This window comes from Podarcis erhardii (assembly GCF_964252035.2).
Source record: "Podarcis erhardii genome assembly, chromosome: 2".
Taxonomy (NCBI): domain Eukaryota; kingdom Metazoa; phylum Chordata; class Lepidosauria; order Squamata; family Lacertidae; genus Podarcis; species Podarcis erhardii.
Window position 1 is genome coordinate 15,797,555 of NC_138498.1, and position 71,925 is coordinate 15,869,479.

A 71,925-nucleotide genomic window follows, 5' to 3' on the forward strand; every position below is an offset into this window, starting at 1 on the left:
ACAGGAGGTGGGCAGGTGTGGAGGACTCCCTGGTCCTGAATGGGGTAACTGTGCCCCTGAAGGACCAGGTGCACAGCCTGGGAATCATTTTGGACTCACAGCTGTCCATGGAGGCACAGGTCAAATCTGTTTCCAGGGCAGCTGTCTACCAGCTCCATCTGGTACGCAGGCTGAAATCATATCTGCCTGCGGACTGTCTCGCCAGAGTGGTGCATGCTCTGGTTATCTCTCGCTTGGACTACTGCAATGTGCTCTATGTGGGGCTACCTTTGAAGATGACTTGGAAACTACAACTAATCCAGAATGCGGCAGCTAGACTGGTGACTGGGGGAAGCCGCTGAGACCACATAACACTGGTCTTGAAAGACCTACATTGGCTTCCAGTACATTTCCGAGCACAATTCAAAGTGTTGGTGCTGACCTTTAAAGCCTTAAATGGTTTTGGTCCAGTATACCTGAAGGAGTGTCTCCACCCCCATTATCCAGCCTGGACACTGAGGTCCAGCGCCGAGGGCCTTCTGGCGGTTCCCTCACTACGATAAGCCAAGTTAAGGGAACCAGGCAGAGAGTCTTCTCGGTAGTGGCACCCGCCCTGTGGAACACCCTCCCACCAGATGTCAAAGAGAACAACAACTACCAGATTTTTAGAAGACATCTGAAGGCAGCCCTGTTTAGGGAAGCTTTTACTGTTTGATGGATTAATGCATTTTAGTATTTTGTTGGAAGCTGCTCAGAGTGGCTGGGGAAGCTCAGCCAGATGGGCGGGGCATATTTATTTATTTATTTAGGAGCTACTTAATTGATTCCATGTTTATTTGTGCAGCCATTGACATAGAAACTGGCTGTTGTTGTTTCTTCTTCTTCTTCTTCTTCTTCTTCTTCTTCTTCTTCTTCTTCTTCTTCTTTAATGAAAGCTGAGATTCTCAGAAATCTGCTCCAGGATAATTTGGCCACTAGGGTCCATGCATTGGTAACCTCAAATCTGGATTGCTGCAATGCACTCTGCGTGGGGCTTCCCTTGGGCTTGGTTTGGAAATTGCAGCTAGCACAGAACACAGTGGCTAGACTGTTTATGGGAACCAATGGCCGACAACATGCGATCTCTCTGTTCAAACATCTACACTGCCTGCCTGTATGCTACTGAGCCAGCTTCAAGACTCTTGCACTAATATACAAATTCTTGAACAACTTGGGTCCAGGAGTCATTAGTACTGTATTTACAGAAGCCATCCCAGTTTCTTGACTTGATCCCTTAGGGTTTCCCTATTTTCTTCATAGAAATATTAGAGGGTATGAAGTTACATGACCCCTGAGCCAAGGAGATAAATAATTATACAACTTTTAGAAGACATCTAAAGGCAGCACTATATAGGGAAGTTTTAAAAAAACTGTTTAATGTTTTATTATGTTTTTAATATACGTATGTTGGAAGCCACCCAGAGCAGCTGGGGCAATTCTTCATGACCCCCTGGACCAGAACACGCCAGGCACTCCTGTCTTCCACTGCCTCCCGCAGTTTGGTCAAACTCATGCTGGTAGCTTCGAGAACACTGTCCAACCATCTCGTCCTCTGTTGTTCCCTTCTCCTTGTGCCCTACATCTTTCCCAACATCAGGGTCTTTTCCAGGGAGTCTTCTCTTCTCATGAGGTGGCCAAAGTATTGGAGCCTCAGCTTCAGTATCTGTCCTTCCAGTGAGCACTCAGGGCTGATTTCCTTCAGAATGGATGCGTTTGATCTTCTTGCAGTCCATGGGACTCTCAAGAGTCTCCTCCAGCACCAGAATTCAAAAGCATCAATTCTTTGGCGATCAGCCTTCTTTATGGTCCAGCTCTCAATTCCATACATGACTACTGGGAAAACCATAGCTTGAACTAGATGGACCTTTGTCGGCAAGGTGATGTCTCTGCTTTTGAAGATGCTGTCTAGGTTTGTCATTGCTTTTCTCCCAAGAAGCAGGCGTCTTTTAAGCTAGCAACTAGAATGGGATAAACGCTTGGGAGGAGAAGGAACACCATGACATAACATCCAAATGTCCTTAGGTTTATCAGTCTGCTATCTTGTGGCTCAGCTTAACCTCCACTTTTGGAGCTGGAGCTGGAGCCCTTAATGTGCAAATATTTGTTCACCCACCACTTGATAAAAGCAGCCAGTCAGAACCACAGGGAATTCAGAACTTCCTAGGCAAATAAACTGTGGAGCCAGCCATAATATTTTGCACATACAGCCTGGATAGCTAACTGATTGCTGATTGCAAACTATTGTAGCTCTTTGAGCTCTTAGGAACATAGGAAGCTGTTTTATACGGAGTCAGGCCAATGCTCTGCATGGGAGACTGGAGTTTAGTATTACACCCTACAGGGGTAGCAGTGTGTTGCCCTCTAAAAGTTGCTGGACTACAACTCCCATCATCTCTGACCATGCTGCCTGGGGCTGATGGGAGTTGGCAGCAGCTCTCCAGAGTGGTAGGCAGGAGTCTTTCTGATCCCCACCTGGAGACGCTGTGGATTGAATGTAGCACCTTCGTCATGCAAGGCCCTCTTCCAGTGGTGTAGCATGGGTTGCCAGTGCCCGGGATGGGGTAAGTGTTGGACCTCCCGGTGGACTGGGCAGCTGGGGTATTCAGAAGCATTACTGACTCTGACCATGAAGGCAGAGCATAGCCATCATAGCTAGTAGCCCTTAATTTAGCAAGACTATTCCCACCCTCTAAATATTTGGTTACGCTTGGAGGCTGAAATTTTCCCCAATCTTGAGCCCCACTTGTGTTCCAGGCTGCACTTGCAGTTTACATGCTCACAGGTTGTCCCATTCATTTCTATGGAGAAAGCAAACCCGCTTTTCTTTGTGAACCGGATGCAGAAATCTCGGTGAGCACTGGAGCCCTCACTCACACCGGGATTGAAGCACAAATCAGCAGATTCCAAATCTAAGGATTTAGGGGTCGATGCCATTTTACACGGGTCACACTCACTCAACAATCGGGAAACGCTTGCCTGCGAGCGTTCCAATTGGAGAACAGCCTTTACCAAAGATGTAATGGGTTTTGGAGACACTCGAACTCAGGACGCAAGGGAGAAACATGCTAAGAGGAAGGCACGCTTGGCAAATCCACACCGTGATCAACTCCCGCCCGGAAACCAATGTCTCCACTGTGGAAGGACGTGTGGATCCAGATTTGGCCTCCACAGTCATTTACGGACTCATTGTTAAAACCGTGTTTATGGAAGACAATCTTACTCGGCTAGGAGTGATCACCAAAGAAGAAGATGAAGAAGAAGAAGAAGCAGCAGCAGCAGAAGACACACAGGGCACAGTAAAAAGGTAAAGGGTAAAGGGACCCCTGACCATTAGGTCCAATCCTGACCGACTCTGGGGTTGCGGCGCTCATCTCGTTTTATTGGCTGAGGGAGCTGGTGTACAGCTTCCGGGTCATGTGGCCAGCATGACTAAGCCGCTTCTGGCGAACCAGAGCAGTGCATGGAAACGCCGTTTACCTTCCAGCCGGAGCGGTACCTATTTATCTACTTGCACTTTGATGTGCTTTCGAACTGCTAGGTTGGCAGGAGCTGGGACCGAGCAACAGGAGCTCACCCCGTTGCGGGGATTCAAACTGCTGACCTTCTGATCGGCAAGCCCTAGGCTCTGTGGTTTAACCCACAGCGCTGAGTCCTTGGTGGTTATATCTGCACAATATACATAATTGTCAAAACTTGTTTGCACATTTCACATTTTTAGGTGTATACTTTGATTACACACACACACGCACATGGGTGCCAGCCTGAATAAAATAGGGGAGGTGGGACAGGTAAGCCATACCCCACGTAATCAATCACAAGACACAGTGCACGCACACTATTTGAATGGCAGTGCTCATCAACTTGTGGGGGGCCTGTCCCCTTCCATGTACACACATGCACACATCCGTGTATAAATATACTGCATGAAAAGTGGCACATAATTTCCAAGAGAAGTGAAACTAACTTTGATGCGTCACAGTACGCGCTGGTTAATCCCAAATATAGAAACATTTCAAAAGTATGTGTCTGACAGAGGGAATCCCAACTTCAAATTCCAGCTCAGCTAAAGGCTTGCTTTCATGTCTCTGTCCCTTGGCAAATATATCTGCAAAGTGTACAAGCCCACCTTTTTATTTTAATTAGTCCACCTGTCTAAACATCCCTGTTGGCTATTTGCAACTTTAAAGAAATAGGGAACTGTTGTAGAGCTTCACTGGGGAATCATTACTTGCCATAGGTGAGTGGAGAAGGATATATTTACAAACCAGCAATTAGAGTTCTTAACTCCCACTAGCCTTAATGGGATTTAAACAGCCCTACGTTGAGATCCAGCTCTATTTTTGTCTTCTCCATGTTATTAAGAAATTTTCTTTTTTGAACCCTTTCTGCCATTTTCCGTTCTTTTGTGCTCCTTCCCATGACAGAACATTTGATTACCTTCAGTTGCTTTCTTTCTTCCCAAACAAAAGCCTGTAATTTCAACTGTCAATTACCGCCCCCCCCATAGAAAATTCCCCCTGCAATTTTTCCTCTTTTGGCAAAAATAATGCAGCTTGTACAAAATGACAAACTTTGTGGGTGCTTTTTTCCGGTACAAATTTAATAAATATAAAATGCATTTCCGTGCAAAATAATTACATTTCTGAAGCAACTTGAGGTTTTTTCTGTGTGAAATTAGTTTACATGTCTTTCACATAGGTTTACCTCAGCTGCCCTGTCGTGGATATATTTTGAGCGGGAATAAATGTTTCTGAAGGATGAATGGCAAGGGAGATTAATTCTTTTGGGGTGACAATACAGCTTGGAGTTGGATTAAAATGGGACAAGTCCTCCAACCCCAATTCCATCCCCCCAAAATTGGCAGTGTTACATGTACCAGGGCATCCTGTCTGCAAGCTGCTCATGTGCACTGGCCTCATCCTGCACAGGAAAACTAATGCACACAGTGTATGCAATGTGCAAACAGCCCTGCCAGGCCTCTAAGCTTGGCTTACCAGGTTGTTTGGGGGCAAACCTATATTTCCTGGACCCGACATCCCATATGACAGTTGGAAGCTTCAAGTTGTGGCTGAAAGGAAGAATCAGGAGTGCCCTTAAAATGAGCCCCTGATTCTTCCTTAACAGTCATGGCTTGAATTCAAACTAGGGGTACAAGGAAGCATTTCCCCTTTGCAACCCAGCTTGGAAGTACAGTGGTACCTCGGGGTAAGAACTTAATTCCTTCCGGAGGTCCGTTCTTAACCTGAAACTGTTCTTAACCTGAAGCACCACCTTAGCTAATGGGGCCTCCCACTGTTGCTGCACCGCCGGAGCACGATTTCTGTTCTCATCCTGAAGCAAAGTTCTTAACCAGAGGTAATATTTCTGGGTTAGCGGAGTCTGTAACCTGAAGCATCTGTAACCTGAAGAGTCTGTAACCCGAGGTACCACTGTACAGGCAGGGAGAGCCCTTCTTGTCCAAGGCAACACATTTTATCTGGGAAGCCTCTGGGGGTGAAGGATGAGGCCAGGGAGTTGCTAGTGCCCATTATACTGGAATGTAGACCTTATCCCAATTGATGGAGCTCTAACCATCCAGAGTTCCTAGCCATCCAGAGGGGACACAGGTGGCACTGTGGGTTAAACCACAGAGCTTAGGACTTGCCGATCAAAAGGTCGGCGGTTCGAATCCCCGCGACGGCGTGAGCTCCCGTTGCTCGGTCCCTGCTCCTGCCAACCTAGCAGTTCAAAAGCATATCAAAGTGCAAGTAGATAAATAGGTACCGCTCTGGCGGGAAGGTAAACGGCATTTCTGTGCACTGCTCTGGTTCGCCAGAAGCGGCTTAGTCATGCTGGCCCCATGACCCGGAAGCTGTACGCCAGCTTCCTCGGCCAATAAAGTGAGATGAGCGCCACAACCCCAGAGTTGGCCACAACTGGACCTAATGGTCAGGGGTCCCTTTACCTTTAACCATCCAGACAGCCTTCCATGCTCGTATACGTCTATATATCCCAGGCTTAAATTCCGGTGACATAGAACAATTGTCTACATGTGCGTGTGAATCTACAGTGGTACCTTGGGTTACATACGCTTCAGGTTACATACACTTCAGGTTACAGACTCCGCTAACCCAGAAATAGTGCTTCAGGTTAAGAACTTTGCTTCAGGATGAGAACAGAAATCGTGCTCCGGTGGCGCGGCAGCAGCAGGAGGCCCCATTAGCTAAAGTGGTGCTTCAGGTTAAGAACAGTTTCAGGTTAAGAACGGACCTCCGGAGCAAATTAAGTACTTAACCCGAGGTACTACTGTACTCCTGTTCTTGCAAGTCTGTGCTTTTTCTTCTGCTCTCTTTTTCCTTTTGTCGGCATATATGCATGATGCAGACAGAACACACACACACAGATCCTATAGGCCTAATCTAAATACCGGCTTATGAATGGTCCTTAAACTGGTGTTTCCAAGGTAGCAGGCCCTTCGGCAGAACAGCTGTGCTCTTTCCAAGCAGGATCCCTCCCCATTTTTCAGGCGTTGGTGGCGAGACGGGCTGGCGTCAGGTTACAGACCCAGGGGGTATTTATATTAATGCATGTTCTTGGAGAAGTGGGTGTTTCTTCTCCCTTCCTCTCCCCCGCTCACCCCGCTTTTCATTGCTAGAGAAAACAAATTAAAGACGCCCGAAGCAAGTCATCTGTTCCATGAAATTCTCCTGCAAAGGATCGATCCCAGCCAGGGGGGCTCTAGACCAAATCCTCTTGGCCGGGTTTCAAACAAAGTTTGCTGCAGCCACAGACAGAGGCCACACTGGAAGTGGAAGAAGTGACCTTGAACTTTCTTGCCGAGCCAAACAGTCAGAAATTTGATCCTTGGTCCCAGAGCTGGTCCCTGCAGTTACGAGTGTTGTTTGGGTTTGTCGAAGGAGTCGCTGAGTTTTTTCAGTGTCTTTTTAATCCTCAAAGCTGTGAGTCGGGCTGGGGGGCTCTGGAACCAGCATTCCTTCATGATCTTGGCCAGGGCGGACAAAGTCTGGGAGGCAGGGGTGAGGGGAGACAGAGAGAGAAAGAAAGGGGAGGAGGAGGAATATTATTTTCACACAGGAACAACTGCAACATTCAACTACTATAGGCTTTCCTCTAGTATAATTTTACGTGATCAGAATCCTGTATATGTAGAACGTTGGTTAGGGATGCGTGGAACCCTCTTCCCCACCACTCCCAAATTTCACTAATCCATACCCTCCATCGTCCAGGTAATCCAAATTGGGACGCTCATTTTATTTTCATGGTGGTGGGGGATGAGTGTTCAGACCCCTGGGCCCTCACTTGTGGGGTGCCTCAGGGTTCCGTCCTCTCCCCCATGCTTTTTAACATCTATATGAAGCTGCTGGGAGAGGTTTGGACTGGGTGTCCATCAATATGCAGATGATACCCAGCTCTACCTCTCTTTCAAATCAGAACCAGTGAAGGCGATGAAGGTCCTGTGTGAGTGCCTGGAGGCGGTTGGAGGATGGATGGCGGCTAACAGATTGAGGTTGAATCCTGACAAGACAGAAGTACTGTTTTTGGGGGACAGGGGGCGGGCTGGTGTGGAGGACTCCCTGGTCCTGAATGGGGTAACTGTGCCCCTGAAGGACCAGGTGCGCAGCCTGGAAGTCATTTTGGACTCACAGCTGTCCATGGAGGCACACGTCAATTCTGTATCCAGGGCAGCTGTCTACCAGCTCCACCTGGTACGCAGGCTGAGACCCTACCTGCCCGCGGACTGTCTCGCCAGAGTGGTGAATGCTCTAGTTATCTCCCGCTCGGACTACTGCACTGCGCTGTACGTGGGGCTACCTTTGAAGGTGACCCGGTAACTACAACTAATCCAGAATGCGGCACTTAGACTGGTGACTGGGGGCGGCCGCCGAGACCACATAACACCGGTCTTGAAAGACCTACATTGGATCCCAGTACGTTTCCAAGCACAATTCAAACGTGTTGGTGTTGACCTTTAAAGCCCAAAACAGCCACGGCCCAATATACCTGAAGGAGCATCTCCACCCCCATCATTCTGCCCGGACGCTGAGGTCCAGCGCCGAGGGCCTTCTGGCGGTTCCTTCATTGCGAGAAGCAAAGCTACAGGGAACCAGGCAGAGGGCCTTCTCGGTAGTGGCGCCCGCCCTGTGAAATGCCCTTCCAGCAGATGTCAAAGTGATAAACAACTACCTGACATTCAGAAGACATCTTAAGGCAGCCCTGTTCAGGGAAGTTTTTAATGTGTGATATCTTAGTGTATTTTTGGTCTTTGCGGAAGCTGCCTAGAGTGGCTGGGGAAACCCAGCCAGATGGGCAGGGTACAAATAATAAAATAATAATAATAATAATAATAATAATAATAATAATAATAATAATAATAATAATTTTGGTCCCGAGCTCTTGCAGGAACCAGATGACTCACGCCAGAGGTCAAGACAAAAAAACGAACATCTTTTGGTCCAGCATTCTGGTGCAAACCAGCTGACTTGCACCAGAGTGCTGGACCAAAAAAAAAAAAAAAAAAAAAAGAGAGACATTCCAGGATCCAATCAGAAGCCAAGAAAGGTTTCTATAATTCCAGGATGCCCCACTTCAATTGGTTTGAGTGGTATGCTAGTCACACCAAACCTTTTTTTTCTTCTCTCAACATGCTTTAGATGTTTCTCCTGAGTGGGAAACTCCCAAATTACCGCAGCATTTCATTTTAGATAAAATTAGGTGGCGACTCCAATCCCAGTTCTGGTCATGTCTCATAGAGCAATAGGCCAGGACATTGTATTTTGGGAAAATTGAGATAGCAGATGGAAACTGTGCTTGGTTGCTGTTTAAGGAGCATGTCCACCCTCACCGTTTAGCTTGGACACTGAGATCCATCTCTGAGGGCCTTCTGGTGGTTCCCTCACTGTGAGAAGTGGAGCTACAGGGAACCAGGCACAGGGCCTTTTCGGTAGTGGCACCCGCCCTGTGGAACACCCTCCCATCAGATGTCAAGAAGATGAGTAACTTTTAAACTGAAGGCAGTCCTGTATAGGGAAGCCTTTTAATGTGTAATGTTTTATTATGTTTTTATATATGTTGGAAGCTGGGTGAGTGAGAAGCTCTTCCAAGGCCCAAGGCCCAACCTGGCCACCTGCTGGCACTGGGCTGAAACTTTAGCAATGATAGGATCCTACAAACCTATGATTAGGCGTTTTGCATTTATTTAAAAGGTCCCAGGTTTAGATTTGGCTGCTCCAGGCAAAGCTGAGATACATTCCTGTCTGAAACGCTGGGAACTGCTTCAAGTTAGAGGCACATGGATTATTAGTGCGACTCAGCATACAAGCAGATTTCTGCGTTCCGAGAAACAGTTTTTGCCTCTCATTTTCAGACAGGAAAAGGGGAGGTCCGGAAAAATTACACCTATAAAAGCAGCCAGGAGACTAATTTACACGAGGCTGTATTCCAAGGGAAGGGGCTGAGGGGTGTGTGTGGGATTTTCAAATAGGGTTCCAGTTGAAGTGGCAGTTAAATGTGGCTCAGTCTGCGTGAGGAAGTTGGATCTCTGAAGACTGAGAGAGACTCTCAATTTAACCGATGCGGACAGAAATATCTTTTTTCTGAGCGAGCCAGAGTAATTGATGCCATCTCTGCAGCACTGGGGCCATCTCTCTACACATCCAATAATTCTCAGGGGGGAACTGCTTGGAAGCTTTCTAAGCATTCAGCCTAGGGTGTTGGAAAGTGAGAACAATGTGCAGATATCCGTACATAGCAGTACACTTCGGGGGGGGGGGGTGAGGGTCCCATATGGACAGCAACAGCAAAAATGCCAGAGAGCTGGAAATAAAATGTCCACCCCACACCTCACTGACTCTCTGCGGGTCACAATGCCCAGAGGGGAGCTGGGAGCTATCATGGCTTTTGTGTTGTTTGTAATCTGCCTTGGAGATCATTAAAATGATCTTAAAGATAAAGATGATGATGATAATAATAATAATAATAATAATAATAATAATAATAATAATAATAATAATTTATTTATATCTCGCCCATCTGGCTGGGTTTCCCCAGCCACTCTGGGCGGCTCCCAACAGAATACTAAAAACACAATAAAAGATCAAACATTAAAAACTTCCCCAAACCAGGGCTGCCTTCAGATGTCTTCTAAAAGTCAGATAGTTGTTTATTTCCACAGGGCGGGCACCACCACCGAGAAGGTCCTCTGCCTGGTTCCCTGTAACCTCACTCCTTGCAGTGAGGGAACCGCCAGAAGGCCCTCGGAGCTGGACCTCAGTGTCTGGGCTGAATGATGCGGGTGGAGATGCTCTTTCAGGTATACTGGGCCAAAGCCATTTAGGGCTTTAAAGGTCAACACCAACACTTTGAATTGTGCTCGGAAACATACTGGGAGCCAATGTATGTCTTTCAGGACCAGTGTTATACAGTCTTGGCGGCCACTCCCAGTCACCAGTCTAGTTGCCGCATTTGGATTAGTTATAGTTTCCGGGTCACCTTCAAAGGTAGCCCCACATAGAACGCATTGCAGTAGTCCAAGTGAGAGATAACTTAGAGCATGCACTCTGGCGAGACAGTCTGCGGGCAGGTAGGGTCTCGGTCTGCGTAACAGACGGAGCTGATAAACAGCTGCCCTGGACACAGAATTAACCTGCGCCTCCATGGTCAGCTGCAAGTCCAAAATGACTCCCAGGCTGCGCACCTGGTCCTTCAGGGGCACAGTTACTCCATTCAGGACCAGGGAGTCCTCCACACCTGCCCACCCCCTGTCCCCGCAAAACAGCATTTCTGTCTTGTCAGGATTCAACCTCAATCTGATAGCCGCCATCCATCCTCCAACCGCCTCCAGACACTCACACATAACATTCACTGCCTTCACTGGTTCTGATTTGAAAGAGAGGTAGAGCTGGGTATCATCCACATACTGATGAACACCCAGACCAAACTATGGTAAATGGAAGATCAACTGAATTTCTCCCCCCTTTTTTCTCTGCTGTTTGGATGCGATCTGCAGTTGCCCAAATCTCACATGAACACTTGGCGATAAACACTGCTACCAACTCAGGCCAAGCCTTGGAACAGAAAGAGTTATGGTTTTCGCCTTCTTCTGTGGATTATGCTGCCTTGGATGGTCATAAGTATGGAAAAGGTCTTTCGTAACCCATTCTGGATCCCACCCCTCTTTCATATATTCATTCAATACCCTATTTGGATGGCTTTTTCTCTCATATTTCTGGATCTGCTATAACGACTCAAGAGTGTACTGATACTTTGATATATGTTGTCCTTATTGTGCAAGAATGAATTGTATGAAAATAACTTCTTGGGAGCTGAGCATAAAAATCCCACAAAGCATGAATTAATCACACGAAAGCCTTATATCATGAATACAGGCAAATTAACACTGGCATAACATTTTAAATATTCATTTTAAACTCTTTTTTTGGTATATGTTTTATGTTCTGTACGTCTATAGACCACTGAAGAAGACTTATAGTCGAATTGCATTTGGTTTAGTTATGCTCAGGCTGAGTTGCATTTTTAAAATGAGAATTTAAAGGTTTTGTTAGTGTTAATTTGTTCATGCTATAAAATTTCCACATACTTAGTTTATATCATATTACTTTGTAGAATTTTATGTTCCGATCCCAATTTTTCTTTTCTTCTTCTTTTGCTGGGAGATATTTTCTCTTTGTCGGGTTTAGTTTGCATGACAATAAGTTCCTTTACAGGCTTGGCATCAGTACTAATATTCCCCAGGCCCCCAGCACCTGGTGCCATTCTGTTTCCCACCCCTCATTTGCCAAAGCAATGCTCAGGAGAACGGTGGGAAATTAAAATGGTGGCTCAGTCCACCCAGTGCTGATGGCAGCCTTGCCAGTCTTCTGTCAGTGGCTTGTCCATAGCTGTCAACTTACAGATTTGAAAATAAGGGACCAGCAGCCTCCAAAATAAGGGATCAGCAGCCAAAATAAGGGATTTTTCCAACACAGGTATGTTCAACTTCTGAGCCCCTCCAAGCCAAAGGCAGAAAACCCAGCCAGCAGCCAAATGAAGCCTCAAGCGGTGGTTCCCACAGCGCAGCAACCCGGCAAAGGGGATGCAGCAAGGAAAACCACCGTCACCTCTCCGCTGGGAAGCGCTGAGCAAAGGCGAGTCCTCAGGCAACGCGGCCGATTTGATCGGCACAAGGCATGCAAGCTCCACCCCCCCAGTCGTTCTTAGACTCCTTATTGGGTGAGCAACGCAGCCAAGCAACACAGTTGGAGCCTCCCTCCTCCCTGGCCAGCAGGGAGGGAGGGAGAGGAGCTGCTTCCTTTGAAACCCGGGAAATTTAAGGGACATCATCAATAAGGGACAGCAGCGGGAAACGGCGCTGGGATAAGGGACTTTCCCGCCAAATAAGGGACGGTTGACAGCTATGGGCTTGTCACTGACAGGAAAGCCGACCTGGGCTTACCAAAAGGCCCTTTGCTGAAGTCCCCCTCAAACCCAGTGCAAACCCTGCTTCTTTCATCTGTCTTCTCTTCAATCTTATATGACCATTCTAAAAAAAAGCAGCCCAATATTATTCATGCTTACTCTAACAGAAGCCCAACAACAATTTGTATTCCTAAGAAGATGCGTTTCTCGGGTTGCACAGATTCAGTTCACACTTCTGGTCTGAAGCGTACAAAGAAAACAGCAACACACTTTTTAAATCCCCATGTTGAACCTGATCCATTAGGTTTGCAGACTTTCTGTCTGTTCACAGTGAAAAAGCAGGAAGAACTGGTGGCAGCACTTGCATTTTTTTCCTCCTGGGTGTGTGGTGGAAGGGTTATACAACTGCTTCACCATGATAACAAATCTAAACAAAGCTCAGGGAAGGGTGGTGGAATGCGGTCCTGCAACGAAAAATCTGGATCTGTCCACATATGGAAGCAGACACACAATTCCTTTACCAGATTCTCATGGGTGAAAAGCCTCAAGCCACACTCACTTAGCCTATCTCCTGCAGGCACCTTAAATGTGGATGTGTGAATCAGTTCACATTGTGATTTTTTTAAAAAAATAATTCCATGCTATAGGAAGCTGAAACGTTTCCCTTATAGGCTAGTGTTATGGGTATCAGGGGGTTGTTCGAGAGCAATAAGACAAATGCCTCCCTGGTCTGTAGTAAAGCCTTGTTAAAAGGTAAAGGGACCCCTGACCATTAGGTCCAGTCGTGACCGACTCTGGGGTTGCGGCGCTCATCTCGTTTTCTTGGCCGAGGGTGCCGGGGTACAGCTTCCAGGTCATGTGGCCAGCATGACTAAGCCGCTTCTGGCGAACCAGAGCAGTGCACGGAAACGCCGTTTACCTTCCCGCTGGAGTGGTACCTATTTATCTATTTGCACTTAGATGTGCTTTCGAATTGCTAGGTTGGCAGGAGCAGGGACCAAGCAACGGGAGCTCATCCCGTCGCGGGGATTCAAACTGCCGACCTTCTGATCAGCAAGTCCTAGGCTCTATGGTTTAACCCACAGCGCCACCCGCGTCCCGTAAAGCCTTGTTATTGGTGCAAAAAAACCCTTCACCATGCAGAGCGCCTGTATTCCGTGTCTTGCTCATTCACTGGCCGAATCTGAGAGTGGGCGGTCCTTAAACCTTCCCCAGCAGAGTAGTTTTTTGACGCCCAGTCTGCGCCTCCCCTCTCTGCGCGGAAGCCTACTGCGCAAGGAAGGCTTGGGTAACGGGGGACCTCTCTCCTCCCCGCTTTGCTCAGGCAAGGTGTCCTGGCTCCGCCTCGCCTCCTCCGAGCCCTGCATCTCCTCTCCACTAGAGGCATGACTATTCTCCTCCGCTGAGGAGGTGCTGCTTCCCACGATCTTTGGGGGCTCTCTGTAATCCATCCGGCTTTTCCCCTCTCGCCCCTGAGCCGATGGCAGTTCCCTGACAGCTAGCTTGCTGAGGATACGGGATTTCAGGACTGTGAATACTCTAGGGCAGGGATTTTGTCCACTAAATGTTGCTGAACTACAACTCCCATCATCCCTGACCATTGGCCATGCAGACTAGGACCCATGGGAGTTGGAGTCCAATACCTGCAAGTTTCCCATTCCCAGGGACAGGCAAGTGATAGGCGTGGGGCTCCCCAACCTAAGGACTTGCCCTCCTTTCATTTTGCATCTCAGGTGTTTTCTCTACTGCAAATAGGCAAATAGCAATTTAATCCCACCTTCCCCATGAGAATGGCCCTAGAGGCTCTTGGACCAGAGAGACCTGGGTTCAAATCCCCATTCAGTGGGCCAGTCACTATCGTCTAGCACTTCCTTAGCTCATACGACGAGGCTTGGGCAGATTAAGATGGAGCTGCTGTGATACACAATACAGAGGAGAAGCTCTTGCCAGTCCCTCTGTTGTGTTTTATACCAGGGGCTGAAAAGAGTCTTTTTGTCTCTGTTGGGCTTTTGGAGGGTCAAAAGGGTCGGCAGAGCCAATATTGCTGGCCCTTCCATCCTTGCACAGTTAAAAATAGGGCCCTGCTTTAAGAAAACCAGTTGCTAATTGGGGACATGCCCTGTCTTCCAGAGGAAAACTGAGATTCAGTGATGCTAGCAGTTGTTGAACTCCAACTCCTGCTGTCCGTGAACATTGGCCATGATAAAGGTAAAGGTAAAGGGACCCCTGACCATTAGGTAAAGTCATGACCGACTCTGGGGTTGTGGTGCCCATCTCGCTTTACTGGCCGAGGGAGCCGGCGTACAGCTACTGGGTCATGTGGCCAGCATGACTAAGCCGCTTCTGGCGAACCAGAGCAGCGCATGGAAATGCCGTTTACCTTCCCGCCGGAGTGGTACCTATTTATCTACTTGCACTTTGACGTGCTTTTGAACTACTAGGCTGGCAGGAGCAGGGACTGAGCAACGGGAGCTCACCCCATCGCCGGGATTTGAACCGCCGACATTCTGACCAGCAAGTCCTAGGCTCTGTGGTTTAACTCACAGCGCTACCCGCGTTCCTAGATTGGCCATGATAGCTGGGGCTAATGCAAGTTGGAGTCCAATAGCATCCTGGAGGTTGCCCATCTCTTACTTGCACAAAGCAACCGAAACCTGGTTTTCATGTATTCACAGTGTGTACACTTTTAATTCTTATGCTGCGGAGTATAGGGTCAGGTTCAAGGTGCTGGTCTTGACCTTTAAAGCCCTTTGTGGTTTAGGGCCCTCATATTAAGGACCGCCTCTCCTGGTATGCCCCACAGAGGACCTTAAGGTCCATGTATAACCATAGTTTAGAGGTCCTGGGCCCTAAGGATGTCAGACTATCCTCCACCAGGGCCAGGGCCTTTTCAGTGATGGCTCCGACCTGGTGGAATGCTCTGTCCCATGAGACCAGGGCCCTGCAGGATTTAACCTCCTTCCATTGGGCCTGTAAGACAGAGCTATTCCGCCTGGCCTTTAATCTGAATTCAGCCTGATCTTTTATTTCCCTTCTCTTCCCTCCCCCTCCCCTTTTATGAAGATCACCCGCTCTGAGACTCCACAGCTAATTCTCCCCTGGCCCCCTCGCTAGCCCAAGTAGGACCAATTCAGCCAGCTAGCCCTGGGGATTATCTAATGCTTATTTCCCCTAAATTGATTTTTGAATAATTTTATTGTTATTCATGTTTTTATACTGTATTTTATGCTGCTTTTACAATTAAGTGTTTTAAATTTGTTGTTAGCTGCCCTGAGCCTGGTTTTTGAACCGGGAAGGGTGGGGTTTAAATAAAAATTTATTATTATTATTATTATTATTATTGTTGTTGTTGCTGCTGCTGCTGCTGTGGAGGGCAGAACCACTCTGAGCTTGAACCTTATCTCCCGACCACCCAAAGTCCTGGTCATCCCCTCTCTGAGCTCCTGAGATTCCACCTGGCAATGCCCACAGAAATTCATATTGTTATCTTTACAGCAAAGCATTTCCTTATTTAATTAACTGGAAAGATAAGTGGAGATCACCAGGGATGCAAATGTTGTATCCTAATGCCACAGGGTGATTGTAAATCTACATATTATAGATTTGGCAGGGGGACTCCTCAAAAAACTCTAGAAATTAATAAATGGTAGGATTTTGACTATCTGGGATGTGAAGGGAGAAATGTGAGCTGCAGAGGAATTCTTGGGCTAGCTCATGCAAAAAAACCAAAAACACTAGGGCCATTAAGAAACAATACAGGGCCATTGAGGACCATTGGCAATGCAAGAGAACTGTCCCCATCCCCTTGCCCCAGGTGTGAACAGAGAAGGGGGGGGGGTTGGAAGGTTGCCAGAGTTAATTGGGTGTGAGGTGACTGGAAAAGAGAGTCTTGAGCAAGCGTTGCTGGGAAGAAGGAAGAAAGACTGGGATCCATCTTGGGCAGGCTGGCTGAAGGCTGCCAGGCAGAGATACCTTGGACTCTAGGGTTGCACTGCTGTGGGGTGCAAGCCCCTCTTGAAATGAGCGTGTTGTAAGAGCTGGACTCCCTCCATGGAGACTTAAGGTGTAAATAGGTGGATAAATCATATTTCTTAAAGCGACAACAGTCTCTGCCGTGTCTCCGTTCTCCCAAGGACCACAGACCCTGCGTGAATGCCTGGAACCCTCTGGAATCTTGCTGCAACTCAGCAGAGAGGAGGGGAGGCACCCAATTTTTGTAACATACACAACACAGAATGCTCTGCCTAAACCAGATCTGCCTTAGGGCAGCAGGTTGGGAGATGCTGTGGCCCTCCAACTGCTATTGGACTCCCATCTGCCCTAGCCAGCATGGCCAATGGTCAGCGATGGTGGGAGCTGCAGTCCAGCAACAGCTGATGAGCCACAGGTTCCCTACCCCAGTGTCACAATTTGAACTCAAGGTTTTGCCAATTTCATGTCAGAGGACTGCTCAGCCCATTAAAAATTGCTGATCCAGAAACTGCAGCTCCTCCTGCTTGCCCCTTCCTTTGCTGGGTCCTTTGTTTCTTGCATACGCTGCACGGTGCCTGGAGAACTCTTGGCTTCATTGTTACAGCAGGCTGGGGAAGGTTACCAGCAAGCAAACTATGTCAACCACAGCAAACTACGGCAAGTTCTTAAAGAAATGGGAGTGCCTGATCACCTCATCTGTCTCTTGAGAAATCTCTATGTGGGACAAGAAGATACAGTTAGAACTGGATATGGAACAACTGATTGGTTCAAAATTGGGAAAGGTGTACGACAAGGCTGTATATTGTCTCCCTGCTTATTTAACTAATATGCAGAATTCATCATGCGAAAGGCTGGGCTGGATGAATCCCAAGCAGGAATTAAGATTGCCGAAAGAAATATCAACAACCTCAGATATGCAGATGACACAACCTTGATGGCAGAAAGTGAGGAGGAATTAAAGAACCTTTTAATGAGGGTGAAAGAGGAGAGCACAAAATATGGTTTGAAGCTCAACATCAAAAAAACGAAGATCATGGCCACTGGTCCCATCACCTGCTGGCAAATAGAAGGGGAAGAAATGGAGGCAGTGAGAGATTTTACTTTCTTGGGCTCCATGATCACTGCAGATGGTGACAGTAGTCATGAAATTAAAAGACGCCTGCTTTTAATGACATTAAGCATTAAGCATGGTTTGTCATTAAGCAATGACAAACCTAGACAGCATCTTAAAAAGCAGAGACATCACCTTGCCAACAAAGGTCTGTATAGTTAAAGCCATGGTTTCCCCAGTAGTGATGTATGGAAGTGAGAGCTGGACCATAAAGAAGGCTGATCGCCGAAGAATTGATGCTTTTGAATTATGGTGCTGGAGGAGACTCTTGAGAGTCCCATGGACTGCAAGAAGATCAAATCTATCCATTCTGAAGGAAATCAGCCCTGAGTGTTCACTGGAAGGACAGATCCTGGAGCTGAGGCTCCAATACTTTGGCTACCTCATGAGAAGAGAAGACTCCCTGGAAAAGACCCTGAGGTTGGGAAAGATGGAGGGCACAAGGAGAAGGGGACAACAGAGGACGAGATGGTTGGACAGTGTTCTCGAAGCTACCAGCACGAGTTTGACCAAACTGCGGGAGGCAGTGGAAGCCAGGAGTGCCTGACGTGCTCTGGTCCAGGGGGTCACGAAGAGTCGGACACGACTAAACGACTAAACAACAACAACAACCAGCAAGCAAGACCAAGGTAAGAACAGGTAGGAGAAGATACCTATGTGTGCCTTCAGGAACGGGTATTTTCAAAGCTACAATGCAACACAGCCTCCCCTTAGATTTAAAGCACATGGCTTCCCCCAAAGAGTTCTGGAAACTGCAGTTTACCCTTGCAGAACTATAATTCCCAGCACCCTTAATGAACTACAGTTTCCAGGATTCTTGCATGGGATTCTTGTGCATTAAACGTATGGTGTAGATGTGACCTGAGGCTGCAGACTGACATCTTAGATGTTATGAACATCCTTTCTCTCTTGGCATAGAAGGTGCCGCTCAGTTTCCCCTGTGGCTGGGTCCCTTGGTTTGACATGAAAGCCCAGTTCACATTCAGCTATGATGTTAAACACTCTCCTTGTTTCCTTATAAAGGTGGAGGACAGGGCAAGAGATAGAGATCTGGCTCGCTGGTCTCCTCCCCTCGGCTGCATAGAGACCCTCCCTACTTAGAACAAAGCGAGTCATCACGCTGTATCACTCACCACGTCTGAGTACAACCGATTTGGGATGGTGGGCGTCTGTTGGTCGATGCAAACCACTTTCTTCATATCGTCAAAGCTAGGGTCAATTGGCACCATGTCAAAGAAAGGAGGCTTGTAATCTTCGACAATCCCTGCGATATGAAAAGATGGAGCAACAGGGAGGGGGAGAGAGAGAAATGTTTAAGGTCAGGGTGTGGAGATCTATAGGGCATTCCATCCATATCGCTGTACACCAAACTGTCTAACTCATCTGCAAATGTGTGCAATATGTACCTTGGTCTGCTGCAGGCCCCAAGCTAAACTTGAGAACGAGAAATGGCACACAGGGTGAGGATTTGCAGGCAGAGGGATAAGGTAAAGGGACCCCTGACCTTAGGTCCAGTCGTGACCGACTCTGGGGTTGCGGCGCTCATCTCGCTTTCTTGGCCGAGGGAGCCAGCGTACAGCTTCCGGGTTGTGTGGCCAGCATGACTAAGCCGCTTCTGGCGAACCAGAGCAGTGCATGGAAACGACGTTTACCTTCCCGCCGGAGCGGTACTTATTTATCTACTTGCACTTTGACGTGCTTTTGAACTGCTAGGTTGGCAGGAGCAGGGACTGAGCAACGGGAGCTCACCCCGTCGTGGGGATTCGAACCGCCAACCTTCTGATCGGCAAGTCCTAGGCTCTGTGGTTTAACCCACAGCGCCACCCGCGTCCCTAGACAGAGGGATATGTTGATGCAAACAGAAGGCTCCGTTTCCCTTTCACTTCTATGGGGAAATGGTCTGTAATCTGGCTGGGGGATACATGCAAAAGGAGTCTATCACACTAGACAATGGTGTCACTAGGAACACAGGACAGGTTTAGCAGTGATGGTGTCTCTAAGTGAATCTCTTTACTTTCTTCCATATGAGGGAATGTTGCAAGGAAGGCACATTTCTGACACTTGGTTGTGCAGTCTCCACTGACAATAATTCAGCAGGGGGTACAGAGATACACAGTACCTCTAGGGGCCCCTTGAAATATACATGACCTCGCTGAAACCCTCCCCCTCTCCCTTCCTGTCATCACCATATCAGCATGGAAAGCCTTAATCCACAGAAATACTCTTTACAGCGATGATGAGTGTTTCATCTGTCAGCATATTAAGGATGCTTTGTGTATTCAATTGTGCAACTTTAAAACAATACGTTTGCTAATGTCGCCTGGGAAAAGTTATACCAAACCTATCTGGCTGCTGTTCCTTTCGGCAGCTGTCAAAAGTGTTTTGAGGAGCAAGTAAAGCGCTTCAAATCATTTCCTGTGTTTTGAAAAGCCCAGCGAAGGTAGGAACTTGTGTCATGTTGATGACCAAAGCCATGCAGACCTTAAGGGGGGGACAAAGCTTTAGCTCAGGGGTCAGCAATCTTTTTCAGCCGTGGGCACCGTCCCTCAGACCATGTGGGGGGCCGGACTATATTTTGGGGGAAAAAATGAACGAATTCCTATGCCCCACAAATAACCCAGAGATGCATTTTAAATAAAAGGACACATTCTACGCATGTAAAAACACACTGATCCCCAGACCGTCTGCCGGCCGGATTGGGAAGGAGATTGGGCTGGATCCGGCTCACGAACCTTAGGTTGCCTACTCCTGGTTTAGCAGCTCTTTATCCCAGCGCTGCCCCATCCTGTGGGAATCCGCAAAGCATGCTATCAGCTCCACACAAATTCTGTTCGAAGCATAAAAAGGGATCTGATAAAGTAGTAAGACCCTGAATGTTCTGATATGCCTGTGTTAAGTTTTTGGTGGCCATTATATTAGGGACAGTGAGAAGCAGGTGACAGCAGCTTGTTTGTATCTTTCACAGTGCAGGCTGTTCCTCTAGGCAAACTAAGGCCCGGGGGCTGGATCCGGTCCAATCGCCTTCTAAATCTGGCCCGTGGACAGTTCAGAAATCAGTGTGTTTTTACATGAGTAGAATGTGTGCTTTTATTTAAAATGCATCTCTGGGTTATTTGTGGGGCATAGGAATTCGTTCATTTTTTTTTAATAGTCCGGCCCCCCACAAGGTCTGAGGGATAGTGGACCGGCTCCCTGCTGAAAAAGTTTGCTGACCCTGTGGCTGACTGGGGAATTGCCCCACCAACCTCAGTCTGGCGGCTCAGACAGGGCCCACCTACCTGCATTTTTCTAACAAGCAGTGGAGAGGGTAGCAATGCTTGTCACATTCCTCCTCCTCCTCCGTCTCAATGTTGCTTCTTGTGGAACTCAGCAGAGAGAAGGAGGGGGGATGGGACTAGAATTAGGATGGCATCACCTGTCACTGGCTTTGGCGCCACCTGCTGTTGGTCTCCATGCCTGCAGCCCTACCAGAAACTAGCTGTGATTTTGTGAGATGATTTTCAAAGCCTGAAACACAGGCAATGATTTGTGGGGAGCAGGGGTTCAAGCAGATATATTTTCTGTTGCTACCTGCGGCGCATGTCCAGTCGTGGCCAACTCTGGGGTTGCGGCGCTCATCTTGCTTTACTGGCCGAGGGAGCCGGCGTACAGCTTCCGGGTCATGTGGCCAGCATGACTAAGCCGCTTCTGGCGAACCAGAGCAGTGCACGGAAACGCCATTTACCTTCCCACTGGAGTGGTACTTATTTATTTTGAGAACTACTAGCAGGGAAAAGGTCATAAAAGACTCGTGCTACAGCAGTTGTAAAGAGCTGCTTTGAACTTTGCTGGGTGTAAGCTTGTCACAGTGATTGCTGATGGCACTGATATCTTAATCTTGTTCCTGTATCACGGGGAAAACATGTCCATGTAATCTACTGCAGGCAGTGACAAATAGTGATATTAAGCCATGGAATAATCAATGGCTGGCGGGTGCAAAATTACAGTCTTTTGCTATTTGCACACACCCTAGCCCAATTTGACAATACGGGTGGTTTGTATGGCAACAGGAAATCCGCCAGCCCCTGCCACTTGCAAGACACAGGTAGGCTCGTGGTGCTCTTGCACCCCGCCCAAATATAGTCCGGCCCCCCACAAGGTCTGAGGGACAGTGGACTGGCCCCCTGCTGAACAGGTTTGCTGACACATTAGTGTGTTGGCCACAGTGTATAGGTGTGTCCTGCAAATGCTCCCTGCCCTCCTCCCAGGGCTGGAAAAGGGTTAGTTTAACGCCTGTTTTGCTAGTAAAACTGAATTACTGTGTTGTGAAATGATGCATGTCTAAAAAAGTGTGTCACCACCAACATGAAAAGTTTGGAAAGCTCTGCTATATAGACTGACATATCCCAGGATATCTTTGGGCGGAAGAAGCCTGGTTATCCTCTCCCAAAACAACTACAGTGGTACCTCGGGTTAAGAACTTAATTCATTCTGGAGGTCCATTCTTAACCTGAAACTGTTCTTAACCTGAAGCACCACTTTAGCTAATGGGGCCTCCCGCTGCTGCCATGTGATTTCTGTTCTCATCCTGAAGCAAAGTTCTTAACCTGAGGTACTATTTCTGGGTTAGCGGAGTCTGTAACCTGAAGCGTACATAACCCGAGGTACCATGGTACTCTATTCTGAATTTAAATATGGAAAGTGTAATGCTGGTGGTCAACAAAAGAGGTTTAAAGACTCTGTTATGTACTGAGTTGAATAGGATCCAAACTGCAGCAGTCTGATTGGTCCTAGAACAATAGGATCCAAATTGCAGCAGTCTGATTGGTCCTAGAACAATAGGATCCAAATTGCAGCAGTCTGATTGGTCCTAGAACAATAGGATCCAAATTTCAGCAGTCTGATTGGTCCTAGAACAATGCAGCAGTATGATTGGTTGGCAGGAACCACCCAATCATGCTCCAGATATAAGTGAATCCACAACCTGATTGGCTTACAGTAGAATTCCAGAATTAGCCAATCATGTGCAGCCCATTGTGTAAATAATGTATATAAAGCAGATACTTTGAGGAGACTTTCATTCATTCCTCCTCACCACTATGAGCTGAATAAAGAGCATGAAATCACTTTGCGACTCTGAGTATATTTCAGACTCTCTCAAGGCAAATCTAAAAAGTGTAGTAGAAACACCGACAACTGGAAAACACTGGCCTGTGAGCGCTCTAGCTGGAGAACAGCCTTTTCCAAAGGTGTCATGGTCTTTGAAGACACTCGAACTCAGGACAAAAGGGAGAAATGTGCTAAGAGGAAGGCATGCTTGGCAAACCCTCACCATGATCAACTCCCGCCCAGAAACCAATGTCCCCACTGTGGAAGGACGTGTAGATCCAGAATTGGCCTCCACAGTCACTGACGGACTCACATTTAAAACCGTGTTCATGGAGGACAATCTTCCTCGGCTACGAGTGTTCGCCAAAGAAAACGACGAATCGCCTTTTTCTCTAAGCTTACAAAACCCCATAACAAAAAGAGATTTGGTTGCAGAACTCAGCAGGAAGTGTCACCTGGGCCAATGGTCCTGCAAAGCTGACCAGGGTGCAGCCACCCCCCCCCCAAAGCTCAAACTAGTCTCCAGCTCTGACAAGTTATTTTCAAGGGGTTGCCAACCAAATGGCAAGAGGCCAGGTTCATTGTTCCCAAAGCCTTGTGCCTTTGGCGCCACCTGGTGGCCAAAATCTCATCTCACCTAGAACCTCTGGCAGCTGGTCTTTTGTTTGTTAATCCATTCCAATGCTAATTGGCTCCATATGTCTTTACCACTGGAGACTTTAACCATTTGGGGCTCGCTGACATGGTGTTTTCTGGGTTTCTTAAATATTGATTGCCCCAATGCCCAGAGAAATGTCACACTGTGCCTTGCTATAACTAAAAAAAAGAACTGTCAAGGCAGTGGATGATCAGGCCCATCAAAGCAGTAATCAAAGCAAGCAAGGATTTCTCTATATTTTTTGTATAGGACTCCACATTTGGTAGAGATTGTGTGTGTTTCTGCTGGCATATGTGTGCAGGCATATAGCCCCATTAGGCACTTAACAGTTAACAGGCATCCAATTAAGGTCGTGCACTGTGAATATAATAGGCTTATTAATGGGCAGTGCCTATTCCAAAAGAGAGATATAGGATTAGCCCGACCAATCTGCGCTTTGACTAGGAGATTCTTTTTGCTTTTTAATTAACAAGTGTTTTCTTTTCAGCCTCTCATTTCTGGGGGCAGGTAGGGCTGAGAATTAGCAAACTGCTGCTTCACCTGTAATAGAAATTCCCCACTGGGAAAGGTCAGGGTGAACCCTGGCTGGCATTATTGTAAACTGAGAAGAATCCAAGCCACAGGAACAAGCTAAACGTCATGATCTCAGGATGCCTGGTTCTGAATCTTGGACCTTAGTATCAGGCAGATTGTGCCTCCAATACCTTCTCTATGGGCAAGAGATCGGGATGGGTTTATTATTACTAATAATAAATAATGTAGCTCCTTTCTCCAAAGAGCTCAGGGCAGTGCGCATGGGACTCCCTCAACCCACAGTTTATTGTCATAACAACCTTGTGAAGTCTGTTAGGCTATGAAAAAATGATTGGCCCAGGCTCATCTAAGATGCTTCCAGATGGGTTTTCTGAGTTGTACAATATCTCGCTGTTATCTAGCAACTTCCAGTGCAATTAAGATACGACAAATGATGGGAAATTGTGTTGTAAAGTGCAGAACAACAACCCCTAGCTGACAATGTTGTGTAACCACCACACAAATCTATCTGGAAGAATGCTCAATAAACAACCAGCCTAGAAGCTGCCCAAAATAACTTCCATGTGGGGGGGGGGAGGGGAGATCAGAACTCAAGTCTCCCCAGTCCTAACCCATCTCTCTCACCAGTAGCACACTGTCTCTCATTTGGCATTCGCTTACTTTTTGACTCTGTTCTTCCCTGCATGAAGACCAAATAGCAGCTGCACCAGATCTCCGTCTACATCATTCCATTATTTACAGGGAACCTGCACGCACTGCAAAATTCAGGAAACCCTCCAAGTGTCCCTGTTTTCCAGGCACAGTACTGGATTTACGGAAGCCATCCAGGTTTCTGATTTGATCCTGGAATGTCCCGCTTTTCCTTAGGACGTTAAAAGCAGAGACATCACCTTGCCAACAAAGGTCTGTATAGTTAAAGCTACAGTTTTCCCAGTAGTGATGTATGGAAGTGAGAGCTGGACCATAAAGAAGGCTGATCGCCGAAGAATTGATGCTTTTGAATTCTGGTGCTGGAGGAGACTCTTGAGAGTCCCATGGACTGCAAGAAGATCAAACGCATCCATTCTGAAGGAAATCAGCCCTGAGTGCTCACTGGAAGGACAGATCCTGAAGCTGAGGCTCCAATACTTTGGCCACCTCATAAGAAGAGAAGACTCCCTGGAAAAGACCCTGATGTTGGGAAGGATTGAGGGCACAAGGAGAAGGGGACAACGGAGGACGAGATGGTTGGACAGTGTTCTCAAAGCTACCAGCATGAGTTTGACCAAACTGCGGGAGGCAGTGGAACACAGGAGTGCCTGGCGTGCTCTGGTCCAGGGGGTCACGAAGAGTCGGACACGACTAAACAACAAAACTTTCGCTGGATAAATGTTGGAGGGTCTGGAACAGGATGTCCCTATTTCCTTCGGAGAAACATTGGAGGGTATGAGAATTGCACAGCACCATTTTTCACACTGCAAAGCTGCCTAGTGAAGATCGGGTTCTGGCCTTTCCTACATGCATGAGAAACAGGACAAGAAGCCGTTTCTCGGAGGCCTCTGCATCCTTACGAAGACAGGAATGGCTTTGCTGCGATTCCCCTGCAGCATTGGCTGGGGGATAGCAGAAGTTCCCTGGACGTGGCCCATTGCCAGGCTGAGCTGCCGATGCTGCTTGTTTCCTAATCAGAGCTGAACAAACAAAGTGCTGATTGAGTCTAATGGTCCCTTTAATCAGTAAGCCTGGCGCTGACACTAGATTACAGTGTTTATAATTTACAGCTAATCATTCGCGTGGAAAAGGAAAATAAAAGAGAAGCCTCCATCCAACTAGACCAGCCAAAAGCCTTCGCATTAACAAGCCTGATTAGTGATTATTTCTGTGCAGGGAGCGAAATGCAAAGGGAGATGGTGGTGTATAGTTGTCCTCCCCTTTGCATTCTCTGGCTGCAGCTGCTATTTTCAATCCTAAATTGACAATTTAGACAGACAGGCTGGCTGTGTGAGATGTTACAGCAGGGGCGGGAAACTGGATCTGGCTAGGAGAGCCAGATCTTGATCTCCCTGACCCACCCACCTTTCAATCACATGCCAGCATGATTTGTGGGGGACGGACCTGTTTTTTGCCCGCATGGTTTGAAACAAAACCCGTGCAGGAAAAGGCACAACTTGCAAAATGCCAACATTCAGCTGATCATTGGAGATTGCAAAGCCGGGCGCACAGCACTCCACGGGACTCTGGCCAGGGACAGATGAAGACCCATAGAGCACACGAACCGGGTGCCCCTATGAGACACCTGCAAGCAGGATTTAAGCACAACAGCATTCTCCACACCTCCGAGTCCCAGCCACTGATGTTCAGAGGCATGCTGCCTCCAGCAGAGGAGAGAGGCATCGTACCAGAAGCCAAGCACTGCATAGAATGGTAAAATGCACATGGTCAATTGCTGTGGGATGGAGACAGAACTTTCCAGAGGTATTTGCTGGCGGGGGGGGGAGAGGCGAGTCCAGATGGGACTTTGGATGTCCTGGGACGAATCTAGACACATACAGTGGTGCCCCGCAAGACGAATGCCTCGCAAGACGAAAAACTCGCTAGACGAAAGAGTTTTCGGTTTTTTGAGGTGCTTCGCAAGACGAATTTCCCTATGGGCTTGCTTCGCAAGACGAAACGTCTTGCGAGTTCTTGCGAGTTTTTTTCCTTCCCCCCTCCTTTTTCTAAGCCGCTAAGCCACTAATAGCCGCTAAGCCGCTAATAGCGCTAATCCGCTAATAGCCGTGCTTCGCAAGACGAAAAAACCGCAAGACGAAGAGACTCACGGAACGAATTAATTTTGTCTTGCGAGGCACCACTGTATAAAAAACCTTGCGAGAAAGCTTTAAAAAAACAAAAACACTTTGAAAAATATATTGAATGTACCATAGCTCACTATTGCCATGTAGTGTCACATTTGTGTAACGCACCTTACAACACACTTAAAAGGTTTGATTTGCAGCTGTATAGCCGAGTCCCTGATCTAATAAGACAGCAGGGACTGTTACTGCTTTTGCTGATCTGATGTAAGTCACTCCGGGAGCCCTTTTGGGTAATGAACTGGTTAAAAATGCTTAACATGTTTTTAGAGAAAAGCTTGGAAAACAAGCCACATGCTATGGCTTAGGACAAGGTTGAGGAGCCAGCAGTCCAACAACATATGGACAGCCACAGGTAACCCATCTCAGGGCTAGGGAGTCAGAAAGAAGTCATTTATGGCCATCGTAAAAAGAGTGGGATTGACGAAACAACTTCATTATATTTGAACCTTGAATTAATGGTCCCCTTACCGTTAACGACAGTTCTCCGGGCTACCTCCCAGAGGACGAGGCCATATGCCCAAATGTCGGTCCGCTTGAAGGATTCAAAGCGGTCCATTTGAATCTGTTCATCTAAAACTTCAGGCGCCATGTAACGTTTTGTGCCCACCCTTGGGTTGTTGCCAATGTCCAAGTAGTCGCTGCTCTGGGAATGCATAACTGCCAGACCTGAGGGAGAAACAGTGCCAATGGTTAGAAGAATGCTGGTCTATGATGGCAACTGATGAACCTGTTACAACATCCGCCCAACTTATGCTAAGACTAAAGCATATACTAGTAACTGAATTACTGTTTTAAGTCTGTCTGAACAAAGCTGCTGTACAGTGATACCTCGGGTTAAGTACTTAATTCGTTCCAGAGGTCCGTTCTTAACCTGAAACGGTTCTTAACCTGAAGCACCACTTTAGCTAATGAGGCCTCCTGCTGCCGCCGCACCGCCAGAGCCCGATTTCTGTTCTTATCCTGAAGCAAAGTTCTTAACCCGAAGCACTATTTCTGAGTTAGCAGAGTGTGTAACCTGAAGCATATGTAACCTGAAGCGTATGTAACCCGAGGTACCACAGTATTTGTTACTCATCAACAAGTATTCTGAGTGAGTAAATGTTATTTTCACATTTTACAAGACTGTTTGTGTGATTATTGTTTTAAGGGAGGGGGAAAGGGGGGGAATAGCAGGAGAATCCAGTCTGCCTTAAAGCACCCTGGATTGCTAAAAGGCTAAAACTAGCCTATTTAAGCTTCCCTTTTAAGCTGCAAAGGGACACACTCTGCTGGACTCACAAACACGAGGAAGGATAATAGCCAATAAATATACCCTCACCTAGCAACTATTCACATCCCTACATGAAAACCACACCTCTCCATTCTGGCTTGGAGTGGCTGGCAGCACTGATGGAGGAAGGCGGGTGGGGGGTCTGTGGTGTGCACTGGGTATCAGCCATGACGGCAGGTGACATCACCATGCCACCCCCCCTGCTTGTGGCATGGGCAGCACCCCGGATGCTCGCTGCATGCCGCTAGGGTTGACACTGGCGCAGGTGGCAAACAGTGCCCCCCCACTCGCCGTGCTGGCAGCTAGCCCCATCCCATGGTGCTGGGGCACGTAGCTCCGCCCCTGGCTAGCAGCCCACCTGCCTGCCTTTCTGTGTGCCCACTTGTGTGTAATCACTTGGAAAGGGGGCGCGGGTGGTGCTGTGGTCTAAACCACTGAGCATCTTGGGCTTGCCGATCAGAAGGTCGGCGGTTAGAAACCCTGTGACGGGTTGAGCTCCCGTTGCTCTGTCCCAGCTCCTGCCCACCTAGCAGTTTGAAAGCACACCAGTGCAAGTAGATAAATAGGTACCAAGGCAGTGGGAAGATAAACAGCGTTTCCATGTGCTTTGGTTTCCTTTGCGCCAGAAGCGGTTTAGTCATGCTGGCCACATGACCCGGAAAGCTGTCTGTGGACAAACGCCGGCTCCCTCGGCCTGAAAGCGAGATGACCGCCACAACCCTATAGTCGCCTTTGACTGGACTTAACCATCCAGGGGTCCTTTACCTTTCTTTTTCATCCCTTGGAAGATGCGAGAGTCAGACTTCCCCATGACTCTCTTCTTCCCCTCCAAAGCTTCCTAATTCCTTAAGCAGAGGTTGGACCAGCATTTCCAGTGTCCCACCTCAGCACCTAAAGTCTACTTACCCAGATCAGCGATGCAGCACTGCTTGTTGTTCTTGACTAAGATGTTCCTACTCTTTAGGTCCCGGTGAGCAATGGCTGGCTTGCCCTGGGTACCAAAGATCTCCACGTGGAGATGGAGGAGGCCGCAGATGATGGAGTTGGCGAAAAGCAGGCAGCTCTCCACATCCAGTGGCGTGTGCTGAAGGTAGTCGTAGAGAGAGCCGTGCTCATGGTAGTGGGTGATCAGCCACAGCTGGGTGCTGGAGTTCCTGGAGGTCATGTCGGAGGCAATGAATCCTGCGGTCGGTTGAAGGAGGGCAGAAATCAGGAGTGGACCCCACACAAGGGCATGAATGATCAAGGGGCTTCAGAAAGAAATGCAAAATGGCTGCCCGTTTTGCCCTAAGGAAATTTTAGGGGGGGGGGGCGAAATAAGAAGGATGGAGGAGAAAGGGAGAGAAGCAGGAAAAGGTGAAGCTAGGACAGGCATAGGCAAATTCGGCCCTCCAGATGTTTTGAGACTACAACTCCCATCATCCCTAGCTAACAGGACCAGTAGTCAGGGATGATGGAAGTTGTAGTCCCAGAACATTTGGCGGGCCGAGTTTGCCTATGCCTGAGCTAGGATAACTAGGAAGGGATTGCGGAGGAGCAGACAAGAGTAAAAACTGAAGGAGGGCATTGGTGAACTGAGAATAGATGCTATGCTGTTAGACGCACAGCCCATTATCCCCAATTCTCTGCTATGACTGGCAGTAGGCCTCAAACTCATTCTTCACGATTCTAAACAGAGGCATCTCCCAGGTTTGCTATCTGTGACTGCACAGAGGCAGAAGGAGGAGAAAATAAAGGAGATGTGCTGTAAGGATGGACAAATACTGCTCAGTTCTTCATTTTTCCAATCTGGAGTTTTCAACCTTTCCGTAATGGATTGTGACTTCTGTTTTCAAAAGCACCTATTAAAATTCACCAGCATTTTAGGGCTTATTTCTCCTAATATACAGATTTTTGTGGCAATTTTGCCCAATATATACATTCTGCAAAGCACATTCATATTTCCCCCCCAATACAATGCACTTCTGTATGTTATCTTCCCAAGCACACGCATTTTTATGCACTTTGCCCTAGTATATTCATTTCTGTACACGTTACTTGGTTAGTGAAATGAATGGAAAAATTCAGAAATTGTAAATTTTGAATACTTTATATACAGTGGTACCTTGGTTCTTGAATGTAATCCATTCCCGAAGTCTGTTTGACTTCTGAAACGTTCGAAAACCAAGGCGCGGCTTCCGAATGGCGCAGGTGCCCCGGAAACAATAGCCGACAGCTGCATCAGACATTTGGCTTCTGAAAAATGTTCAAAAGCCAAAACACTTACTTCCGGGTTTTCAAAGTTCGGGAGCTGAAATGTTCGAGTACCAAGGCATTCAAGAACCAAGGTTCCATTGTATATATATTTAGTGCTTTTTTAAAAATAAAAGGTGTCAGAACTGCACTCTGGCTAAAAAAAAAAAAGCATTGACAATACTGATTTATCTGTGCTGACATTTCTGGAAAAACTGCCCCATTTTTGCTCACCTAAGATGTTGTCATGCCTCAGCAGCACTGTGTTGTAGATCTCTGTCTCACGGAACCACGACTGCTCATCCCGGGACGAGAAGATCTTGACCGCCACATTTTCCCCATGCCACGTAGCACGCCACACCTCCCCATATCGTCCTTTGCCTGTTGGGTGGGGGTGACAGTTTTCACACGAGGTTTTGCTTACCTCCATCTAGGTTCATCATCCTGAGCTGGTGCATAAAAATACACTAAAGAATGCTAGCATACATCTTTCCTTTTACCCATTTTTGCCCATTGTTGTCTTTTTAATTGTATATATTGCTTGTTTTATGTTGCTATGGCCGTTGGCTAATGCGAATAAAGTCTATCTATCTATCTATCTATCTATCTATCTATCTATCTATCTATCTATCTATCTATCATCTATCTATCATCTATCTATCTATCTATCTATCTATCTATCTATCTATCTATCATCTATCTATCTATCTATCTATCTATCTATCTATCTATCTATCTATCTATTATCTATCTATCTATCTATCTATCATCTATCTATCTATCTTTCCTGTGCCACAGGCATCAGCCATTGCGATGCAGAATCCATTTTTGCCTGAGACGATGTGGGAATTGCCACCCAGGCAGAGGCGGAGCTAGCTGTTCCGGCACCTGGTTTGGCACACATGCTGTGCGCATGGGGGTGGAGCCATGGGGGCGGGGCAAACGTCCCACGCAGGAGGGGCGAGTGTTCCAGAGGGGCACCGCAGTGAGCGTTCCAGGGGGTGAGCCCTTAGGGAGCCACGCCGCTTTGCCAGTAGCCTTCCTCCCTTCCCTCTTCCTTTTGACAGCTCGGGAGAGGCTTGGGAGTCGTGGGTGGGCGGTGCACCACCGCCCCCCCTCCTGGGCTGCTTCCTGAGGGGGGGAAGCCTCGCCCCCCTGTCAAAATGAAGGGGGAAGGGGGAAGGCCGCTGGCAAGGCAGCGCAGCTCTGCCCCTTTGCCCGACGGCTCGGGGTAGGCTTGGGAGTCGTGGGTGGGCGGCGTGCTGTATGTCACCCCCCTCAGTGATGACACCTGGGGGGTGCCCCTACTGCCCCCCCCGTCCTCTGCCCCTGCACCCAGGGTCAACCTCTTCATGCATCTTACTAGAGATAGCAGAAAGCAGACGAGTCCTAAGCATGAGGCAAACATGGGGTAAAGATAAAGGTAAAGGTAAAGGGACCCCTGACCATTAGGTCCAGTTGTGGCTGACTCTGGGGTTGCGGCGCTCATCTCGCTTTACTGGCCGAGGGAGCCGGCGTACAGCTTCCGGGTCATGTGGCCAGCATGACTAAGCCGCTTCTGGCGAACCAGAGCAGCGCACGGAAACGCCGTTTACCTTCCCACCGGAGCGGTACCTATTTATCTACTTGCACTTTGATGTGCTTCCAAACTGCTAGGTTGGCAGGAGCAGAGACCGAGCAACGGTAGCTCACCCCATCGCGGGGATTCGAACCGCCGACCTTCTGATTGGCAAGTCCTAAGCTCTGTGGTTTAACCCACAGTGCCACCTGCGTAAAGGGTAATAATGGTGATCTCCCTAGCTGACCTGGTTTATCTCCCTAGCTGACCTGGTGATCTGCAAAACTGGCAACCTTTGCTTGTGTTAAACAATCTGGACAGTCCATTCCCCTAAAATAGAGGTCTTGCACAGCATGAAGAAAATCACAGGCCAGCAGCACAAGGTGTGGTCATATTGTTATGTAGTGAAGTTTCACCCTGGGCCAGCAGGGGGATACTGTATATAGTTTTCACTCAGGTCTGTCGATAGTTTTCCCTCAGGTCCGCGTCAGTTATTTTAGGCGGGAACTCTGGGCTGTTGTTGTTACAATGTTGACAGCCGGCTGCCTATAAAAGCAGGCCGGCTGAGCTGTTTGCAGTTCAGTTCTATTCCAGCTTACGAAATAAAGAGCTACTTGGAGAAATCGCTGTGTCGTCTGCTATGTCAACCCACAACTTAACACTGGCGACGAGGATGGGCTGGATGAACATCAGAGCACAGCCAGATGCGGCCAGCCTCTGAACTGAGCTGAATCACTGAGCTGAATCACAGAGCGAAATCACTGAGCGAAATCACTGGACAGAACCAATTCAGAGCTGACTGTTCTGGCTAGAGCACTGTGTTCCATCCATCGCCCTTCACGCCGGCATCGGAATCATGGCTTCACTTGTGCCTCTACCGCCGTTTGCGCCAGCCTCTGAATCATGGGATTCCTACCTCGCTCGGTTCGACTGCTACCTCCAAGCCAACGAGCTGACAGCAGTATCAAAGGATCGTAAGCGGGGCCTATTCCTCAGCCTCTGTGGGCCTGAGGTGTTTGAGACGGCCCGAGCATTGGTTGCGCCCGAAGCAGTCCAGGCAACACCATGGGACACGATCCAAGAGAAGCTCCGCAACCACTACGCACCAAAGCCGTCCAAGATTGCTGCCCGCCATGCGTTCTACCACTGGAACCAGGCAGAGGGGGAGTCAATCAACAACTACACCACCGCCCTGCGACAGGCCGCAATGCACTGTGAGTTCCGAGACTTAGACGATGCCCTGATGGATCGAATCGTCTGCGGGGTCCGGGACATCCATCTGCAACGGCGTCTCCTCGCCAAGCCAGACCTCACGCTGCAGAAAGCCATTGAGGAGGCTGTGGCCTCAGAAGCTGCTGAACGCTCCGCCCAGGAGATCCGCAAGTGCAGCAGCCCGCGTCTTGCTAGGGAGCCAGTTCCGGTGCATCATGAAGAGGCCAGCAGTGATGAGGCATCCTCCAGTGAAGGCGATGACGTGCACCAGACAAAGCGGGAGCACAGGAAGTTCCAACAGAAGTCCAAGGGCCAACCGGAATGTGCCGGCTGCGGAGGCAACCATTCCCGTGCCAAGTGTCGATTCAGAGACGCCATCTGTAGGAAGTGTTCCAGAAGGGGCCACATCGCTAAGGTCTGCCGATCGGCTCCGTCTGACACCCCCCCTTCATCGACTCGCAAGTCCAAGCCTTCACTCCAGTCTGCCAAGGAAAGTTGTTTCGCTCTCACCAACTGCCGCTGCCCGTCTGGAACCACGATTGGCCAAACCGACTCGCCTACGCGATGCAAGCTGAATGTCACGGTGCTCATTGAAGGAGCTCCATGTGACATGGAGATCGACACCGGGTCTGCCCTGTCCATCGTGTCGTGGAGCACCATCAAAAGACTGGTACCCAGAGTGTCCAAAAGGCAACTCGACTCTCACCGCGTACACCTGAGAGACTACCAGGGAAACGACATTCCCGTGGTAGGCGTTGGCCGGTTCCGGATTGCCTTCAAGGATTTTTCGGGCCTGCTCCGGTTGGTGGTGGTTGAAGGTCAGCGGCCAAGCCTCCTAGGGCTAGACTGGTTTGATGCCCTCGGCCTGGAAGTCACCGGCATCAACTGCATCTCTAACGCAGAGACTGAGGGTCTGGTCAAAGACTTTGCCGAGGTTTTTGACGGCACCTTGGGGCAATATACAGGTACGCCCATCTCCTTTAGCCTTGATCCACAAGTCGCCCCCATCAAGCTAAAGCCACGCCGGGTTCCCTTTGCTCTCAAGGCTAAGGTGGACGAACAACTGGACAAACTGATCGCCCAAGGAGTTTTGGAGCCGGTTGACCACGCCAAGTGGGAAACCCCCATCGTCACGCCTGTCAAGCCAGATGGGTCGGTGAGAATCTGCGCTGACTACAAGTGCACGATCAACAAGGCACTTCAGCAGCACGCTTATCCGGTTCCTGTTGTCCAACACCTGCTGCATTCCCTGGGTGAGGGTAAGGTCTTCGCTAAGCTGGACCTTGCCCAAGCCTATCAACAACTGCCAGTCGATGATGCCACTGCTGAAGCCCAGACGATCGTCACCCACCGGGGGGCATTCCGTTGCCGCCGGTTGCAGTTCGGGGTGAGTGTGGCTCCTGGCATTTTCCAAAGCCTTATGGAGCGTCTCCTGCAAGGGTTTCCGGGCGTGGTACCATATTTTGATGACGTCTTGGTGTCTGCAGACTCACACCAGCAGCTGTTCGAGCGCCTCCGTGCCGTGCTGACCAGGTTCCAAGAGGCCGGGCTCAAGGTAAAGAGGGAGAAGTGCCAGATTGCCGTTCCACAGGTAGAGTTCCTGGGCTATCTTATCGATGCCTCCGGCCTTCACCCGACCACATCCAAGATCCGCGCTATCCAGCAGGCCCCCACCCCAAAGAACAAGACGGAGTTGCAGGCGTTCCTGGGGCTGCTGAACTTTTATAACATGTTCCTGCCCCACAAAGCCACAGTGGCTGAGCCTCTTCACCGACTCCTTAGTACAAAGACGCCTTGGGCCTGGGGTCATCGGGAGACGGCGGCCTTCAACGCGGTTAAGGCTCTCCTTTCATCAGACAGTGTGCTGGTACAGTACAGTGAATCCAGGCCGCTGGTCCTTGCCTGCGACGCCTCACCTTTTGGCATCGGTGCTGTCCTTAGTCACCGTTTTCCAGATGGAAGAGAAGCACCGCTCGCCTACTTTTCCAGGACACTATCTCTGACGGAACGGAATTACAGCCAGCTCGACAAGGAGGCATTGGCACTTGTGGCTGGAGTGAAGAGGTTCCATGAATACCTCTATGGCAGGACTTTTGACCTCATCACTGACCACAAGCCACTCCTGGGCCTCCTCGCCGGTGATCGTCCAACTCCACCGGTCCTCTCGCCACGCATGCTGCGATGGACTGTTTTCCTGGCTGCCTACCACTACCGGCTCATCCATCGCCCGGGGAAATCGATGGGCCATGCCGACGCCCTCAGCCGTTGCCCTCTTCCAGCATTTGTGGAAGACCCGGCTCCAGCTTCATCGCTCCTTCTGATTGAGGATCTTCCGGCAGCGCCTGTATCAGCTGCCACTGTGGCCTCCGCGTCTGCCCAGGATCGCACCATCAGCCGGGTGCTCAACTGGGTGTGGAGGGGGTGGCCACAAGGGCCTTTTGCATCGGAGTTCCAGCCCTTCGCAACCAGACAACATGAACTCTCAGCTCATCGCGGCTGTCTGCTGTGGGGAGACCGCGTCGTGATTCCCCAGGGACTCCGTCAGCGCGTCCTGGAGGCTCTGCACGTTGGCCACCCGGGAATTGTCAAAATGAAGGCGTTGGCTCGGTGTTACGTCTGGTGGCCTAATATGGACGATGCCATCACTGCCTGGGTGTCCGCCTGTCAAGCGTGCCAAGAGTCGAGGCCTGCACCACCGGCAGCTAAGGGACACACCTGGGAGACGCCAAAGACACCCTGGTCGAGGGTGCACATTGATCTGGCTGGCCCCTTTCACGGCCGGACCTTTATGGTAGTGGTGGACGCCTATTCCAAATGGCTGGAGGTCGCCCTGATGCCCTCCACCACTACCGAAGCTGTCATCCGGGTGCTGCGAGGCCTGTTTGCAACGCATGGGTGTCCTGATGTCCTTGTCTCTGACAACGGACCACAGTTCACGTCAGGCACGTTTGAGCGGTATCTTTTGGGACTGGGCATCCGCCATGCCCTAACGGCACCCTTTCATCCATCCAGCAACGGGCAAGCGGAAAGAATGGTGCGCTCAGCAAAAGAGGCACTGGCGCGCCTGGACCGGGGAGACTGGCATGAGCGGGTCACCGAATACTTGTTCGTGCAACACATCACCCCTCATGCGGCCACAGGGAGGAGTCCTGCTGAACTGCTTATGGGCCGCCGCCTCAGGTCACCGCTCGACCGGCTACACCCGGACTTTGCCGTGGCTGAACCACCAGGCTGTGCCAACGCGCCACGGTCATTTGTCCCAGGAAACCAGGTCTTTGCCCGGAACTATGTGGGGGACATTCCTTGGGTGCCAGCCACAGTAGTGGGAGTCACTGGACCTCGCTCGTACCAGGTGGCACTCGAAGACGGACGCTTGTGGCGACGGCACATAGACCAGCTTAGGCGCAGGGTTGGGGACTTGGACACTACCGAGGTGCCCCCAACTGCGCTTGCGGCTCCAGAAGAGACACGTACAGATGGCGAGGCCCCACCTACACCTCCCTCGCAAACTGCCAGCGTGGAGCCGAACCAAGCCACTTCAGAGGGTCTGCCAGACTTACCACAGACTCAGACCACTCCACTTGCGGAGGCTCCACCCACAGCAGCGGATCCAGGGGAGTTGGTTCCAACGCCATCTAGGGTCGCACCACAGCCTCAGCAAGAACTGTGTGGCCCTCCGGACTTGGCTACCAGTCCCCGGCGGTCTGGCAGAGTTCCCAAGCGCCCAACTTATTTAAAGGACTATGTTGTTGGACAGGTATCACTGTTGGTCTAAGTATGGGAAATGTAACCGATATGCTTTTGTGCCTAATTGAACCATTACGCGTAGTGCTGTATATAAGGAAACCATTACGATTGTAACTAACGCCTTATCTCGGTGGGGAGGGGTGTTATGTAGTGAAGTTTCACCCTGGGCCAGCAGGGGGATACTGTATATAGTTTTCACTCAGGTCTGTCGATAGTTTTCCCTCAGGTCCGCGTCAGTTATTTTAGGCGGGAACTCTGGGCTGTTGTTGTTACAATGTTGACAGCCGGCTGCCTATAAAAGCAGGCCGGCTGAGCTGTTTGCAGTTCAGTTCTATTCCAGCTTACGAAATAAAGAGCTACTTGGAGAAATCGCTGTGTCGTCTGCTATGTCAACCCACAACTTAACACATATCAAATGTGCTAATTGGATCTGGGCTTTGAGCATGGGGTTTTCTGTCCTGAACCGAAAACTGGAAGGGTGTCAGTTGCATAACTGAGCATGAGAGACAGACGACGTTTAGAAGATGCCTTTTTGCTGTCAATACACATGTAATTTTTCCTCACAAAAATGAGTGATGGATAAAGCGGTTCTGAAGGTACCAGTTCAGTCACTGTAAAAAGTGTAGAAGCCCAACTCTCATGACAGCAACTCCTGTCTCTTCCCTGCAGTCCCTGGAATAGTTTTTTGAACTGTTTTCAAAATGTTTGCTTAAAAAAAACAAACATCCTTGAACACATGAACAAATTAAGTTCACCTTTAAGGTAAGCATTTGAAGCCAAACTGGTGTTTGATTCAGAGGTGTGTTTTGTCACAGAAATTGATAATAATAATAATAATAATAATAATAATAATAATAATAATAATATATTATTTTTTCCCTGCCCATCTGGCTGGGTTTCCCCAGCCACTCTGGGTGGCTCCCAACAGAATAATAATAATAATTAGAAAGCGACAAAACATCAAACTTTAAAAACTTCCCTAAGCAGGACTGAATGCACAATCTGTGTGAACAACACCACATTTCTTGGGCTTGCTATCTGTGATGGCAATTCCACACAATGCTGAGCTAAGGAATGGCTCGAGAGCCCAGAGTTTAGGAGAGAGCTGGAAAATATGATTTTGTTTTCACACGCGTTAGGAAGTTCTCGGTTGGTGACAATTTGCACACCGGGTTTCTTGCTGCTTACCAACACATTCGACCAGGCTGATCTGTCGAGCCACGGTTCTTTGGACGAGGAAGGGGAGCCCAGAACCGCTCCCGGTGGTGCAGTCATCGTTCAGCAGGTTCTAAATGCAATTTGAAAAAAGCAGTGACACACAGAGGAACAGCAAGCGAGACACACTCACTTCAGGGAAATGGCAACAGCTAACAAGGATCTACCAAGCCGTATTCAATGCACTTTGTCACAGAACCACCCTGAGATCTATGGCTGAAATTGCATAAAGAATCAAATAATCAGAATCAGAATAATGAGAATCATTTCAATGCTTTCAATATCTGCCTTTCTCGTCCCAAACAAGCTCTACTCTAGAACGCCGATTTCAAAAACCGGCGCTGTAGAACTCTGTGACGTCATACACTCTGTGGCAGTTGTGGCAGTTGGTATAGTTATGGCAGTTAGTTGAACAGTCCTAACAGAGCAGCAGGTTTGTTGCTGCCTGCCTCAGAGCCAGAGTACCATTCGGTGTGTGAATGTTAGTTAGCCTTAGATGCAAATCTACGTAAGATATTTTAGCAACTTAACCTGAATTGTATACAGTGGTATCTCAGGTTACATACGCTTCAGGTTACATACGCTTCAGGTTACAGACTCCGCTAACTCAGAAATAATGCTTCAGGTTAAGAACTTTGCTTCAGGATGAGAACAGAAATCGTGCTCCGGCAGCGCGGCAGCAGCAGGAGGCCCCATTAGCTAAAGTGGTGCTTCAGGTTAAAAACAGTTTCAGGTTAAGAACAAACCTCCGGAACGAATTAAGTACTTAACCCGAGGTACCACTGTATTTAATCTGCCAGTGCAAGTACATGAAGTCATATGTTATTTAAATTTAAAAAGAGAGTGTCTTGCATAGTTTTTATAGGTGGGAAAGAGAGAATTAAAGTGTCAGACGACCGAGGGCTGCCTTTTTTAAAAACAATTTTTAATTTAATTGATTTTTTAAAATTGATTTTTAAACAAATGCAATAACTATTAAACGCCCAGCAGTAAGTTTAATGGTGTTTGATTGTCTCTAGATATAGACTTCACATTCAACAAACATTACTTTATGTAACCCATTCACTGAGAACATTGAGCGGTTGGTATAAGAAGGTCTTGATTTTGTTTAAAGAAAGGGGTCCACATTTCTTGGAAGGTGTCTCTATTTGTTATGCCTTTAATTGCTTTCCTGAGTGGGACCCAGGGCTGTCTTCTGCAAAACTCTGCTAAATGGGAACTAAATTCCCACAGGAAACGCAGGGTGAGGGGAAAAGTCACAGGCCCATGCAGCAATGGACTGCCAGCACTCTGAGCAGGTGGTCTACCTGCCATTTAACTTTCCCACAATGCCCTGGGGTGAATCAATTCCAGGGTCATTGTGGAAATCTTAAACAGCGGCTGTTCCCAGCTAGACCCGGCAGAGATCAGAGCACCAGGCATTTATTTTTAAAGGAGGGCCCATCAGTGAGAGGACCTGCTGGAAAGTTTGGGCTCAAAGGATTCTTCCCTAAGGATTCTGGGACCTGCTGGCACCGATCCTGGTTTGAAGCGCAACTAGGAAGCTCAAACCATAACCTTTCACCAGCCCACCACCAGCAGTGAAGCGGGATTCTGGGAGATCACAGAAGCTCAAAGGACTTCAGGTGACCTTGCAGTCCAATGCTGGGTGGGACAGAGGTGCTACTACAGTGGTACCTCGGGTTACAGACGCTTCAGGTTACAGATGCTTCAGGTTACAGACTCTGCTAACCCAGAAATAGTATCTCAGGTTAAGACCTTTGCTTCAGGATGAGAACAGAAATCGCACGGCGGCACGGTGGCAGTGGGAGGCCCCATTAGGTAAAGCGGTGCTTCAGGTTAAGAACAGTTTCAGGTTAAGAATGGACCTCCAGAACGAATTAAGTTATTAACCCGAGGTACCACTGTAGTGACTACAGTGGACGCTCAGGTTGCGAACGTGATCCGTGCAGGAGGCATGTTCGCAACCTGCAGCGGCGTCTGTGCATGCGTGGATTGCGTTCTGGTACTTCCGGGTTTTGACGTGTCCGTAACCTGAAAAAACGCAACCTGAAGCATCTGTAACCCGAGGTATGACTGTACGTACTGTTAAGTTGTGGGTGAACATATCAGACGACACAGCGATTCTTCAAACAGCTCTTGTTTATTCACAGGCCAGGACAGAACTCAACTGAAGGGTTCAGCCAGCCTGCTTATATAGAGCTCCACCACAACGCAACAGTAACCACTTTCTGTAACTATCCAATCACTGAACGTCACTTTTGATCCCTTATTTGCCTAACTTTCTACAGTATCCCCCTGCTGGCCCAGGGTGAGAACTTCAGTACATAACACTTACTTTTAAGGTACTGTCACCAAGTGTGGATGCCTTCAGTATGAAATCCATGTCTTCCAGATCATCAGGCCTCAGCCGTATCCGTCTCTGCCGGCTCTGGAACACCTTCCATACAGAAAGCCCCACCAACGCAGCGAGAACCAGAAAAGCGAAGAGGGGAACCAGGGTCATCAGGAGAAGGTTCTTAAGAGAAGGACTCTCTTCTTCAGGCTGATTTCCTTCACCTGGTTGGAAAGAAAGGAAACTAACTTGGTTATTATCGCTTCTCTAATGGTGAGGAGTCCTCTTGGCATTGTCACTTTTCATTTCTTAGTACAGAAAGTATTATTTTAAAATAATTTTTAAAATTGATTTTCTTTTCTCATAATAAATATCCAATATCACTACAAAATATTCATTTTCCAATTTCCCCCCTCCCTGTTGACTTCCATTTCTGGTTTATTACATCAAATGATACATTCTGCTGTTTGTATATAATACTGTGTTATCATATTGTTATACTTCTTGTCCTCTATAAATAAAATGGTAAATGTTTATTTAAATCCTGCCTATGAGTCCATTTCTGTTTCTGTTTCTGCAGATACCGTAATTTATTTTATTTTTTTTTGGGGGGGGGAAATAAAGAAAAAAAAATATTTCCCCCCCAGGCATGGGGCTGGCGCGGGGAAGCCTGAGCTTCCCCCGACCCCAGCCCCCAGAACAGCCTGCTATCTGCAAGCCTAGGGAGCCGCGCCAGTCTCCCCAGGCTTCGGAATGCAGGCAGCTGTGCGCAACCCTCGGGAGCCCGGCGCGGCTTCGTGCCGGTCTCCCAAGGGTTGCGCAGAGCTTCCTGAAGCCTGGAGAGCGAGAGGGGTCGGTGCGCACCGACCCCTCTCACTCTCCAGGCTTCAGCAAAAGCCTGCATTCGCCCCATAGGACGCACACACATTTCCCCTTCATTTTTGGAGGGGAAAAAGTGCGTCCTATAGGGCGAAAAATACGGTATATTGTAAAGGGTTCCTATTCTTTTTCAAAATCACTATTGTCCTTTTCATGCAGTTTGTCTGTTAACTTTGCTAACTCTGCATAGTTCATCAACTTTTCTTGCCATTGTTCTTTTGATGGTACTTCTCCGGTCTTCTAAAGGTAAAGGTAAAGGGACCCCTGACCATTAGGTCCAGTTGCAGACTCTGGGGTTGCACGCTCATCTCCTTTATTGGCCGAGGGAGATGGCATACAGTTTCCAGGTCATGTGGCCAGCATGACTAAGCCGCTTCTGGTGAACCAGAGCAGTGCACGGAAATGCCGTTTACCTTCCCGCCAGAGCGGTACCTATTTATCTACTTGAATTTTGACGTGCTTTTGAACTGCTAGGTTGGCAGGAGCAGGGACCGAGCAACGGGAGCTCACGCCGTCGCGGGGATTCAAACCGCCGACCTTCTGATTGGCAAGCCCTAGGCTCTGTAGTTTAACCCACAGCGCCACCCGCGTCCCTTCTGGTCTTCTAATTTTGTGCCATTAAAATTCTTGCTGCTGTTGTAGCATACATAAATAATGTCCATTTTTCTTTCGGTAATTCTTGTCCTAAAACAGCTAACAAAAAAGCTTCCGGTTTTTTAACAAATGTTATTTTAAACATTTTTTAAAATTCATTGTACAGGGTGAGTCCTTTAAAAGAGGCCCCGTGGATACAGTGTACACATGTTCCATGTGGCATCTTTTAAAAGACTCACCCTGTATATAATTTCCCTTTAAAAAAAAATAAAAAAAAAAATCTTGTAATCCCACCACATGTGGTAAAATGTACCGTCCCCTTCCTTACATCTTAGTAAAGAAAATATTGATCTGATATGTAGAGATCTTTCCTATTCTGATTAGTTCAGGACTGTTCTAGAAGGTTTATTTCTATGTGAGAGAAACAGGAAAAGGGTTTCTGATGGGTTATTTCTCTGGGAAGCTGTAGACAGCTGGTTTAAATTGGTTCTGTTATGTTTCTGTCAAGGTCGTACTGACTATAATAGTAAGACCAGGAGAAGCATGGGTCTCATTCACTTTCTACCTCTTTGTTCTGGTGTTCTGTTCTGTATGCTTAGTGTTAAGGTTAAATCTTATTATCAATTTATAAGTTTTCTTGTTTTTTGCTGCAACTGGATTTTTATGGACCGTGCCAATCCTGAATGTACTGGATTTGTGACCATTATGCTCATTTACCTTCAGTATCAGTAAAGTTCTGCTGGATGAAGTACAATTACCTCTTTGTCTATTTTTTGGAAACTCTGCTATGTGTTTAAGTTTTTTTCCTGCTCCCCACCTTCAATGGGCGACAGACATTCACTCCAATCAAATGGAAATCCAGCTACTACCTGTGGGATCTCCTACCTATGGGAGCGAATAATAATCCTTGAGGCTAGGTCCCTGCAAGAGAAAGCCACTTCCGACCTCGGGAGGAGGAGGTGTTGCGGGTTCCCACCCCCAACACTCGCGTGGAGGCTGGCTCCCAGCCCCGCGTGATCTGGGAATCCTCTGCCACGTCATTCCCCTGGCCAGCCAATCAGCTGGCTTGGGGTGTGTGGCTTGCCGCATTTAAGGCAAGCGCGGCAGAGGAGCTACCTCTTTGCTGCCGATCTGCTGGGGAATTTCTCACCCACCCACCCACCCACCCTCTCGGTTTCTCCTTTGACCTTGCTATGGACTTTGGTTGGTCACCGTTAAGGGGCCTGGTAGGATTTTTTCCACTTGGCAAATTGGCACCGGCCATTTGGTTTCTTCGCCTACCTCGTAGCAAATCGTCACAACTTTCCTGGTATGGCGGTTAGGCATTGGTCGGGGTATTGTTATGTAGATGTGTGTGTGTGGGGGGAGCGCCATCACCTCCCCCGGTTATTTAAGGGTAGTCCACTAAAGGACTCCGGGGGGCGTGGCCCCGTCCGAAGCCTATGGAGGCCAGGGTCCAAGGCACACCCCCGAGCGGTGACCCCGGGGGAGTGCCTAGTTGATGTGCATCAGCAGGGCTCCCCCTGCTGGTGTTAACCCTTCCCGGCCTTCAGATAGTTGATTAGATTAGGACCAATGCCTAAGCCAATACCGCTCTTCACCTGTAATCAATAAAGTTGTGGCCAGTTTTAGCCCATTAACCTTAATAATGGTGTCACGTGTCTTTATTTCCCCACTGGGGGGAGGCGGGAACTCGCCACGCAAAGCATAGCTGTACCTGGTAACTGGATGGTGCGATTCAAATTACACATGTCGGTTGAGCAACATATGATGGCAGTTTTTGTCGTGTGGGAGCCTCTGCAGAACTCAGACATGGATTGAAGGCATCCTTTCTTGCGGATCATTACCCCCTCGGTCAGATGCTTGCTCACATAACACAGCTTCCCTGTACAAGTGCTATGGAGACAGTTTGGCTGTTCACACACACAGTTCACCAGATCTGCAGGAAGACAAAGAAAGACAGTGTTTCCCCCTGGTGTTTGAGCCTTTGATACTTCCCTGCCCAGTAAGGATGATGGAGAAACATGGTTCAGATTTTGCCACAAACCTACCCGATTTGTATTTTCCAAAACAAGACGTGCAAACTGAATGACAGCTAGCCTTTGAAATCTACACTTCTCTGAATTTTGGGATGCCGTTCCCCAGCCAAATTACGTGTACAAAAATGTGAAAATTCAGGGAAAGTGTGCATAAAATGCCTAAAGGTAAAGGTAAAGGGACCCCTGACCATTAGGTCCAGTCATGACCAACTCTGGGGTTGCGGTGCTCATCTCGCTTTATTGGCCAAGGGAGCTGGCATACAGCTTCCAGGTCATGTGGCCAGCAGGACTAAGCCGCTTCTGGCGAAACGGCGCACGGAAATGCCGTTTACCTTCCTGCCAGAGCGGTACCTATTTATCTACTTGCACTTTGATTTGCTTTTGAACTGCTAGGTTGGCAGGAGCAGGGACCAAGCAACAGGAGCTCACCTAGTCGCAGGGATTCGAACCGCCGACCTTCTGATCGGCAAGTCCTAGGCTCTGTGGTTTAACCCACAGCGCCACCTGCGTCCCACATAAAATGCATACACATTAGTAAAAATGGAATATGAAATACATAGGGAAGGTTGCTTGCAAGAATGTGTACAACAGGAAAACGAGTTCAAAAAGGCATCTGTTAGGAGACATTTGTGCTAAAACACTTATGGTCTTTCAATTTAAAAATCACAAACTGATACAGAAATGTAAAATGGACAGGGGAAGTTTATAAACGAAATGTGATTTATTTATTTAATGACGATTGACTTGAAATAAGCTGCTAGTTATGCAGCCATAATGCGTAAGCCTTTTTTTGGGGGGGGGGGGAGGGACTGATGTGGAAATGTGGAAAAACAGAACTTTAGACCGGAAAAATTACAAACTGGAAGCAACGTAAATTGACAGATGTGTTCAATCCTGCCTCCATACTCAGTGGCGGAGCTAGCTGCTCCTGTACCCAGAGTAGTGGGGTGGGGTGATCCTCCCGGGGGGGGGGGGTCTGATGGCCTGGGACTCGGGCTCGGACTCGGAACCAGAGGAGTCTTGGTCCGCACCGGATCCTCTGCCCCAGGCGGCATCTGAACCGAGTCTGAGGCCTGATTCTGAAGAGCCCCTGTTCTGAAGAGTCTGCACAGGTTCCCCTGCAACAAACACCAACTGAGCCGAGTCAGGGGCCTGAGCCTGCCCTGGCTCCAGATGTGGGGATTACCTTATTGCCTTCAGCTGGGCAATCACTTATAGCTGCTCCACTACCAGTTGGGTCAGGGGAGGCTGAGGTGGCCCCTGGGTCTAGTAACCCACCAACATCTCCCGAGCTGCAGAGACTCAGGTCTGAGAGAAGGAGAGGCCTGAGTACTTGCAGGAGGAGTGCTCGCCTTCGGGGCGAGACAGGGAGGTGAGTTCCTGGGGGATCAGGACCGGCCGTTACCCCATCAGAGATAAAAGGCTGCCGGACCCTGCCCCATGTTCAACATTGCTGCTTGCTGGAACCTGCCTGTTACCCTGTGCCTGACCTAGCCTGGTTTCCTGCCTGGGCCCTGTTGGACTGACACAGCAGCGCTATCCTCCAGGGGGGGAGGTCCGATCGTGGTGAGGCGGTGCGATCCTCCTGGCGGGGGGCCGATTGCAGTGCGGTGGCACGATTTGCTCAGGGGGGATTTTGTCCCCCCCCCCCCCGGGATGGCACCTGGGGCGTGTCGCCTCCACTGCACCCCCCTTCTTACACCCCTGTCCATATTCCTAGCCCAGCCAAAGAACACTACAGCCACAATATGCTCAGTATTCTGTTTAAAAGGTCCCGGAGGCAGGAACAATCAAAGTGGTACATACAGTAGGACTAAGCACTTGATAGAGCACCCTTGCTAAAACTCAGAAAGTCTAGGTGTGATCAGTTTCCCCCCAGGTGAGACTGCAAGACCATCTACTACATACTCTCCAACATATCTCTGTTGAAAATAAGGACAGGATCTTGAATATAAAATATGCCGATTTGGTGAGTATCCTTAGCAGTTAGCAGGCTAACGGCTCACTGCCTCTGTGGGGCCCGGTTCTGAAGCTAAGTGTCTCTAAGGAACAGCAGCCTCTTTGGCAAACAGCTGTTTTGGCAAGGGGGCTCGGTGCTAAAATCTCCGCCTCTCCCCACTCTGCCTGACACAACTGTCTCCCACTCACCTTTTCCTCCAGCCGCCTCGATGTTTCTTGGCAGGCTCATGATGGCCACGAACAGGCCAGCGATAGCTCTTTGCCGCATTGTCTCTACAAAAAGGGCAGAATGAGTTAAGGAAGGGGATCCTGGAAGAACATTTCAGACACACAGGATAACAGCATTTGTCTCACCAAATATATGCTACATGGAGATTTATACATTTACCTATTTTTAAAATGTATTCAAGAAGAGCCTGCCCTCAGTGGCGTAGCGTGGGGGATGCAGGGGGGCCGGCCGCACCGGGCGCAACATCTGGGGGTTAGGGTTAGGGGGTGCAAATCCACGGGTTAGGGGGCGCAAATCCACGGGTTAGGGGGTGCAAATTACTTGCCTTGCCCCGGGTGCTGACAACCCACGCTACACCACTGCCTGCCCTAGAACATCTGGGGCATGGAACTGAATGGAGAGAAGGTAACCACAGTCTTAATCTCTCAGGACCTGGTGTGTGAAGTTGAGTGTTGTTGAACTGATGAGGATTATTTGGGATATGAAAGGAGAAAGACAAGGTGCAGAGGAATTCCTGAGCAAGCCTATGCAAAATGACCTGGCCAAGCTAGGACCATTAAGAAAACAATCCAGGGCCTTTGAGAGCCACACTAGCAATGCAATAGAACTCTCCTTCCCCCTTGCCCTGAGGTGTGGACAAAGACTGGGAGTTTGGAAGGTTGCCAGGGTAACTGGGTGTGAAGTGACAGGAAAAGAGAGTTTTTAGTGAGTGTTCTGGGAAGAAGGAAAAAGGAAGACTGGGATCCATCTTGGGCAGGCTGGCTGAAGGCAGGCTGCAGTGCTGTGGGGGACAAGAGGATGCCAGCATAGTTAACCAGCAGAATCAGGTCACTATCAGAGGCAAGAAGGCACCCTTCAGAGGATGTCTTGTCCAAATGAGAACAGCACTTCTCGCTGTTCAGGTTTAACACAAAGGTGTTGGGCAGGGAGCTATTCTGCAGGTGGGTCTGCAAAGAGAAGGCAGGCTTTTGAGCAGCCACTGTCTTCTATTCACTGACTCTTCATGATAAAACCCTATCTGGAGATGATGGTGTGCTAACTTAGAAAACCTGCCCACCACATGTTCTGAGCTGCAATTGTGGGTATACAGTCGTACCTTGGATCCCAAACACCTTGCAAGTCGAACGTTTTGGCTCCCAAATGCCGCGAAGCAGTGTTCCGGTTTGCGAACGATCTTTGGAACCCAAACGTCCAACTGGGCTTCCACGGCTTCTGATTGGCTGCAGGAGCTTCCTGTAGCCAATCGGAAGCTGCACCTTGGTTTTGGAAGTTGAATGGACTTCCGGAACGGATTCCGTTTTTAAAGGAGAGAAGAGTTTCTAATTTTGTTTCTTGGAAAGATCTGGCCTCAAAGGATGCTGAGTTCATCCTGCACTGTTGTGCGATTGGATTCTTTTTCGTGCTACGCTGCCTGGCTGTGCTCCAAGCTGTCCCTTCTGTATCTCCATGAGCTGAGCCCAGCTGTTGATTTCAGAGACTCAGGGGTTTTGTCGCAGGCTTATCACTAACATAAAAATACTCTTTGCAGGAATCCAGAAATGTTCCAGCTGCTCCACTGAAGAGACAGGAGTGGGAAGGCGGTTGGGTGGGCTTTTCTGTTTTGTTTTTTTGGATTGCTTGTTTGTTCATTTCCTTGTGAAACAGAAACTCTTGCCAAGTTAAACCCATGGGAGTCTTGACCTCACCCATGCCCCTTCCAATTCCTGCAAGCTTCCCCTTCGTCAATACAGGCGAAATTTGGGTCCTGAGAGTCTGAGACCGTTCTGGTCCTGCGTCGCCCACAAATTCCTAGCATAAACAAGTCACCACTCAGCTTCCTGCTATTCAAGAATTCCAGTGTGTAGCCAGGGCGTTGCAGCCCGGACAGGAATCAAGATTGTTTAGATTCTGCCCTTGATGTTTGGGGGTGGAAAGGGAGATATGCAAGCCAAGGGAGTTCCACCAGTCTGCAAAGATCTATCAGAGAAAGGCATATGCTGCATGGCTCCAGCCTTGGAAGAATAGCAACTCCCCCAGAAACAGCTTGCTTTGTTTTTGCCGGTGGAGGGGAAGTTGAGGCTAAAGCTCAGAGAACATTGGCCTGTAAATAGTGATATCGGAAAGGAAGACTAAGATCAAGATCCTGTGCAGAGGGAATGTTGGCTCCTTGCAAATCAGAAGTCTGTATCAAGAGCTGGTCCTCCCCTCTCTTTTCTGGCACAACGCCCCCCCCCCATTTCAGTCTTTGGGCTTCTCCAGACAACCTGTTTACTGAGCATGCACCTGCTAGGAGGAGCAGGGACCGAGCAACGGGAGCTCACCCGTCGCGGGGATTTGAACCGCTGACCTTCTGATCAGCAAGTCCTAGGTTCTGTGGTTTAACCCACAGCACCACCCGCATCCCTCATGCCTGCTTTAGGCCATCCATATTTTCATAAGAGAAATGTTGGAGGGTATGTTATAAGAGGACAAGGGAGGCAATCTTGGTGAGTTCTGGCACCTCTTTTTCCTTAAAAAATAGCACTGGTTATATAACCATGAGCATCCATTTGATCTGCTTGCAGCAGGACAGTTATACGCCTTCCATAACAATTAGTTCATTCCACACCTTTGAATGCATTTCTCCATCGCTCAAGAGTACCTCCAGACTGTGACTCTTTTTGCAAGATTCAGGTGCATACCAGAGCTTTGCACAGGCAATTATGGATTAAAGGGCTCTGTTTCCCCAGCACAACAAATCCACTTTAAAAGAGAACTGGGCTTTTTGCGGCCTGGAAAGTGTGGGAGGAACAAATGATTAATGGGAATGTATGTAAACATAAATCAGGATAAATACTCATTGTCGTACAACTGCCCCGCTGACAAATCAGACTGGATGCTCAATAGAGACATTTTCTGTCTATCATCTTTCCTCCCACTCTGTTCTCAATTTCTGCTCATTTTCATCCTCTTGGACAGCCCGACAGCTACAACACTTCAGCATTGCCTTTGCTCCAGCTGCTGAATCCCAGATTTTTCTGTCCGAAATGGGGAACCTTGTGACCTCGTCATTTCACAACTGGCCTGATCTCTAGTTCTCATAGACACTGTCTGCATCGAAGTCTCTGGAGGATGCGCCAAAGAGGCGCCTTCTTGTGTCTACTGCTCTCCAGATCCTTCTTGGATGAGACCAGGGAATCGTCAAATCAAGCATTTCTATAAATCGGCTCCATCACAGCCCATTTAAAAAGGTAAAGGACCCCTGGACAGTTAAGTCCAGTCAAAGGTGACTATAGGGTTGTGGCCTTCATCTTGCTTTCAGGCCGAGGGAGCCGGTGTTTGTCCACAAACAGCCTTCCGGGTCATGTAGCGGGCATGACTAAACCGCTTCTGGCACAACATTACCCCATAGTGGAAACCAGAGTGCACAGGAATGCCGTTTACCTTCCCGACGCAGCGGTACCTATTTATCTACTTCAGTGGTGTCCAAACTTTTTTCAAAGAGAGCAAGATTTGATGAAGTGAAGGAACATGAGGGCCAACCAAAGGGCCCACCAAATCCTTTTTTTAGGATTGAAGTTGTTGAGCTTTTTTATGATTTTACCCCAAAGTTGTTGAGCCTTTTTTTTAGGGTTGAAATTGTGGAGGTTTTTTACCCCAGGAAATAAACTGCCACAGGGGCTGGATTAAACTGACTGGCAGGCCGAATTAGGCCCCTGAAATGGACTTTGGACATGCCTGATCTACTTGCTTTCAGACTGCTAAGTTGGCAGGAGCTGGGGCAGAGCAACGGGAGCTCACCCCGTTGCGGGGATTCGAACCGCCGACCTTCTGATCGGCAAGTCCTAGGCTCTGTGGTTTAACCCACAGCGCCACCCGCATCTCTTTTACAGCCCATGTACAGAGGAGGAGAAAGGTGAAAAGTTGCGTGCATACTGTTTTGCCCTCTGTCAAGCCAAAGGAAGCTACAGAGGAAACTCACCGCCACAAAGTTTGTGGCAAATAACATATGGGTAGGGATGAAGAATCTGTCCATTTGGAGTCTTTAAGTTTCACATTTTTCCAATCATAAATTCAATTCTCTCACTTTCCTGCAGCAGTTTGTGATTTTTTTAAAGATAAAAATTTCTGGTGAAAAATTGTTAGTATTTCAATGTGAATTTCTCTGAATAACCACATATTTGTACGCAGTTTTGACTAATACACACATTTTTGAAAGCAACTTCCCGTAAAAGGCATTTTTGTATGTTATTTTCACTAATATATGCATTTTACACCCCACCCCCATATATGTATTTTTGAATTCAATGGTTGGCTAGACAACTTCACTGCGAAATTTGGAGACATGCAGATTTTGAATGATAGCTGTGTTTCGGTTTGCATATTGATCCGAGAAGCACAGATTGGGTAGTTTCTCACTGAAAGGCAATCAGAATTGAATTGCTTCTCCAGCTCTGCACATGGGCCCACAAAACGCATTATAATCATAGAATCATAGAATAGAATCATAGAATCATAGAATCATAGAGTTGGAAGAGACCACAAGGGCCATCGAGTCCAACTCCCTGCCAAGCAGGAAACTCCATCAGAGCACTCCTGACATATGGTTGTCAAGCCTCTGCTTAAAGACCTCCAAAGAAGGAGACTCCACCACACTCCTTGGCAGCAAATTCCACTGTCGAACAGCTCTTACTGTCAGGAAGTTCTTCCTAATGTTTAGGTGGAATCTTTTTTCTTGTAGCTTGGAACCATTGCTCCATGTCCGCTTCTCTGGAGCAGCAGAAAACAACCTTTCTCCCTCCTCTATGTGACATCCTTGTGTAGAATAAGTTCCCTGACCATGATTTATGGCCAGCGTTTTATGTGGATGCAGCCAATGAATGAGTTCTGGTCCCAAACAAGGTGAAATCACATTGTATTCTTACAGTATCTTACTATATAGTTCATGTGTTTTGTTCTCACTTACGTATTATGTATCAAAACTTGAAAAATCAATAAGAATAATTGTTAAAATAAAGATATCTCATTCTGTAGCCTACTGTCCACAAATAATTGGTGGCAGCTCTTCATCCAGTCTCAAGTTAATTTTCCCGGACCAATCTTTGTGCAGCCAGGGAGCCGCCTAGCGTAAAATCAAGTGGTGCTCAGAACCTGTCAATATCAGGTATTGACTTCTGCAAATTCACCCTGAGGCAGAAGGGTGTGCAATAGCAATCTGGTACAAGTGGATAACAGGAATACAGCATCTCTCTCTCTCTCTCTCTCTCTCTCTCTCTCTCTCTCTCCCTTTTATCAAGCAGTATATAAATTTTATGACATTAAATAAATAAATATTTCTATTTATATAGCCACAAGGGTGAATGTTTACTGCATCTTCGGATTTGCCAATTAAAAGAACTTACTGTAATGTATTTATTTTTTCATTACATCTGCTTAATCGTCCCATGTTCTACTAACAAGCATTCTTTTTGCCACAAGCTGCCAGAACAAGGTCCAGGGCCTCTTCAGGGCTAACGCACTGGAAGGGGACTGTGCAGAATCTCCAGCAGTCAGGAAGTGGGATTTCCGTGCCCTGGCATGGGCGGTTCTTACAGGAGGGGATAAAGGATGCTGCAGCTATGACAGCAAATATAATAATAGTGTGTGCGTGTGCACTTAAGAGCTTTTGAATGGATTGCCAAAGCATCACTTTAATGGTCTATCTATCTCTCATCTATATCATCTATCTATCTATCTCATAATCCCAGTCATCTATTGCATGCTAATGGGAACCAAATACCTGTATTTTTGGTCACTAGACAAATGCATGGAGTATAGCTCTATCAAAGGTTCTTCTTGGTCATGACAGGTAAATAAAGGTAAAGGTAAAGGTAACCCTGACTGTTAGCTCCAGTCGCGGATGACTCTGGGGTTGCATGCCCATCTCGCTCTATAGGCCAAGGGCGCCGGCGTTTGTCTGCAGACAGCTTCTGGGTCATGTGGCCAGCATGACTAAGCCGCTTCTGGCGAACCAGAGCAGCACACGGAAACGCTGTTTACCTTCCCGCCGGAGCGGTACCTATTTATCTACTTGCACTTTGACGTGCTTTTGATCTGCTAGGTGGGCAGGAGCTGGGACCGAACAACAGGAGCTCACCCCGTCGCGGGGATTTGAACCGCCGACCTTCCGATTGGCAAGCCCTAGGCTCTGTGGTTTAGACCACAGCACCACCCATGCATAGCTGTCAACTTATAGATTTGAAAATAAGGGACTAGCAGCCTCAAAAATAAGGGATCAGCAGCCAAAATAAGGGATTTTCCAAAGACAGGTATGTTCAACTTCTGAGCCCCTCCGAGCCAAAGGCAGAAAGCCCAGCCAGCAGTCAAGCGAAGCCTCAAGGAAAACCACTGTCATCTCTCCGCTGGGAAGCGCTGAGCAAAGGCGAGTTCCCAGGCAACATGGCTGATTTGATCGGCACAAGGCATGCAAGCTCCACCCAGCAGTCATTCTTAGACTCCTTATTGGGTGAGCAACGCAGCCAAGCAACACACTTGGAGCTTCCCTCCTCCCTGGCCGGCAGGGAGGGAGGGAGAGGAGCTGCTTCCTTTGAAACCTGGGAAATTTAAGGGACATCATCAATAAGGGACAGCAGCGGGACACGGCGCTTGGATAAGGGACTTTCCCACCAAATAAGGGACGCTTGACAGCTATGCACCCGTATCCCTGACAGGTAAATGAAACCCCCCAATTCAGTGTGCCTCTGAAGGCCAGTTGTTGGGAACAAAAGCAGGAGAGGGCTATTATTGCCCTCATGCCCTGCCTGTGAGCTTTCCAGAGATATCTGGTTGACCATTGCACAGGATGCAGGATGTTGGACTAGAATGACCCTTGTTCCAATTCAGCAGGGCTCATCATACGGTCATCGTTTTTGACATTTAAAAACCCCTAAAATGACATGAAGCTGAGCAGGAAGTGGAACTGATTATAGAAGTCGGAACTTGCTGCCAGTGCAGGATTTTGCTGCTGAATGGAACGGGTGCTAACATTTGGCATGTGCTGATGTGGTCTCCTTCAGGGTGCGCTGAAGCCACACACCAGAAAAACTGCAGCGGTCATTGCGGTTTGAGGCTTGTGAGCCGGCCGCATGGTGAAGCAATTGCACAGTTGCTCCACCACAGGCAGAATTTGGCAGGTTTCCTCGTAAGCCACATTTCCTGCTTGCCAGCTTGCTTACGGGAACGGATCCCAATTTCCACACTCACAAGACCTCCTCTTTGTACCTTTGTCGCTGTTGGGATTCAGCCACATAGTGGATAATTCGGACGGCACAATGAAAGTTGACTTGGCACTCTTGTGTAACAATCAATCCCCACCCCCGCACATATCCAAACCCACGCCCAGATTTTGCTATAAGGAAAGTGATGGGAAAATGCACTAAAAAGTGTGGGATGACACGTGCTCAACACAACATCATATAACCTCCCCACAAACAAGGAGCTCAGAATGGAGATTGTGCGATGGCAGAGCCAATCTGATGCTATGCCCAAACCCTGGCAAGCTCCCTGCTGCTTTGCCCCTCTTCCTCTTGGTAATACCTGAAGGAGCATCTCCACCCTCATCGTTCTGCCCAGACACTGAGGTCCAGCGCCGAGGGCCTTCTGGCGGTTTCCTTGCTGCGAGAAGTCAAGTTACAGGGAACCAGGAAGAGGGCCTTCTCGGTATTGGCACCTGCCCTGTGGAACACCCTCCCACCAGATGTCAAAAAGAAAAACAACTACCAGACTTTTAGAAGACATCTGACGGCAGCCCTGTTTAGGGAAGCTTTTAATGTTTAATTGATTATTGTATTTTAATATTCTGCTGGAAGCCGCCCAGAGTGGCTGGGGTATAAATAATAAATTATTATTATTATTATTATTATTATTATTATTATTATTATTATTTTATTAACGGAAGTGGTGTGCGGTGTTGGCAAGCCAAGTCAGCAATGTGGCCCCCGACCTGCCCCCGTGTTGCTGGGCTGGCTGCTTCTGCCCCCATCTCTATCTATAATATGTCACAAGTATAATACTCGTTGTAGGATCTTTGTAAGGATTGCTGAGAAGATGATAAGAAGAAAAGTTCTCTATAAATGCCAAGTACGATTCTGTGGCTGGAAACCTCAAACGCATTTGTAGGTTCTGCTTTTTTAATGCCAAAATGGTACTCATGACTTGGTTCCTTTTTTAAATTAAAAAAACAACAACACCAGGCTGTGTGACTTCAAGGATGATATTTGGCCTTGTTTCAAGGTTAGGGGCTGGAGAATTTCCCACAGGTGCAGTCCCTCCCTGCAATGACCAGCTATTTTTAAAAACCGAGTGCCTGTGATGGAGTGAAGAGTACACAACAAGATTTGCAATCTAAAGCCACATCCATACCATGCTTTTAAGGTGCTACAATGCCACTTTAAACAGTAATAATAATAATAATAATAATAATAATAATAATAATAATAGTAATTTATAACCTCCCCATTTATAGCTTCCCCAGCCACTCTGGGTGGCTTCCAAAAAATATTAAAATACTGTAATACATCAAACATTAAAAGCTTCCCTAAACAGGGCTGCCTTCAGATGTCTTCTAAAAGTCTGGTAGTTGTTGTTCTCTTTGACATCTGGTGGGAGGGCGTTCCACAGGGAGGGCGCCACTACCGAGAAGGCCCTCTGCCTGGTTCCCTGTAACTTGGCTTCTTGCAGTGAGGGAACCGCCATGTCTTGGCTTCCCCCAAACAATTCTGGGAGTTGTACTTGAGAGTTGTTGGAAGGTCCCTCTTCTACTAACAGCGCTACAACTCTCGGAGTTTCCTGTGAAAAGGGATTGATTATTAAACCAGCCACAGCTCTGGGAGGGAAATAGGGACCTCCTAACCATTCTCAGGGACGCGAGTGGTGCTGTGGGTTAAACCACAGAGCCTAGGACTTGCCGATCAGAAGGTCGGCAGTTCGAATCCCCACGACGGGGTGAGCTCCCGTTGCTCTGTCCCTGCTCCCGCCAACCTAGCAGTTCGAAAGCACGTCAAAATGCAAGTAGATAAATAGGTACCACTCCAGCGGGAAGGTAAACGGCGTTTCCGTGCGCTGCTCTGGTTTGCCAGAAGCGGCTTAGTCATGCTGGCCACATGACCTGGAAGCTGTACGCCGGCTCCTTCGGCCAATAAAGCGAGATAAGCGCCGCAACCCCAGAGTTGGTCACAACTGGACCTAATGGTCAGGGGTCCCTTTACCTTTAACCATTCTCAGCACCCCAAAAAACTACACCTCGCAGAGTTCTTTGGGGGGAAGAAGCCACAACTGTTTAAAGTGGTATAATAGTGCCCTAAAAATGTAGGTGGCCTAAGAGGACACCTAGAGTTACCTCACAGGTATTGTCATTTCAGCCGGCTTCCTAAAATTTTTACAAAATGCATGAAAATCTCACCACACATTTCAAAAGAACAGTGGTACCTCGGTTTAAGAACAGCGCTGTTCACGATCTATTCGGTTTACGAACTCCGTAAAACTGGAAGTAGCGTCCCGGTTTGTGAATTTTACCTCGGTCTAAAAACGGAATCCAAATGGTGGAAGGGCACCGGTGGCGAGAGGCCTCATTAAGCAAAGCATGCCTCGGTTTAAGAACGGTTTCGGTATAAGAACGGACCTATCGGAACGGATTAAGTTCGTAAAACGAGGTACCACTGTATATTTTTTACCCTTTTGAGTTGCGGAAAGCTGTGTTTCAGATGCTGTTGGCTCCCACTTCCATCTTCCCTTGCCTTTGACAATACTGATTGTGGCTTATCCAAGTTCAACAACATTAGGCTCCCTGTGTCTGGTCCGCACAGCAACATAACTCAGAAATCGGCACAATAAACTTTCATAGTTCACTGTTGCGAGATGAGTGTATGTGTGTTTGCAGTTACAATTCTACAAATGCCCCTTTTTCCAGAGGTTGTCCCGGATTTACAGAAGCTGTCCCGGTTTCTGATTTTATCTGGAATGTCCCGCTTTTCCTTAGAATGTTTTCATCTGAGAAACGTTGGATGGTATGGAGTTATTGCAACCCCTGAGCCAAGGCAATAAGTAACTATACAACCTTTAGAAGACATCTAAAGGCAGTCCTGTATAGGGAAATTTTTTAATGTTTAATGTTTTATTAAGTTTTTATATGTCGGAAGCTGCCCAGAATGGTCAGTCAGATGGATGGGGTATATATTATTATTATTATTATTATTATTATTATTATTATTACTAGTAGTAGTAGTAGTAGTAGTAGTATTGACTAGGATGACCCTAATTTCATTGGATGTTGGATGTTATTGGTTTTATTCAGATTGCATTTCAAGGCAAGCCTACCTAAATTCTTATTTCCTGAAACAATACATGGTCTGAAACATAGCCATTCCTTTAAATACACACTTCTCCAAATCTTGCAATGCATTTCTCCAGCCTAGTACTGTAGTGTGTACAAAAAAGCATATAGTGAGGTAAAGTGTGCATGAAATGCATAGTGAAAATAGCACACAAAAATGCATAAATTAGTGAAATTACACACAAAAATGCATTACACTACACAAAATGGGTTTGTGTATATTAGAGGGAAATTGTGCAGCAAAGTGTGTGTATTAGGAGACAATCGCACTAAAATGGTGGTTAATTTTGATGGGGATTAAAAACAAGTTACAATCTCCCCCCCCCCAATAACTCCTGTACTAATTTGGAAATGTGCAGAAGTGAACTTTACTCTAGAAAAATGAGCAGGTCAGAGAAACCGAAATTAACAGATTTTGCCCACTACTAATCTTGAGTCATACTCATAAATAGCAGCCAGGTGAAGCACTGATCTCAGTTATGCAATGAAACTTGGATGACCCAGCACCAACCTGGTTAGACAATTAAAATAATCTGCAGTACCCTAAAGACGGATGTCCAAGCAACAATTTACAAGGAGCATGAAACTAATTCGGAGCAGAGAGCTGTACAATTCTTCATATCCAGCACCGTCTCCTGCAAAATGATTGCTCCTAATTTTTTTTGCAGAAGGGTGAGTGCCATCCTGCATCACAGAGTTCCTCAGTTCCTGCTTACATTTTCTTTGCACAGAGAAAAGGAGCCTACAGAGAGGGTCAACCGGCTGACAGCAAGAGGGAGAGAATCGCCAATCAGTAATGTCGAGATCCCAGGGTCAGTGGGAGCCAATTTTGTTGATAAGCGGTGCTGCAACTGCATAGGTCTGGACCTTAGATTTAATGGCATATACAGGAAGCAACTTACGCAGGGGTTATGTTCCAGGGATTCCATCTAAAGCCAAAACCGTGTATAGGTAAAGGTAAAGGGACCCCTGACCATTAGGTCCAGTCATGACTGACTCTGGGGTTGCGGCGCTCATCTTGCTTTATTAGCCGAGGGAGCCGGCGTACAGCTTCTGGGTCATGTGGCCAGCATGACTAAGCCACTTCTGGAGAACCAGAGCAGTGCACGGAATCACCGTTTACCTTCCTGCCGGAGTGGTACCTATTTATCTACTTGCACTTTGTCGTGCTTTCGAACTGCTAGGTTGGCAGGAGCAGGGACAGAGCAACGGGAACTCACCCCGTTGCAGGGATTCGAACCGCCAGCTCTGTGGTTTAACCCACAGCGCCACCCGCGTATAGTCAGGGCTTTTCCTTCAGCAGGAACTCAGTTCTGCCAACCTTTCAGATGGGCGCCATTGCCATTTTTAGAGAACAAGAAAGGGTTTCATGGGGAGTTCTGGCACCTCTTTTTCTGGAAAAATAGCACTGCGTATGGCCAAACCCCATTTTTCCTGGAACCCTGTACCCTTTCTGCCCTCTTTTAATTGTTTTACAAATTTTTGCCACACACGTAAAGCTAAATGCGCACAAGTTAAATGCATGTAAATTGTGGGCTTACTGCAATAGTTTTGCTCAGGTCTGAGTTTTATTGATGTTTTATTTACCGTATTTTTTGCTCTATAAGACTCACTTTTTCCCTACTAAAAAGTAAGGGGAAATGTGTGTGCGTCTTATGGAGCGAATGCAGGCTGCGCAGCTATCCCAGAAGCCAGAACAGCAAAAGGAATCGTTGCTTTCACTGTGAAACAATCCCTCTTGTTGTTCTGGCTTCTGAGATTCAGAATATTTTTTTTCTTGTTTTCCTCCTCCAAAAACTAGGTGCATCTTATGATCTGGTGCATCTTATAGAGCGAAAAATACGGTACTTATCTGAACAATTTATATGCCACTTAATTATAATCAAATCTAAGCAGGGTGCAAAAAGATAAAAACCAGATAAAACTATAAAACCAGAATTTCGTTAAAACGCCTGCAGGAATAGAAAAGCCTTCAATAGGCCTGATGTCATCTCGTGCTACTTTTACACTGCTAAACTTTTGTTTTGAGAAGCTGCGATGGCTAGGTACAAATAAACTGATCTGATCCAATGGCCTTACAGGGGCTCCCTTAGATAGGCATGTGTATTACTTTAGTTGTGAAGTACACAATTCACATTCCCACCCGTCATTCCACACTTTACAAGGGTGTCTACATTCCTGATGTGTTAGACCAGATGCTTGTGTCTCTCCAGATGTTGCTGTACTACAACTCTAATCAGCCCCAGTCGGCCTGGCCAGTGGTCGAGGAAAATGTGATTTGCAGAAATACTCCGAGCATGCGCAGTTTTGCATTGTAGAAACTGACGTAAATCACGGCATAGTTTCTGTTGTCATGAACGGAAATAAAATGAGATTCGCTTTTGCTCGCAAAAGTTATGTGGTACAGTACAGTGGTGCCTCGCAAGACGAAATTAATCCGTTCCATGAGGCTCTTCGTATAGCGGTATTTTCGTCTTGCGAAGCAAGCCCATAGGGAAATTCGTTTTGCGAAGCGCCTCCAAAACGGAAAACCCTTTCGTCTAGCGGGTTTTCCGTCTTGCGAGGCGTTCATCTTGCGGGGCACCACTGTATTAGGTAAAATTGCATAAGGGTGTGACTATTAGGGCAAATCTGCACCGTGATGCTAACAAATTTTCGCAAACTTAAATAAATTCACAGACTGGTGTGGAAATTCAGAGAACTGAACTCAACATAGGAAAACTGAGAGAAAGCAAAATTGATAGATTCATCTGTTCCTAGCTGGAAGCAGACATTGGGGTGCAAACCTGGGCCTATGTATAAGAGCCTTTGCCAAACAGCTACAAAAGCAGAAGGGGGAGGATATGATTTGAAGTGGAAAAATGGGGCGGGGGGGGAGTGCTTAACCCTTACCCCACCCACTACCATCCTCCTGCAACCTCCTCCTTTCAGCTCCGTTTTCCTGCAACATGGGACAAATTCAGCATCTCACTAAGGCAATTGTTTGATTGCCAGATGGAGCAATCCTCTTCTCCGTTCCCCGCATAATGTTCTGGTGGTTCTTCTGACTCCTTCCCTGCCCCCAGCCAATTTTAGGGGTGGGGTGCATGGGGGAGGAGAGGGGGGAATAGCTTCATTATGCAGGTGGAAGCCTTTGAATAGGGCTTCCGTTTTTGAATCCTGTGCAACGATTCACATCTGCAGTGGTAGCTGACTTAACCTTTTCAGGAATCTGTAGCTTCCTCAGGAACCATTCATTTAGGAAATTAGAATTTCTCTATACTACCTGGATTAATAAAGTTGTATCCTGTGCTTTGTCAGGTTGCCCTTTCACTGTGTTCAAGAATGCCACACTAAATAGATTTTTAATGGACATGCCTATCAATTTCAGATGCAGACAGAGACAAAATCACTACAACACAGGGGTGGGGAGTCAGTGACCCTCTACGTGTTGTTGGACTCTCTACTGCCATGAGGCCAAGCTAGCATTGCCAATGGTCCAAGCCGATGTGTGTTGTTGTCTAAACACATCTGGAAGGCACAAGATTCTCCACCACTGCCATAAATCCTCTTACAGCTGCTCTTATACCTGAAGGAGCATCTCCACTCCCATCGTTCAGCCTGGGGTCCAGCTTCTGGAGGTTCCTTCACTGTGAGAAGTGAGGTTACAGGGAAGCAGGCAGAGGGCCTTCTCAGTAGTGGCGCCCGCCCTGTGGAACGCCCTCCCATCATATGTCAAGGAAATAAACATCTATCTGACTTATAGAAGACATCTGTTTAGGGAAGTTTTTAATGTTTGATTTTTTATTGTGTTTTTAATATTCTATTGGGAGCCACCCAGAATGGCTGGGGAAACCCAGGCAGATGGGCGGGGTATAAATAAAAAAAAATCATAATTATTATTGTGGTCAGCTTTCACTGCCAGTGGTCTGGCAACCCCCCCCCCCCAGATTCCCAAGATCCACAAACGAAATATTTCAACCCACCCCTGGAAACATCTGTTTTGATTTTTCTCCGCGAATTGGTGCTGCTGTCTAGCATTGTCCTTGCGGCGTTTTTGCCCAAGGATTTCGCCATAATCCCCAGCTGAGCTGAGCTCAACAAGAGTCCAAGCAATAGCCAGTTGGTTTTGTGGAGGAGCTCAAGGGAGCTGGTCTGTCCTGTCTGAGAGCCAGGCTAGAAAAAACTGAAGATGCTAAATGCTGCTAGGAATTTGATTTCAGTAGTGATACATTTCAATCTTTTCTCCATTCTTTTATGAGGAGCCTGGTGCCTAAAGATCGGATCTTAGAAATTCATGTTTTGCTTGACAGCTTCTTAAAAAAAAAAAAATCCCCCCTCAAGTAAAAATGAAAATGTCAGAAACATTGAATCCAACTTACCCAGAAGTCTATGTAGGGGGAAGAGAGTGAAGCTTAGGCACGTCCTGTATCCTGTTGCCTTCCTGCTTTCAACGGGCCTCGGCTAAAAGTTTTCTTCGGTACCAAAGTCTGAAGTGTTTTTTTAAAAAAACACCAGCAGATACATGTATTTAGATCACCCTGGGCAGCTCCTCACCATTCTCAGATGCCTGGCCTGATACAGAATCATGGGTCTCCTTTCCGATGACCGTACGAACCTTCCTGAATTTTCCAACTTTAAAGGTGCAGCGTCCCCTGATTTAGTCTGAAGCTCCTTTCTGGCAAAGCGTATCCCAGGGAGGCCAGCGTATCGAAAGCAGGGTTGATTAAATGGGGAGCAGGAGGCAGGATTCTTTTCTACAGTCCCCTCTGCACTTTCCCTCTCGCTCTGAAAGCAGTGGTTTGGCAAGCTCTGGAGGTGGGAGAAGTTAAAAATGTTTCTTATTACTGCCTCTTCCTGCTTGGCTTTTCTCCACCACTCCCAGCTAATAAAGCATTTCCTATTGCAAAGCACAGATCTACACACACACACACACACACACACACACACACACACACACACACAGTGTCCGTCCCTCCCTCCCTCTCCCCCCCCAGAACACAGTAGGGTCCTGTGCAATTATTCTTCATGATCTCCTATTTCTGACAACTAAGTGATTCTTATTGCCTCACCTTACTCTGTTTCATTCCTCCAGCTGATCGGTTCCTTTTTCCCCTGTTTTCGTTTTCAGAATGCAATTGACTAATTCGGGGGGTGGGAGTGGGGGCTGTCAACCAGATCAGTCTCTATTTCACCGGTCTGGGCAGAAAGGTTATGCCCTATTTCTGTCAGACAACCAGAACAGTGATCTAGCCAGCCACCAAAACCCACAGTCCTGGCTACAAGCTTTGTGGATGCTTAGGCCAGCTGCCATCACCGAGTCTCCTAATCTGGAAGGACAGAGGTCTGTGGACCAGACAAGGCAGTGACCTTGAAGAGAGACCCCATGTTAGTTGAGTGTGCTTGGACCCCCAGAAAATGCACCACCATCTGGAGTTGCCTCTGTCCAGATTGTTCACCCGCAATGCATCAGGTTCCACTCTGGCTCTGACAGTGTACCTCAAGATTTTGTCTTGGCTCTGTCCTCAGCCCCGTGGCCCTGTATTTTTGCAATCCATAGCTCGCATTCCTTATTGATCAGCCGTATCATAGGCACTGGCTTTTATCTGCTCTGGACATGGGATCGATAAGCGAATTTTGGCAATCCTCACCATTCTTTTTAAAGGACCAGTAGGGATGCGGGTGGCGCTGTGGGTTAAACCACAGAGGCTAGAACTTGCCGATCAGAAAGTTGGTGGTTCGAATCCCCGCGACGGGGTGAGCTCCCGTTGCTCGGTCCCTGCTCCTGCCAACCTAGCAGTTCGAAAGCACGTCAAAGTGCAAGTAGATAAATAGGTACCACTCTGGTGGGAAGGTAAACGGCGTTTCCGTGCGCTGCTCTGGTTCGCCAGAAGCGGCTTAGTCATGCTGGCCACATGACCCGGAAGCTGTACGCCGGCTCCCTTGGCCAATAAAGCGAGATGAGCGCCGCAACCCCAGAGTCGGCCACGACTGGACCTAATGTCAGGGGTCCCTTTACCTTTACCTTAGAACCAACCAGCCACATCTCATGACCATTCTGCTATCATAGCTTCGGTAATTTTGCATAAGTCAACTCTGGAGACTAAATATAAAGCTGACCAACATTCTTCACTATGAGATGAATGTCAACGCCACACTGCAGCAACTCTTACCGAGCACTATTTGATTGATTGATCAATTGATCGACTGCACTTCTAAGCCACCCTTACTCAGTAAAGATCCCAGGGCAGTTCACAAATAAATAAAACAGGCCAACAAAACACAAGTAAAATTCAAAAACCTAAACCAAACACCCACAATTTCCAGCTGTACAAACAGCTGACAAAGGAGATTTCCAATATGAAAGGGCTTTGAAAAAGCTACTATATGTATAACTGGGACTGCAACAATTGGTTTTCAGTTCCCTCATCCAGTATTATGGGATGGTGTCCAGTGGTCTTCTTTGAAGATGAGCACTTGGAAGAACACTTTTTGGCCAAATTTAATCTATGCGTACTGTACCATTAATATGTGACCCTAAATTCTTGCACATTTACCTTTCATTAGGATGTAATCTCAGAGCCTCTGTCTATAATCTTCTCAAAGATTATAGAACAGGTGAAGATGAGGTCCCTGCACACTGGAGGCAGGTAAATGTTGTCCCCATTTTCAAAACGGGGAGGGAGAAGACCCATGTAACTAACAACCTATCAGCTTGATGTTGATACCAGGATAGATCCTAAACATTCTGTCTGTTAGTACTTAGAAAATGATGCAGTGATAGTAATAGACCCAGCATAGGTTTCTCAAAACCAAGTCATGCCAGATGAATCACATTTCCATTTTTTTAATATAAGCTTGGGGGGGGGGGAGCAAGGGAATGCTGTGGATGTAGCTTTCAGTAAGGCTTTTGACAAAGTCCGCCATGATATTCTTGCAGAGGAGCTGGTAAAATGTGGTCTGGATGAGGTCATTTTTAGGTGGATTTGTAGCTGGTTGACTGACTGAACCCAAAGACTGCTCACTAATAGTTCCTTGCCATCCTGGAAAAAAGTGGTAAGTGGGGTTGCGACACAATTCTGTCCTGGGCCATCGTTGTTCAACGTCTTTATAAATGACTTGGACGACTAGCTAGTGCTATTCTAGGCTTCATCAACAGAAATATAGTGTTCCGATCAAGGGAAGCAATAGTTTTGCTCTATTTTGCCTTGATCAGAATACACCTGGAGTGCTGTGTCCAGTTCTGGGTAACACAGTTTAAAAAGGATGTTGACAGGATGTTGAACGTGTGCAGAGGACAACCAAGACGATTAAGGGTCTGGAAACCAAGCCTTATGGGGAACAGTTAAGGGAATTGAGTATGTTTAGCCTGGATAACTGTTTATGGATAAGAGGAGACTGAGAGGAGATATGATAGCCACCTTCAAACATCTAAAGGGCTGTCACATGAAAGATGGAGCAAGGTTGTTTTTTTCCAGTGTGCTGGTTTGCCACTTGACTGCACATTTATCTCAATAACTGGACCAGTATGTTCTGCTGTGTGCCACTTGTATTAAATCAGTATAGCCAGTGCTTTTCCCCCCTTAAAAAATGTTTAGAGGTACTTTTCCTACTCATATTGAAATACTGCCCCTCAATGAGGCCAAACTTAGATTCGCAAAATGTTTGTGTTATATGCACCCCTGCACCCCCCGAAAAAAGCACTGAGTATATCCAATACAAAATAAAGACCGTGCGCATATTTATTGGAATGTATGAGAGTCTGAGGTGGTTGTTGTTTTCAAACCACGTTTTGAAGTTGCTTTCAAGTGTCGAAAAATTCAAATTTTGACAGAATGCAGAAAAAGGACAAATAGTCAATTTACGTAAGCTGCCAGTGACATGACAGGAGTGGAAATAAAAGGGTAGGAATGGAATAGCTCCTCTGAAATGTTCTGCTGTGAGAAGATGTGGAGACAGACCCTTTCCCAGACACTGCAGAGTTATTTAAGAATAGGTTGCTAAACTCCCCTTATCCTGTTTCCCCAAATGTGTGGGTTGATACATATCAACTGAGTTTACCAGAATGCCGCTCAGTTTTTAAAGGGCTGTTTCATTATCTCAGCCAACAACTTTTTGGATGGGAAAGAAAACTTCGTTGAGTCGGCATCCCTCAATTGGAAATAAACAGTTTTGATCTGATAAAAAGCAGGTCTGTTGCCATGCAGGCAGGAAAAGGAAGCTCCCCTTCTTGCAGGAAATGTGTCTTGGAATACCTTTTGCTAATCGCTTTAGCCATCTTTCCTCCCTCTTGGAAATCTCAGCTGCCCACCCCTTCATAATGGAGTCAGTTGGTCCCGGTCTATTTCTGAATCGATCTTTCATTACTCCTCCTTTTAACAGTGGAAGTGCGTTTTTCACCACAACCTCGTGACATCCGTAGTTTCTCCCCTCCCTTTTAAAGGATTATGTTGTGCAAGATTTCTCTCTTTTCAGTCTCCCCACTACCTCACTTTTCATTCTTTTTAAGTGTAACCCCCCCAGCACTCTAAAACCACAAGAGAGAGAGAAGTGGAGTTGCTCTTTGTCAGATACCGACAGAAACGCATCATGTGAAGCTTTCTTGTCACCCAGCATGAAGTTTCGGCAATGAGAAAGCTTTGTCTGTTAAATCAGCAGCAATTAAAAGCATAGGAGCCATGTTGGGGGGGGGGGAGGCAGAAACTCTAAAGAGAGATACCATTCAGATGTCATGAAGGCTCTGACTGGGTCATGAGGCATAAATTAGGAAAACTATGTAAATAAACACTCTGATTGCTTATTGGTACATTATATACATATAACAAAACACTAATATGGGTTAGTGTAATGGAGTCATGGCAAAGGGCAGGGAAACCATTCATTGAACCATGTGCTCTCTCATGTTCATGGTGCCATCTTAAACACTTTAACTGTCATAGCTTCCCCCAAAGAATCATGGGAAATGTAGATATTAAGCGTGCCGGGTATTGCAGAAAAATCTCAGTGTTATGTACTGAAGTTCTCACCCTGGGCCAGCAGGGGGATACTGTAGATAGTTTTCACTCAGGTCCACATATGCAAATAAGGGATTGAAAGTGACGTTCAGTGATTGGATAGTTACAGAAAGTGGTTACTGTTGCATTCTAGTGGAGCTCTATATAAGCAGGCTGGCTGAACCCTTCAGTTCAGTTCTGTTCTGGCCTGTTCTGGCCTGTGAATAAACAAGAGCTGTTTGAAGAATCGCTGTGTCATCTGATATGTTCACCCACAACTTAACACTCAGGATTCTTGAGGATAAGCTATGATGGTTAAAGAGATATAAGAGTGCTTTTAAAAGTATGGTTGTGACCTGTTATTAGGACTGCTCTGTATGATCTCTTGGGATTGGTGTGTGTTACTGTCTTTACTTTGTAAATAATTTTGCCCAGTATCCATTGGGATTCCCAGATCTCAGAGGGTTCTTGTATCTAATTTCAAGGTGAACCACATGTTATTTCTTCCCCCCTATTTCACTGCAGGATTTGGACAAAGAAGCTTGGTGGGGTTTTTAAAATATATTGTTAACGGAAAAATCCGAGGGCTCCCTTGGACAAAAACAAAGACACCAACCAAGATAACTTGGAGCAAAACAGCAGCCTGTAGGCTTGGCCTTTATTGATCTGTTGCAACAGGGTGCTCCCCTCACTTGCATGGTGAGGGGAAATGGTGTGCAAGGTCTTATAAAGACTTTTGAAATAGATCAAGACCACCCCCAGAAACATCATACATACATCACAGAAAGGAGGGGTTGAGGGAGGGGTTGTGGTGGTAACGTGAGTGTCCTGTCACCTGGCTGGTTCCCCCTTTCCCCCTCCCCATGAGTACTTTCCAGGTGACAGAGGGGAGTTTGCAGTTTCCTGCCCCCAGAGGGAAAAGCTGATTATTGTCCTTTGTTCTAGTCTGTGCTGAATCGACTCCCTTATGCAAGTTCTTTGTGTTCTTGATGGTCTTCTGTCTAGGACCATCAGGGTTGGCATAGCAACTGGGCAGGGCTCCTGTGGATGTGCTGGTATGCTGAAGGGATTATGGCTGCCCTGTATCAAACCTTCCCCATTTTGTAGTCCTTCCTTCATGGAGTAAAATAAAAGTGGAACAGTGGAAATCCGATGTATGGTTGATTTTCTATGAATTTATAACAGAAGCATAGCGTATGTAGTGTGTTGAGTGTGAGTGTGTGTGAAGTTTGTACAAACTGAATGATGGGGGGGGGGGTTTCCTGCGACATATAAAAAGCTTGTCTTTTGTTCTCTTTGTAAATGTTGTGCAGAATTAAAACAAATACTTCCCTGTCTGAGGCTATTCCCGTCACTGCAAATCCCTGATGGGAAGAGTTGAGTTTCCCTTGCAGTATATATGAGACTTGTAGACTCATAGGGTTGGAAGGGACACTGAGGATCATCTAGTCCAAACCCCTGCAATGCGGGGATGAAATATACTCGGAGTCGAGTGTGGATTTCATGCTCTTTATTCAGCTCATAGTAGTAAGGAATGCTAGTTCCCCCAAAATGTCTGCTTTATATACATTATTACACAATGGGCTCCAAGTGATTGGCTAATTCCGGGATTCACCTGTAGGCCAATCAGGTTGCGGATTCACTTCCACCTGGAGCTGGATTGGGTGGCTCCTGCGGACCAGTTAGACTGCTGCATTCTGGATCCTATTGTTCTAGGACCAATCAGACTGCTGCATTCTGAATCCTATTGTTCTAGGACCAATCAGGCTGCTGCATTTTGGATCCTATTCAACTCAGTACATAACAGGGGATATGCAGCTGTCCCTTACAGGAATTGAACCTGCAACCTTGGCATTACCAGCACCGTGCTCCAGCCAACTGAGCTATCCTTTTTATTTGATTATTTGGATGGCAGACTTTAACCAACCCCTTCAAATAATGTTTTCCAGGGCGGCTTACGTAAGAATCAATAATCGTAACCCACATTCTTAAATACAATGCGGTACAAATAACAACAGGATGAAAAGCAGCAAAACAAAAGCAACAAAAGTTAAATTGCATTTTAACCTGTATTTTAAATTGTTTTTCTTTTTTCCCCTCCCTCTCCTTTTCCCCTATTATGTTTTTACTGTGATTTTAATTTATTGGTGTTAGCCACCCAGAGCCCGGCTCTGGCTTGGGAGGGCGGGGTATAAATAATAATAATAATAATAATAATAATAATAATAATAATAATAATTTCTAAAGCTTGGGCAAAAACTGTGGGAAAACCGCCTGTGCGTTGTTACAACCAGAGTCAAGAATTTCTCATCCAGCGAACAAAACACGGCAGCCGAACCAACTCCCACACACAAGCTCTTGAGGAGAAACATGACATCAGTCTGACATTACAAAAAGGATTTAAATGGAGAAAGGGCTGGGAAGAGGGACATGCTCCGACGGCGTAATATTTAGATTTCAGAAAGATGTTTTGTTCAAGTGTTCGATTTGCCGAGATCAAAGCCCCCTTATGTTGCTTGTGGGTGGTGGGAATGGCGGGGATAAGTGAAATGTTGCCTTATCAGGCCTGCCAAAATGAAGCGACAGACGGACTCAGCCTCTGAGGTAAAACAAAATGACTTTGAGGCCGATCCTGCTCTCTTCTGAGGAATGGGCATTAAGGGAAACAGGAAGGCAACAGGGTTTGTTTTTAAAATGGAGGGCCTTGAGGGAAACAAAACAGCCCACATCCAAATAAAGAATGGTCACAAGGAAGGGCTTGTGCTTCCCTTAGCAACTGAGACCTGGCCTGATCCTGAGGTGAAGGTCAAGGTGGAAGAACAGAGAGTACCACTTCAGGCAAGACTTAAGGGAACTACCTTTTTCATGCCCCCCCATTGTGATAATAATAATAATATTAATAAAAAGTTTCCTGCAAATAGAAAACTAGCACAAGAAACGAAGGAATGGGCTAGAACTTTTCTACTCCGTTGGAAGTGTAAAAACGTTCTTCCACATGTTGTGAACGTGTAAAAGGGTATTGGGAAATGATTTATAATTAATTGAAAAAAATGTTCAAAATTACTTTCCCCCCCAAACCAGATTCCTTTTTAAAAAATCATTTTTATTGATTTTCCAATAAAAAACATCCAGTTAATATATCTGTTATGTACTGAAGTTCTCACCCTGGGCCAACAGGGGGATACTGTAGATAGTTATGCAAATAAGGGATCGAAAGTGACGTTCAGTGATTGGATAGTTTTAGAAAGTTGTTACAGTAACGTTGTACTGGAGCTCTATATAAGCAGGCTGACTGAACCTTTCAGTTCAGTTCTGTACTGGCCTGTGAATAATCAAGAGCTGTTTGAAGAATTGCTGTGTCGTCTGATATGTTCACCCACAACTTAACACTGGCGATGAGGATGGGATGGATGGACAACAGAGCACAGCCAGATGCAGCCACCCTCTGAGCGGAGCTGAATCACTGAGCTGAAACACTGAGCGAAATCACGGAGCAGAACCAATGCAGAGCTGACCATTCTGGCTATAGAGCACTGTGTTCCATTCATCGCCTCCACATCTGCATCGGAACCATGGCTTCACTTGTACCTCTACTGCCTCTGAATCATGGGACTCCTACCTCGCTCGGTTCGACTGCTTGTTATTGTTTAGTTGTTTAGTCGTGTCCGACTCTTCGTGACCCCATGGACCAGAGCACGCCAGGCACTCCTGTCTTCCACTGCCTCCCGCAGTTTGGTCAAACTCATGCTGGTAGCTTCGAGAACACTGTCCAACCCTCTCGTCCTCTGTCGTCCCCTTCTCCTTGTGCCCTCCATCTTTCCCAACATCAGGGTCTTTTCCAGGGAGTCTCTCATGAGGTGGCCAAAGTATTGGAGTCTCAGCTTCATGATTTGTCCTTCCAGTGAGCACTTAGTGCTTATTTCCTTAAGAATGGAGAGGTTTGATCTTCTTGCAATCCATGGGACTCTCAAGAGTCTCCTCCAGCACCATAATTCAAAAGCATCAATTCTTCGGCGATTGGCCTTCTTTATGGTCCAGCTTTCACTTCCATACATCACTACTGGGAAAACCATAGCTTTTACTATACGGACCTTTGTTGGCAAGGTGATGTCTCTACTTTTTAAGATGCTGTCTAGGTTTGTCATTGCTTTTCTCCCAAGAAGCAGGCGTCTTTTTTTGGGGGGGGGGAGGTTCGACTGCTACCTCCAAGCAAATGAGCTGACAAAAGGGTCTGTAGAGCAGAAGCGGGGCCTCTTCCTCAGCCTTTGTGGCCCCGAAGTGTTTGCGACGGCCTGAGCATTGGTTGCGCCTCTAGCAGTCCAGCCAGAACCATGGGACACGATTCAAGAGAAGCTCCAAAACCACTACATGCCAAAGCCGTCCAAGATTGCTGCCCACCATGCGTTTTACCACCAGAACCAGGGAGAGAGGGAGTCCATTAACAACTACACCGTCGCCTTCCGACAGGCTGCAATGCACTGCAAGTTCCGAGACTTGGCCAATGCCCTGATCGATTGAATTGTCTGCGGGGTCTGGGACATCCGTCTGCAACAGCATCTCCTCGCCAATCCAGACCTCACGCTGCAGAAAGCCATTGAGGAGGCCGTGGCCTCAGAAGCTGCTGAACTCTCTGCCCAGGAAATCTGCAAGGTCACCACGGACTCTAATACTGGCCCTCTGCGATCCAGCCGGGTTTCCAAGAGCCCAGCGTATTTAAAAGACTATGTTCATTGGACAAACTGCACATGTAAAGCTGTATGGTGAATAGGGTCAATTAATATGCTTATGTGCCTTACTGAAACCAATAAGGGTATTGCTGTATGTAATGGAACCACTATGATTGTAACTAATGCCTTATCTCGGTGGGGAGGGGTGTTATGTATTGAAGTTCTCACCCTGGCCAAAAGGAGTATCGTTTATGTAGTTTTCACTCAGGTCCACGTCAGTTACTTTAAGCGGGAAACCCTGGGTTGTTGTTGCTACAATGTTGACAGCCGGCTGCCTATAAAATCAGGCCGGCTGAGCTGTTTGCTGTTCAGTTCTGTTCTGGCCTATGAATAAACAAGAGCTGTTTGAAGAATCACTGTGTCGTCTGATATGTTCACCCACAACTTAACAGAAAACTAGCACAAGAAATGAAGGACTGGGCCAGAACTTTTCTTCTCCATTGGAAGTGTAAAGAAGTAGAAGGAACGTTCTTCCGCATTTGGTGAACGTGTAAAAGGGTATTGGGAAATGATTTATAATGAATTGGGGAAAAAATGTTCAAAATTACTTTCCCCGCAAAACCAGATTCCTTTTTGCCGGGGATAACCCAGACTGAAATCCCCAGGTGTCAGAAAAGGTTATTTATGTATGCTACAACTGTGGCCCATGTTCTGTTAGCCCCAAAGTGGAAAGTGAATTTGCAGATTTAACATATAGAATAAGAGAGCAAGAAGAACATATGTTTGAAGATGGGAAAACATTGATTGAATATCTGGAAAGTAACTGTGTACAGCTGAAAACGCTGGCAACATGAAGATAAATTCAAAAGAGTAAATAATGATTGATGGATGGAAAAGTGGGAAATTGATTTGAACGGTTATAGTAAAACATGCAGGGATGTAATGATATGTAAAATGAACCATGGAAAGAGAAGGAGGAAAGTCATTGGATATTTTAAAGTTCGTAAAATGTTTATTTGAAATGGTAAAGCAGAAAAGATAATGAGAAATATTACAAAAAAGAACTTTTATTCTCCGTGTGTTTGTTTTCTATGTGCCAGGTATTCAGCAGTGGCGCATGAGTGGGTGTAACAGCAGCAGGGCCCTCCTGGAGGCGGTGTCCCCATCCTCTGGGTGGGGATGAATCATGGCAACATGGCCACAAGGCTGGGGAAGCACCTGCGCTGTGGTTGCGGCCCTGCAGGATGCTCACAGCTCAGCAAAGCCGCCCCCAAGCCTAATACTGCCTCAGCGTTGTGCCTCAACACCTTACCTTGCCTCATTCCATTCCCCCAGGCACTTTTCTCCATCCCTGGCTCGAGTTTGAGAAGTACAGTGGTACCTCTGGTTGTGAACAGGATCCATTCCGGAGGCCCGTTCGCAACATGAAAAGCCCGCAACCTGAAGCGCTGTATCTGCGCAGGTGCGCGGTGCGATTTGGCGCTTGTGCACATGCGTGAAGTGCGATTTAGCACTTGTGCACATGCGCAAGCAGCGAAACCCAGAAGTAACCCTTTCCGGTACTTCCGGTTCGCTGCGGGACGCAACCTGAAAAAACGTATCATGAAGCAAATGTAATGACTGTACCGGGAGTCAGTGGCATAGCAAGATCAGGTGGTACCCGCCGCAGAAAAATTCTTGTCAGCCCCCCATTGAAATCTAGTTGGACTTCCAAGAGACTGTGATCTACTCACAGTATAAAAAGACTGGCTGTGATCTATCCATTGTCATTGGCAGGAGTTGTTGAGCTTTGAGCTTTTTTTAGGGGAGGGTTGGCCAAAGTTGTTGATCTTTTTATGGGGTTACATGATTTGGGTCCTGAGTTGAGGGAGATTCTGCTATGGGCTACTTTTAAAATGATCTATGGGCTACTTTTAAAATGAGGCTGCATTTTAAATTGCATTTTAACCTGTATTTTAAATTGGTCCCCCCCCCATTATGTTTTTACTGTAATTTTACTGGTGTTAGTCTCCCTGAGCCCAGCTCTGGCCAGGGTATAAATAAAATTTATTATTATCATCA

General features: G+C 47.3%; 1 protein-coding gene across 1 annotated transcript; it reads right to left on the minus strand.

Moving 5' to 3' along the window:
• Positions 1 to 5,769: 5,769 nt before the first annotated feature.
• Positions 5,770 to 60,654, minus strand: ACVRL1 (activin A receptor like type 1). Its single transcript, XM_081849905.1, has 10 exons — positions 60,587 to 60,654; positions 45,859 to 45,942; positions 43,389 to 43,610; positions 40,202 to 40,422; positions 37,837 to 37,936; positions 30,366 to 30,512; positions 28,806 to 29,081; positions 27,098 to 27,295; positions 18,649 to 18,779; positions 5,770 to 7,021 (listed from the first exon to the last, which is right to left on the minus strand). Exons 2-10 carry the CDS (start codon positions 45,935 to 45,937, stop codon positions 6,887 to 6,889), a joined length of 1,509 nt encoding a protein of 502 aa, XP_081706031.1. The 5' UTR covers positions 45,938 to 45,942; positions 60,587 to 60,654; the 3' UTR covers positions 5,770 to 6,886.
• Between the last annotated feature and the right edge of the window lie 11,271 nt (positions 60,655 to 71,925).

Bases quoted from the DNA above. Each gene is read 5' to 3' on its own strand.
- ACVRL1 (XM_081849905.1), bottom strand. From the start codon at position 45,937: ATGCGGCAAAGAGCTATCGCTGGCCTGTTCGTGGCCATCATGAGCCTG. The intron at 29,082-30,365 runs GTGAGCAAAAAT...AACCGACCGCAG, and splicing joins GAGGCATGACAACATCTTAG to GATTCATTGCCTCCGACATG. The intron at 18,780-27,097 runs GTAAGGGGACCA...TTCATATCGCAG, and splicing joins CCGGAGAACTGTCGTTAACG to GGATTGTCGAAGATTACAAG.